The 69,817-nt window shown below is 46.9% G+C and overlaps 3 protein-coding genes and 4 non-coding genes across 12 annotated transcripts; 3 read left to right on the top strand and 4 right to left on the bottom strand.

Moving 5' to 3' along the window:
- The first annotated feature begins 191 nt into the window (after positions 1–191).
- Positions 192–263, top strand: trnaw-cca (transfer RNA tryptophan (anticodon CCA)). Its single transcript has one exon. It is a non-coding gene; the product is annotated as a tRNA-Trp (tRNA).
- A 7,490-nt stretch (positions 264–7,753) lies between these two features.
- trnaw-cca (transfer RNA tryptophan (anticodon CCA)) lies at positions 7,754–7,825 on the bottom strand. Its single transcript has one exon. It is a non-coding gene; the product is annotated as a tRNA-Trp (tRNA).
- Positions 7,826–8,897: 1,072 nt separating this feature from the next.
- Positions 8,898–18,263, bottom strand: cul2 (cullin 2). 3 transcript variants are annotated; one of them, XM_030099844.1, is made up of 21 exons: positions 18,167–18,263; positions 16,679–16,817; positions 16,172–16,274; positions 15,974–16,068; positions 13,604–13,709; positions 13,429–13,511; positions 13,218–13,314; positions 13,022–13,132; positions 12,012–12,174; positions 11,807–11,931; positions 11,585–11,692; positions 11,435–11,494; positions 11,218–11,346; positions 11,012–11,098; positions 10,746–10,898; positions 10,592–10,669; positions 10,443–10,509; positions 10,154–10,356; positions 9,975–10,076; positions 9,770–9,886; positions 9,383–9,568 (listed from the first exon to the last, which is right to left on the bottom strand). In XM_030099844.1, the coding sequence occupies exons 2-21, from the start codon at positions 16,795–16,797 to the stop codon at positions 9,437–9,439; spliced, it is 2,238 nt and encodes a 745-aa protein (XP_029955704.1). In that variant the 5' UTR covers positions 16,798–16,817; positions 18,167–18,263; the 3' UTR covers positions 9,383–9,436. The 3 variants fall into 3 exon arrangements, with proteins under 3 accessions (XP_029955706.1, XP_029955704.1, XP_029955705.1); XM_030099845.1 differs by having other exon boundaries at positions 16,679–16,882; positions 18,167–18,257; XM_030099846.1 differs by lacking the exon at positions 18,167–18,263 and having other exon boundaries at positions 8,898–9,568; positions 16,679–16,797.
- Positions 18,264–32,500: 14,237 nt separating this feature from the next.
- On the bottom strand, positions 32,501–32,572 carry trnaw-cca (transfer RNA tryptophan (anticodon CCA)). Its single transcript has one exon. It is a non-coding gene; the product is annotated as a tRNA-Trp (tRNA).
- A 1,078-nt stretch (positions 32,573–33,650) lies between these two features.
- On the bottom strand, positions 33,651–33,722 carry trnaw-cca (transfer RNA tryptophan (anticodon CCA)). Its single transcript has one exon. It is a non-coding gene; the product is annotated as a tRNA-Trp (tRNA).
- An 8,674-nt stretch (positions 33,723–42,396) lies between these two features.
- Positions 42,397–61,987, top strand: ccny (cyclin Y). 4 transcript variants are annotated; one of them, XM_030099907.1, is made up of 12 exons: positions 42,397–43,008; positions 53,106–53,180; positions 54,164–54,184; positions 55,633–55,667; positions 55,795–55,818; positions 56,197–56,297; positions 56,377–56,412; positions 56,490–56,547; positions 56,621–56,740; positions 57,466–57,632; positions 59,260–59,422; positions 59,641–61,987. In XM_030099907.1, the coding sequence occupies exons 1-12, from the start codon at positions 42,855–42,857 to the stop codon at positions 59,755–59,757; spliced, it is 1,071 nt and encodes a 356-aa protein (XP_029955767.1). In that variant the 5' UTR covers positions 42,397–42,854; the 3' UTR covers positions 59,758–61,987. The 4 variants fall into 4 exon arrangements, with proteins under 4 accessions (XP_029955767.1, XP_029955768.1, XP_029955769.1 ...); XM_030099908.1 differs by lacking the exon at positions 54,164–54,184; XM_030099909.1 differs by lacking the exon at positions 55,795–55,818.
- An 877-nt stretch (positions 61,988–62,864) lies between these two features.
- Positions 62,865–64,294, top strand: gjd4 (gap junction protein delta 4). The gene is made up of 2 exons (XM_030099557.1): positions 62,865–62,928; positions 63,123–64,294. Exons 1-2 carry the CDS (start codon positions 62,865–62,867, stop codon positions 64,292–64,294), a joined length of 1,236 nt encoding a protein of 411 aa, XP_029955417.1.
- Positions 64,295–69,817: the final 5,523 nt, after the last annotated feature.

Raw genomic sequence — 69,817 nt, 5'->3', positions numbered from 1 at the left:
GCGACAAAATGTGTGACAAAAACACGTTAACTACAAAATAAAACACAGAGGTTCAAGTGGATTCCTGTCTTTGGCTGAATGTAGAGGACAACATGGCAGACATGTTCAAATATCTCGATCCCAGTCTGGACTCAAACTGGGGATATTCTTGCTGTCCAGTGACAGGACAAACCAGTGAAACAAGCAAGTGTGACCTCGTGGCGCAATGGTAGCGCGTCTGACTCCAGATCAGAAGGCTGCGTGTTCAAATCACGTCGGGGTCAAACGTTTACTGTCCTCTTTCACACTGATGAACACAGAGCTCCTTGGAAGGTTTGAAGGTCCCCTCCTGTGAAGAAGTTCAGCCACACAGCTTGTGTGTGCAGACCTCCTGTGATTCTCATGTTGAGCAGAGTTTCAGGAAGAACTCTTGCAGGGTCTCTCCTGTTGACAGGTGTCTTCTGAGTCCAGAGCCTCCTGAGCTCACCAGGCCCTACAGGACTCCTCTTCCAGCTTCACAGCTCAGCATGACTGCAGTATTTCCATGAAGCCCATCACAGGTCCTTGAACGCAGCACAGCTCCAGGTTTCCTCTGTCTCTGCACTGCTGGATCTGAACTCCTCTCATCAGCTGAATGGCTCCCCCTGCAGGCTGCAGGAAGTGTTGCTGCTTAACCTGCTCTTCAGACTTTTACATGGGTGACTTTTTTTTTCTAATCCGGTTGAAAAGAATCACAAAGATCTGTGAGCCACGATCAATCCGGATATACAAGGGTCTCAGCTGAAGTGGAATATTTAGTATCTGCGACATGCACTGCAGGGCTCTCTCCCAAAAGGTTCTGATCTTTAGCTTTGCAGTCAGCAACCCCAAGCAGTGTTTCTTTTTTTATCTGCTGCACACCTGCTCAAATAGTGTTCAAACATCTCCATGACAGGCTGTCCAAAGAGCAAGCGCTCCACCGATCAGTCACTCCCCACTGGTAAATCTGGTGCAGAAAGCAAAATAAAAGACAGGTGTATGTCCAGATAACTGTTTTCTGTCTTTGGCTGAATGAAGAGGGGGGCGTATTCCACTGTCCTCACTGTTACTGTTTGACCGTGTGGTGCAATGGCTGTTCATCAGACTCCAGATCAGAAGGCTCAGTGTTCGAATTCCACCAAACGTGGGTGATGTGACGGGAGATGAGTCCACAGTTTCTCAGTTTCAAAGACTATGTCAAGATGGAGCTACTACTGAAACATCACTTAAATAGATTTCACTGACAGGGAATCAAAAGCGTAACTGAGTGGTGCTGTACTCGGCCTTACACTGCTCAGTTTGTCTCAGCCTGGATGCTTCATGGTTGCTGAACATTTTACAAGACCGATTTTGGTCCTGAAGGTTGAAAACACTGAATGAAAGTGTCGTGTTACTTGACTGGCTTCATCCTGACTCTCACAATTACCTTTGCAATGTACAAATTTATAAATGGATCCCAAATATGGTGACCAAATGAATTATGGGTAAATTCATCAGCCCCGGAGTCCACCTATGCCATCACCAGTCACCTATTGATGCCAACAGAGAGTGAGAGCAGTACAAACCATCAGGGCTGCAGTTTTGAAGCACATGATGATCCAGCGGCTCCAGCAGCTCAGTGATGTAAGTGTTCCTGCATGTCTGCGGTGTTTCCACGGAAAGACAGCTGAGCCTCACGGAGTGTATTCCATGTGTTTCACTGGTCTATTTTCAGTTAGACGAGCCTTTTGTGGTGAGATCGACTTGTATTGAATTTGTGAAACGTTAACTGTTGGCTGCTGGCCAGCTTTACAAAACCTTGATACCTTAGCGTCCTGTGCTCTGACCTGAATGGTGTTGTTGCTGTCCGTGGTGCTGAAATGTGTTGATGAGCCAGACTTCAGGTCTGATTGATTTCAAATTGAGGTCGCTCTCCAAGGTGCTGAACTCTTCTGTCAAGTGATTTGAGGGGTGTGCCAAAAGGTAGGAGGCTAGTAATGACTGTTTCGTGGCAAAAAAACTTTTAAAAATTAGTTTTTCCTTCAAGGTATTTGGTCCAGTTTGTGATTGTTTAACTGCATAAGCTTTATTGGGATTAAAGTAAAGTAGGTAAAGTAAGATTTATTTATATAGCGCTTTTCACAGATCAGAATTCCAAAGTGCCTCACAACAAAAACAAAATACTGTATAAAGGAAAAGAACATTCAAAAATCTTGTAATAAATAGATCAGAGATGCTCTGACATAAAAGCATAGAGTTAGAAGGCAGTATGTAGTGCTGCCAAGACACATTCTGTCAGTGAGTCTGAAATGCCTTCTGGAACAGGTGCGTTTTTAGATGTTTTTTCCTGCCGGGTCCCCCGGCCTGCCACTGATTTGTTCCGCCACCGGACTTACAGTATGGTAAGAAATTAGTGGCAGTGTTTACACCATTACTTTGAACTGAATTTAACATAGAGTATCATTTCTTTTCCTATTTTATTTATAGCTTTTTCAGTTTTAGATACACACAAAACAACACACACACACACACAGAACACACATGAGATGCCAGTTCAACAAAACAAAAACGAAAAAAGCAATAACACTAATAATAATAATAATGATAGCAAGTAAATAAATTATATATGTATGTATATATGTATATATATATATATATACATACACACATACACGTGCATATATATACACATACACACATGCATATATACATATACGCACACATACACACACACACATGCACATGAGCAAATGTAGATATCCACACTTGTGGAAAATTAAAGAATAGATACCAAAGCCAGTCAGTTCAAGCCATATTCAGAGAGAGCAGAAGTCTACACCAGGAGGCCGGGAGGCCGGGAGACCCCTGTGGCTATAGGAGCAGGAGCGACGTGGGAGGACCGAAACATAGAATCAAAACAAGATAATCAATTTCTGATTTGTGCAATGAAAGGAGCCCAGATCTTATAAAACACAGGTTGGGCTCCAGCCAAACAGTAGCGTACTTCCTCAAGACAGATGCAGGAAACCATATCATTTAACCACGTTTTGAAACAGGGGGGTGAGGGCGACTTCCACGCTCGCAATATGACACGTTTTGCAATAACCAGACCAAATGCAAGGGCCTGTTGTAGTGCTCTTGGAAAAGACAGGGTGTGCTTAGAATGACCGAGAATCACCAGTAAACCATCAGGGAGCAGCTTTCTGTCGAATACATTACTGTAGAAATTGAAAACACTATCCCAAAAAAATCCTAAGCGCAGGGCAGGCCCAGAAAAGATGACCAAGCGTCCCGTTAGCAGACTTGCACCTGTCACAGGTCGGAGATACGGTGGGAAATATGCTATTTAGCTTAGTCTTAGAGAAGTGGAGACGATGAATAACTTTAAATTGGATAGGTTGAAGTCCAGCGTTAACTGAGCAATCTTTCACCCTGCCTAAAGCACCAGTCCACAGATCATCCGAAATATCCTCACCGATATCATTAATCCATGCCTCTTTAATATGTGACGATGGGACACCAGGACGAAAGAGACAAACAAAATGAAAGATTATATGTTTTGAAGTCGGAGATCCAGTCAGAAGAGCATAAAAGTTATGTTGGCTGGGCTTAGACTCGAGTTGATGAAAAGATTGTTTAACGAAATCTCTTATTTGGAAATATCGAAATAGATGATTAGATGGGAGATCAAACTTGGCCTGCAATTGTGAAAATGAAGCAAACTGATTATTAATATAGAGATCTGCAATAGTGGATAAGCCCCTGTCCGCCCAGCATGTGAACACTGCGTCCAGTAGGCCAGGCTTGAAATCTGGATTCCAGCATATTGGAGCGTAGATGGAGGGACCCTTTCAAAGCAGCACACGCCTGATTTGCTTCAAGATTCTGTAGGAATTACGTAGACCAAAACTGTCTTCAAACGATCTGTTAAATAGGTTCAAGTTAGAAAACAGGGTGTCTGACAAGGAGGCTCCAGTGAGAGACAGAGCAAAATGGGATTCAATCTCAGGCCACCGGGGGCATCGGAAGCTCCCCTGGCCGGACGACATCTGAGTATGGTTCCAGAAGACCCAAGCTCTGGCGTTACAAGCCCAGTAATAATGCTGGAAATTCGGTAGGCCAAGACCACCGTCAGACGTAGGTTTCTGTAGATGCAATTTAGAAATACGAGGCGGCTTATCGGACCAGATAAAGGGGAAGATAACGGAGTCTAAGAGCTTAAAAAAGCAGCTGTAAGAAATACAGGAACATTTTGAAATATATGAAGAAACTTGGGGAGTACAACCATCTTAATAACGTTAACACGACCGATCAGGGAAATGGGAAGAAGTTTCCACTTACTTATCTTTGCTTTAATCTTATCAATCATATCAATATAATTTAATTTAAACAGGAGCTTAGGATTTTTAGGAATAGTGATCCCCAGATATTTAAAATGATCAGTGGTGATTCTAAACAGTAGTCGATCAAGAAAATCAGTGTTGAGGCCGTCAGAAAGAGGCATAAGTGTACTTTTGTCCCAATTAATAGTGAACCCAGAAATAAGGCCAAATTTTTCGCTGAGATCCAAAAAAGATGGGAGGGACAACCTCACATCAGATAGAGTCAGAATCACATCGTCCGCGTATAAGCCAACAGTGCATTCAGTTCTGCCACACTTTATTCCAGCAATTGAGGGACTGGCCCTGATGGAAATAGCCAGAGGCTCAAGAGCCAAGGCGAAAAGTGTGGGAGAAAGGCAGCATCCCTGTCGGGTGCCGCGTTGCAACAGAAAAGGGACGGAGCAATCATGATTCGTCATTACCGAAGATTTAGGGGAAGCATAGAGCATTTTTATCAATGACATAAATTTAGGACCAAAGCCGAATTTGAAGAGAGTAGCAAACATATATCTCCACTCGATCTGGTCAAACGCCTGTTGAGCATCCAGAGAGATAGCAGCAGAGTTAGGTGGGTTGGCTGTATTCATAACATTTAGTAAACGCCGGTATTACAGAAAGAAAGTCTATTAGGGATAAAACCCGTCTGATCGGGATGGATCAAAGAACCAATGTGCTTATTTAATCGATTTGTGAGAACCTTTGCAATCATCTTTTGTTCAGTATTTAACAAGCTCAGGGGGCGATATGATGAAACGTCAGTACTTTCTCGATCCTTCTTCAAATTAAGACAAATATGAGCGTCATAGAGAGTATTCGGAAAGACGCCAGATTCCACTGAATGGGTTAACATAGGATGTAAAAGGGGGGCAACAACATCAATATGGGCTTTATAGAATTCTATAGCAAATCCATCAGGGCCACAGGCCTTACAGTTAGGAAAACAGCAGATGGCAAGTTTAGATATCAGAATCCAAATCATGCATTTCTACTTCACTAAGAGATGGAATGTCCAAAGAATTAAGAAAATCTTCAATAGCTGCTTCGGTGGCGGTACATTTAGAGGTGTACAACTGCTTATAAAATTCAAGAAATCTGTCATTTATTTGTTTAGGATCGGTTGTTAGCGTCCCGGTTGAGGTGGTGATTTTGCGGATAGCGCTGCCCGATTGAACGCCTTTCAGCTGCCTAACGAGTAACCTATTCGGTTTGTCGCCCAGCTCAAAGTGTTTCTGCTTCAGCTTGCGAATACAATTCTCAACCTGCTCCCTAAGGATAGAATTGTACTCCAATTTAGTTGACAGTATCTCATGAAGAGTATCCCCGGAGTTGTCTGTACGATAAGATTCCTCTAACCCCGACAATCTAGCTCCTATTTCGGCCAGGCGAGTCATCCTAGCCGACGCCTGAAATGAAATAACATGGCCCCTGATTACGACCTTAAAGGACTCCCACAGAACCGAATCTGAGACAGAACCATGTTATAAACTGCCGAAAGGAATTATCCGAGTTTAGAGAGGGGTTGAATTTCCAGTAGTAACGTGGAGAGTTTAAGTTAAAATTAATGCTCATTGTAAGGGGGGCATGATCAGATATCAAAATACTATGGTATGCCGAGCTAGTTACGTTAGAAATCAATCTGGAATCGATCAGAAAATAATCAATCCTGGTAAAGGTACCGTGCACAGGGGAGAAAAAGGAGCACTGTTTATCGATAGGGTGCTGAAGTCTCCAGATGTCAGCCAGGTTGAGTGAATTGACAAGGTTGTTCAGGACTGGAACAGATTTAAAGAGTGGGGCGGTCTTAAGGGAGGACCTATCTAGCCGAGGATCAAGATAACAGTTGAAGTCCCCACCGATAACAATACTGTAATTGTTGCAGTCCGCGAGCAGGTCAAAAACTTTGCGAAAAAAATCTGGACAGTCAAAGTTAGGGGCATACACATTAAGTAGAGTAAGAGGTGTTGAGTCAATGGATCCAGTAACCAGTAAATACCTCCCGCCTGGGTCCATGACCACTGAGTTAAACACAAATGGAGCAGATTTGCGGATAAGGATAGCAAACCCCCCTGGCCTTCGAAGAAAATGTAGACTGATAAACCTGAGAAACCCATAAAGATCTTAACCGCCTCTGTTCACTGGGCTGGATGTGGGTCTCCTGCAGGAACACAACATCAGATGACAAAGATTTTAAATGAGAGAATACTTTTCCCCTTTTCAGAGCCGTCCCCAGACCTCTACAGTTCCAAGTAACAAACGTAATGTGGCTCATCCCGGCTTATGGCAGAACAGAATGATGTATTTATGCATTTCACATACAAAGTGTAAAGACTGGCAAAGCATTAGTGATGGACTGGCAACAGTCACGCAAGAAAAATAAATCAATCTCTCCCCCCCCCCAAAAAAAAAAAAAACACTGCAAAAGAAAAAACAAAGCAGCAAAACCTAAACACTAGCATGGAGGCTGCTGGGTAACAAACTCCACAAACCAGGGACGAGAGAAATAGCTAATCCAGGAGCCCCACCTGCACCTCCAAAGTGCACAAATTTCGTAGAGTTACAGAAAAAAACAAAAACAAATAACTGCATCAGTTTGTTTAAACACGCAAGCAGGAGTCTGAGATAGAAAAATAAGTGGCATATAGAGCCAGGGAACAAAAGGGAAGGTGGCCTAGAATAACCATAGAGAAGGCAACAAAATAACTGAGTTCTGATCCAAGTTAACTAAACAAAGTGAGAGCCACCTGCGGGCGCGTCCCACTTCAACCCCCCCCCCAAAAAGGACATAGAGTATCATTTTAACCCTTTAATCATACCACAAAAAGAAACTTTTCCGCCTTTCTGCAACCAGTCTTTCAGCAACACCTCACTACATATATGTGTTGCCTCATAATCACTCGCAGTAATATGGTGAATAATGGTATTAGTTCTCAGAAGCTGCAGTATAAAGAACATCATCTGGGGAACAGATAACACATCACACATTGTGCATTTATTACTGCTCTGTTGTCTCCAGTGTGTTATTGCTTGCTTGTTATTGCTCTGAAGCTGTGAAGGTACTGCTTATCTAATGAATTTACTGCAGTCTGCAATAAGTGGGACTGTATCCAAAGGCTTTTGGGACTGATTTAAAGTAGAAAACAACAGACTAACTCTGTGACTGTTTGAAATTGTTAAATGTAATGGTTATTCTATGCATTTATATTTTTTATGAATTTGATTATTGTACTGAATGTAGTTGCTTTTTTTCTGAAACGAGATTTGTATGAATGAGAGCTGTGGCTTGGTTGGTGGAACGCGTACCAAGGAAAAAAAAGTCTTAACATGCCACTGGAAACGTACCACTGACGGCTGGTCGGGAGTTCATCTAGATTATTATTGCACAGTTAGAAAAAGTTTGACCCCGACGTGATTTGAACACGCAACCTTCTGATCTGGAGTCAGACGCGCTACCGTTGCGCCACGAGGTCCGATTGGCACTGCTGGCTGGGGACGTGGAATAAAACGGGATTACACGTGCATGTTTGTGATCCTTTACGTTATTCTAAATAGTTTTTTGTTTCTATTCTTAGATATTTTGGTATTTCTATGTCTATTTTTCAGATGTTTTCCTCCACCGGAAACACGTGTCTTCCTCCACAGGACTCTGTAAACGTCGCTGTTCTCTCCCTCCGCTCCCATTCCTCTGTTTGCACACATAATGTTTCAGCTGCGTCAGCACCACGGACAGCAGCGGCGTGTGACGTCATGCACCATGCGCAGTAACGCAACTTTTTAATCTGCTCCCATTCATAAAAAACTGAGTGGTTTAGTAGTAACGGAATGACACACATGGCTGGATCAGTAAAAGCCCACTTCTTCATTCCCTTGCGCCGTTATATGAAAACAGTGAGAAGGTTTAATCTTGAGAGAATAAGTCTGACTCAAACTCCATCATGATTGCAGCCTGTAAGGAATTACTGTACTGATGACAAAAAGAAAGAAGAAAGAAAAAAAATTATCATACGTAAGACTGGTTAGAGTCGACATGTTGAAATTGGAAATACTCAGAGCAGCTAAAATGCAACTTTTCCTAAACGTTCGACTCTGTGTAAAGAGCAGGAAGCAAATTTTTGAAAAAATTTGACTGCAACAACAGAATTTTAAAACTATGCCACCTGGTGGTCAACGTTGGGACAGTGCTTTCATATTTCCAGTGGGATTCTGAGAAGGAGATGAAAAAACCAAAACCAAAAACCCTCACTGTCGGCTGATTGCCATAAAGCCACACACTTCTTGACTCTGATATCCAAACATCAGTATGGCTTTCATCTAAATGCAAAGACCTGACACATACAATAAAACCCTCCAGTCTTTTTAATTATTTATTTGACAAGCAGCAGGATCATGTTTGTCACCTCATTTTCTTTACATTTGAAAGTAGATACAATAGTCAGTATACCAGTTTTATTACAATAGTTTTCCTAACTTCAGTACATTTAACAAAGAGAGAAAATAAAACACACAACAACTGCAAACGTGAGAAAAGAAAGCATGGTTTTGTTTTTTTGTTTTTTAATGTGTAGCCACCAATGTGTCATTGATGTTACCACGTAATCTTTCCTCGTTTTCTTTTTGTTTTTTTTTTCATCCTTTATTCTTTGTCGGCTAGTATGTTGATCCGCTCTTTCTTTTTCGTACGACTATAGGCATTTTCTTTTTCTGTCGTTTTGACGCGCGGGGGCGTGGCACTGGTGATGTTGTAAACAGCTTAAATCAGAAGGTGGGTGGGGCGGGGATGTGGACCTTACGGGTGGTGGAGGTGGTGTCAGCTGGCCGCTCTGACGTGATGTGGTGACCGTCTCCTCGCCTTCGGGGACGGGGGGACGGGGGGAGGGGGGGCGCCAGTCCTGCTTCAGCTGGTCGAGCAGCCAAAGTCCAAAAAACCCTAAATGGATGAATGAGTCTGTTCTTGTGGTTTGCTACACGTTTTCAACGTGTACCTGCCAGTCAGTCACACGGCTGAGTGTATGTGTGTGTGTGTGTGTGTGTGTGTGTGTGTGCGCGCAGAGGCGCTCTCTGGCTCCGCCCCTCCGGCCCGCCTACGCCACGTAGCTGTACTCGTCTGCCGAGGTCTGGCTCCGCTCGATGTACTGCTTGTCGATGAGCACCTCGATGCACTTCTTGATCATGCTGATACTGGGGTTGAACCTGGCTTTGGACTGATTGATGACCTGGACACACCAGGGGTCAAAGGTCAGCGTCACCATGCAAAACGGGAGGAGGAGAGCAACTCAAGACTGCACAGAATCAGGCTTAAAACCAGATCACCCAGTTCAGCGACACATCCAGCACCTGCTTCTAATAACCACTCACTGCAGACTCTTCCCTTCCTGTGTAAATTACCCATAAAGCTCTGCTGCTGATCCACTCACCTCCTGGATGAGGGCGTTGTGTCGCAGGACCTTCCGGGCCTTCATGATTCTCACGATAGCAGCTTGTAAATACATTTTGCGGTCCTCGTCTACGGCGCTCCTCGTCTGCTCCATCTCCTGCAAGTCCGGGAAACGGAGGGATGTGAGACCGCGGGGGGAGGATGAAGGGGACGACGAGCGAAACAGGAGAGGAGGCCGGTCTGACCTGCGGCGTGTCTTTCTGCATTGACGTTGTGATCTTGAACTTTGTCCTTTTACTGGTGAAACTCATATTTAGTGAAAACGTGGACTCGGCCTCGATGTCCTCCTGAGAGCAGAGAGCGAGCTTCAGACACGCCCACACATCAGAAGCATCTAGAAATAAACAAAAGAGCCTCTCCAGACCTTCTCCGAGTCGTGGTTGAGCATCTTGACGTCCAGCAGGGACTTGATGGTCTTCTGGAGCTCCTTCTCGTTCATCTGCGTGCCGTCCTGCAGCTCCTTATACGTCACCGTCTGGCTGTTGTTGAAGGCCAGCAGCACGGCCATCTGATAGGTGGTCACCATGGCAACGTAGGGCTTGGACAGGTAGTTCATCTTCACCTCACCTGTGAGTCGGAAGAGGAGAAAAACTGCAGGTCAACTGAAAACGTAACTTCCCAGCTTCGGTGTGTGGAGGTCGGAGCAGCGTTACCTGTGCAGAGGTAGTGCAGCCAGGTGAGCTTCCTCCCACTGAAGTGCTGATTATAGAACATCTCGAACTGCGGAGAAATGACAGAAGACAGGTCACTTCGCACCGCCGTGGCCGTCGGCTCCGTGAGCTCCGTGTCTGAGGCCGCTCACCATCTGAACGCTCTTCTCCAGCTCCTGAGGGATGGCGAACGTGGAGGAGGGGACGTGTGACAGAGGCCAGGCTCCAGCCTGGAGAACAACACGCTTAAAACCAGAACGGGACAACTGAAGCTGAGCTGGACCAGAGAGCCGCTCACACACACACCTGTAATACGTAGATCTGGAAGCTGATGCCCAGGTCCACCACCGTCTCCTGCGTCTTGATGAAGTTGTTGAACTTGTTGTTGAGGTCGGCGCTGACGCTCATGTCTGTGTACATTCGGTGGAGCTTGCTGGTGAACTCGTAGCCACACGCTTGCTGCAGGGGAGGACGAAGAGGAAAGGGAAGAGGCTTCATACATCAGTCCCACGTTAGCTGGGCGCCTTTCAGTCCCGTTAACACACACGTGTGTGTGTGTGTGTTGGATTTACCTTTAATTTGTTGATCATGGCTTCTTCCGAGTCCATCGACAACGATAAACCGTGTATTAACCGCTTCGCCAGCATCCGAGCGTAAAACTTCAAACACAAAGAGACGGCAGCGGTTATTTCTGGATGATTCTATAAACGGCTCCAGTGTGAGCCCGCTCTGCCTCTCTGAGCTGCTTTCATCTGCGGATAAGGCGCTCTGCTGTCACCTTCTGAAAGATGTCCTTGTCGTCTATGTACTTGAAGACCGTGATGAAGCTGGTCAGCTTGTCCTCCACCTCGTTCTCCGTCATTCCCTTGGCCGACTTCTTCAGCAGATTGTCACAGTATTTCGCCAGCTGGACGGAGACGGCGGGACAGACCTGGTCAACGTGCTGTTGACCACATCCTCTGTGTGTGTGTGTGGGTGTGCGTGTGTGTAGTCACCAGTTCGGGGGCTTTGCAGATGGACTTGGGCTCCCTGAAGTTCACCACAGACGTCAAAGCCTGAGAGAGAAACAGGAGTGTGTGTATGTGTGTGTGAGACGATGCAGACGTGAGCGTTGCGCCGCGAGGCGCTCGGTCGAGCGGCCGTACCTTATCCAGCGCGCTCATGAAGTGCTGGTCTCCGTTTAGAACTGTGTTAATGAGCTGGACAAATTTACTGTGAACCTCCAGCACGGACTCCACGAACAGGGTCGGCATCTGGCAGAGAGAGAGAGAGAGAGGGAGGGAGGGAGAGAGAGAGAGAGTGTTTAACGGTGCTGAACACCATCACCAGCAGACAGCTGAGAGTCTGGAGCTCCATCGGCTACGAACGTTTTCCTGAGAGAGGTTGCTGGTCCCTCGAATGCCCTCGTTGTGGATGTGGACCTGCAGCTCCTGGATCATGTGCGGCAGCCCGTTGGCCACGGCCCGCAGCAGCGTGTACATGTTGGCCATATCTGCACAGAGCCACACCAGAGAGCATGTTTTAACCGGGAGCTGGCGCCGCCGGGGGCGCAGAGGCCGGACGTCCACCCACCCTCTCGCTTCTCCTGCCGGATGATGCTCTGGCACTCGCCGTGCAGGAACTGCAGGTGGTCCGCCACCATCCTCTGCTGGCATTCGTGGATGACTTTGGCATAGGAGCTGGGGTGCAGGTACTTCCGACACCGCACCTCTTCGTCTTTCAACCGCGCCAAAACCTGACGGGAGAGGAAGATATGAATCAAAGATTGGCCGTGTATCACACACTGTAAAGGCAAAGTAAATCACAGCAGGAACACAACAGAATCAAAGCTTCGATTCTCAAAATGTTGGTTTTTGATTCACCACACCTCAAAGCTGTGCGGCTTTGAACAGATCCACATGAAGATGACCGAACGAAAAGGGATGTAAATCTTGAGAAAATACACAGAAGTCCAAAAGACATCGATCAGAGGTGCTAAACTCCTCTCAGTTCAGGGGGAACACAGCCTGATTTCATCTCCAGTGGGCCGGACTGCTAAAACTGAGCCGGGACAACATCTTCATTTAAACTATCAAGTGTTTCTTTGTCGTGGTGCAGAGTAAACTTGATGAAAAAATCTGTTTATCTGTTTAATTTAGGATTTAAATGCAATTGAAGTGTTTCTTTGTCTGTGTGAAGCACTTTGAATTGCCTTGTGAGTGAATTGCCTGAAACGTGCATAGTGGTCATTTGTTAGGCTGGATTGAAGCCTCTTGCAGGCCACTTTTAGTCCCCCGGCCTTATGTTTGACACCTCTGATGCTTTTGTTTTGTTTTATGCTAACTAATTTCACCTCATTAGACAGAGTGTAAATTTAAATATTAAAATAATTCTCAGCTGATATTCCTTTTTCCCCACCAGAAACTCCGGAAACATTTCAGTTTAAATGTAAAAAGTGTAAAATTAGAAATAACCTTCATGTGACAGCGTAAATACTCATGTTCCTCAAGAGGAAATATGAATGTGTAAACAGGTTTGGGTCTCTTCAGCGGTAGTAAACAGTAAACACACGTCGCGGTCACATCTGCTCTGATCCGTCCCACCTTCTCCATGTACTGTGAGCAGTTGGATTCCTGCAGTAGATTGGAGGCTTCCTGTTTGTAATACTCTCCTGTTTTTATCAGGAACGGCCCTTCGAAGATTTCCTGATAAAACTGCAACGCAGGAAAGAGAGAAAGCAGTTTGACAGTGATGAGCGGGAGAGAGAAAATGAAAAAAACAAAACCACAGGATTCTCACCTTGAGTGGGAATTTCTTCTTGTACTGTTCAACATGAACAAAGGAGTTGATGACCCCGTGGATGACCTTCTGGTTGGGGTTCTCACCACAACGATCGCTGGGGGAAACAGTGTGAGCACATATTCATTTCAGGACTATAACTTGTGTTAAATCTGCAGTGCAGAGTCTCGTGTCTGTCGGTGACAGCTCGCAGCGTTTGTGACAAACCTACTTTTTTATTTCATTCAGCAACATCCGGATGAGGACAGCCTGAAGGGGCTCGATCATTAGCTTCCTCCACATATCTAGCGCCAACTGGAAGAACGTACAGGACGCATCACACATGCTGAATCCCCCGAGGTAACAGCCTTTTATGCTTCACCTCTCTCCATGAGTAAAGCCCGTACCTCTCCGATCTCCATGAGCGGCTCGTTCATGTCCACTCCGCCGTAGCCGTACTGCAGGTCTGCTTCTGTGAGCTTGTTCTTCTTGATGAACTGTGTGTTGAGATACCTGAACCGTGAAGGGAAGCGACAGTTAAGAATCACCTACTGCTATACAGAGCATCCAGGGATCAGTGCAGAATAAAGTGTGTCGCAGGAAGCAATAGATTAATAGTTGCAACTTCAAGTCTGGCTTTCAACTAAGTTAAAAAAAAATCAAACTTCAAGCTGCCATCAGATGTGGACCAGCAAGAGGAACACACTGTGGGATTGGTCCAGGAACACGCTCATTTCTGCTCCTTTTATCTCTTCAGCCGTAACACTGCTGTATCTCCATTATTTACTCCTCCTGTAACCCAGTTAGTAACACTTTAACTACCATCTCGAACAGTAAAGTAACAAATGAAAGATCGACACTGAATCTTTCTGAAAGAAGCTGACACTGTTTGACTCTCTCAAAAATATTTCATGTTTAAAACAAAGTCTATCATGTCTAAGCCTAAAGGTCTACCTCTTCACATTAACACTCATATTTCATCATAATTCTGGTTGTATTGTCCAAATAAATACAGAAGTGGTGTTCGATTTGCGCCTATTGTATTGTGAGATATGGAAGCTGTAGAAGCATCATTTTAAATTGGAACAGAGAATTTTGCTTCTTCTTTTCTCTCAATCCAAGCATCTGTGATGGTTTTATTGTTTCTTCAGAGGCAGCAGACACAGTTCAGTTGGGATTTGGAGTCAGGCAGGCAGGCGACAGGCTCCACAGAAATCTGCTTATTTCCAAAATTTGCATTTGTAAGTAATGATGACACTTAAGAAGTCAATGAAACGATGAAGAAAAAAAAATCTCCTTTTGGATTGCTGATTTGTATTAAAGAATAGAAGAGAGATGTATGACGCGACGTTGCTCAACCACGGTAGGTACAATCTAAAGGAATATTACACCGTTTTAACTGTCACGACACTCCTCCACAATACATGTGATCAGCTGAAAAGGAAAACAGAGAATTGCCATCATTGAGCCAGCAAGTCAACTCGAGCACATCCAGCTCACACAGCCAACTCCTGATACACCAGCAACACAGTAATACCCAAGTCTGGAGAAATTATGTAGCTCAAACTGGGACGGCTCATCCTGTGTCCTCACAGGGAGGAGGAGACGCTGTGTGCTCGGGCCGGTCCGTCAAACTGCTACCATGTAAAGCTTAAGAGACAATCAGTCCCTCGCCGTCAGTCTGATCCATGTCAGCTCTTCCAGACAGCTGTGTGTGTTAGCGCAGCTGTCTCTCCGTCTGCAGGCCGGCGTGAAACAGCAGCACGAAGCGCTATCTGATCACCAGCGTCAGTCCAGTCCCGCTAATCCAGACACCTGAGGAGGGGGGCTGCGACTGACGGCCTGTTTGGATCTGATCAACAGCTCAGTTCACCCTCCAGGGTTGATGGGTCGGGATGTAAACACACACACACACACACACACACACACACACACACACACACACACACACACGCCTCATAAAGAGGATAACAAGCCCCTCTTTTCCATTATAAGACAGAAGCACTGCTCCGCCACGACTCCCTCTCTCTGTGACATAATAAATTACAAAGGCATATATGCACAGGCCGTCTGGTGGGAAGCGCACATAAAAATAGATGTGAACGCTCTCCAGGGGTGTATTGATTTAGAGCGAATCAGGACACACCAAAAGCCTTTTGGCACTTCACGCTATTTGTCTCAAGGTAATATTTTAGGTGCGCTCAAACTACCGGCAGGAATATTCAAGTGTGACTCTAATGAGCTGTAATGACAACGCATGCGCTGGGCAGCCCTCCTTACAGAGAATTTAACGGAAACTTCTCATAAAACACTAAAATAAAACTGAAACTGTGCGACTCAAAGTGAAACTGGAAGTGAGAATGTGTGGTTTGTCTACCCTGTTCATGAAATGATGAACTGCCAATGACCCTGATATAACACGGGACATGTGAAAATTTGTAAACTGAGAAGCATAAAGCTCGTGGGCCAAATCCAGCCCGCAAGAGGCTTCAATCCGGTCCGCCAAACCATCAAGCAAACTCTACAAATTTCATAGACAACCAAATTTTGTCAGAGTAGAGGACAACATAACCCTGAGGCCTGAGCTGAGATGTCAGTGATGTTGCCCTGGACGACAGCTAACTAGCTTTAGCGTCAAAGCCACGTGCTCAGGATGAGTTTGGAAAAACAAAATAAACTTTACAGTTAAAGGTTATAGCAGCATTATTGTACTGGTTCGGCCCACTCAAGATTGAACTGAAACATGTTTGAACCCCTGGCCTAAAGGCGGGCATTACCTGTACAAGCAATCCATGTAGTCAGCTCCTTTGCTGTACTCATCCCAGTATCTGTGGTACATCACTAAAACCTTCTCCTCTGACTCCAGAACTTTCTACAAACAAAACGGACACAAGCACAAGAGACATTACAGAAAAACAGTAATATGCAGGAAAAAATCTTTTTTTTTATTTTTGAGAGTTTTTCAGAGTACCTACCTTATACAACTGTCGAACATGATTCTCGAGAAAAATCTTGGTCTCTGTGTATAGTCTTTCCCCCAGAGGCTCTGGATATGCCACACATAGGGCGTAAATGTCACTGGTGTCAAACGTTAGGAAGAATACTGTGTTTTTATACGCAGTTATAATACCTGAATTGATAATAACACTAATTAACTCACTAGGAATGTGAAAAGCCTGAAAGATTTTCTGTGAAATAAGAATTATTTACATGTTGTCTTATAACAGGACACTAGAGGTTTATAACCAGACGTTTGCAGGTTGGAGTCCTGTTGCCAGGAAGTCACCACTGTGGATTGATTTACCTCAAACTACTCAAACTGCATTACTAAAACGCTTGTGCCAAATCAAAACAAGCAGATCACATGATCCAGTGTGGTGAAAAGCAGGATCAGTTATTAGATCTTTACGGAATGAGGGGGATTTGGGGTTAAAAGTGAAACATGAAGAGATGATGAATGGGTTTTGGTAAACAAAGGATACGAGAACCGATCGTTCCACGTGGCTCTCTCCACGTAGTCGAGCATCACAACAGCCTTGATTGTCGTCAGTAACTTGTTCCATGTCTCGTCAAAATCCACCACCCGAGGCTTTAAGGACATTGTACAGTCTCTCTTCCAGCCTGGTTGAAAAGAGAACAACACGTGGATCCAGGGACGATGATGGATGCTTGGCTTTTGGTGGTTCCTGTATGAAATATGCAACGTTCATTCTGAAGTTTGGCTTGTCTACAGGAGGAAGAACAAACCAGGCCACACTGGCAAGACACAAATCCATCTGTGCCAAGCAGGATATAAACACATAGACCAAAATAGTAGAAAGTCATTGACATAATGCTTAGGACATCAACAAACAGTAATGACCCAGCTACTAACCTCCTGTCCCCTTTAATTTTACGCGAGGGAAATTTACTTATATCACACAATTCAGATAAATCCATTCACAGTGCTTTAGAAGGAAATAAAAAATACATTCAAATAAGGTGAATAATAATCTATTAATATAAAACAAAGCAATTAAAAAGACATGAAGGATTTAATAAGATAAAGGCATGTAAAGTTATTTTTAATGGAAAGCCTGAGTGAATTATAATGTTTTAATACATGAATCAAAACAAGCGTGTTTGTTCCACAGGTGACAAGCACAGTAACTGAGAGCTGATTCACCTTGTCTCCTAACTCTAATGAACACTTAATAAACTTATTACACACATAAACGCCATTATTTGAAATATAAATAATTGCTGGCAAGGATACAAGGCGATGTGTACGAGAGCAACAGCACAAATGATCATAACACAACCATCCTGCTTACAAACATCTGCTCATATTACTGTGGCAGCTACAGATGAGATAAACACTGTGTTCCAGACCAAGCAGTCAACCCGAACGGTGACTAACAGGGACAACCATGTCGTATTTACAAAATCTATGCAATATCCCGAGTGACACCACTGCAAATAATAACATCAACTCGCTGAGAGTCGTTCCAGGATAAATCATAGATCACCTGCCAAGTGAGGGAAACTAGGCCGTGTTGTTTCTCGTCATTCAAACCAGTTGATTTCACCTCACAGAAAACATTGCAACATCATCATGTCATTTTGAATAAAATCTGACTGGCCGACATTAAATCGCGATTAAAAACAACCCTTCCTCTAACTTCATACAGATCACAGTAAAAGGCAGCTGAGTTAAGGTTAACTAGCTAGCGGAATGCCAATCCCAAAATAGGAGGGCGAGCTAACAGGCTAACTAGCATAGCTTAGCATGATGCTATCTCTTCCTGCTCAGTTCCCCGTCCGTTATAAAGGCTGAAGCTAACACTTAGCCGCTTGTCATGTAGCCAATGGTAGCAAATTCTCATCCTCTCTTCACAATTTCCCCACATTGGCACTGACAGCTTGGCGAAACGTGGCACCAGTGTTGAACTGAACAGGCTACTGAGATGAAGCGTGTAACTCGTACATACCTCCGTAAAGTAGTTACTTGTTGTAAAAGTCAGGTTTCTCCGCTGTCACAGGCTTGATTTGGCTCACTTACACAGGTCTTCCCTACCTCTCGGATCGTACCAATGTCATAGATGGTTGTATTTTGTGAAAAAATAGAACGCTAACGCGTGTTATGAGTTTTTCTACTATAGAAAGCTTTTCATATGTATTTATTAATAAATACATATCTTATAAGTGTGTTAACTTGGTGTGAAGACAAAAAATACTAACTTGTTAAGCAAATGAACCCCCGTATTATAGTGGTATTGCCTAAAACTACGGAAGCTCGTAAGGAGCCGAATCTCGTTTATAAACGAGTGAAAACCACAGAAACCCTTCACGTTCATGTTTTATTTTTAAATATGCAGTTTAAAGTGATGTGCACTGTGCGTTTCTCATGAAGCTGCTTATTATATTTTTTTATAAATTCCACAAAATTACGCTGCATGATTAAACTTGTGAAAAAAGACACTTAACACATGCAGTTCTTGATTAATATTTGGTGTGAATCATACAAATTATTATTATTGTTATTATTATTATTATTATTATCATTGTTGTTGTTGTTGTTGTTGTTGTTCTTGTTCTTGTTGTTGTTGTTGTTATGATATTATGGCGCCATTTTGGCGTTTCCTTGACAACATATCGGATTGACCAATCAGAGTCGACTAAAAAAACGTCAACCACATTTTAATTGTGGGGAAAATAACAAACCTACCAATTTCTTCGAACAAACAGCCATTATTTGATGTTTATTAAAGGAGAAGAACTTAATGTAAGTCATAACAGTGCTATTTTTACAGGCGGTTTAAAGATCTAAGATCAATGTTAGCTTGTCCTGGTAACGGAAGTCGGGAAGTGGCAACCTTGCTATTAACTAACTAAGATATAACTGACAATTATCCGGATTCAAACTCTTTAAATACGTATTTTACTGTGCTGTAGGTTCGGTTGTATATTTCACACTGAGTCGCTGAAGCCCGGAAGCGGCTTTTCTTTTTCTGGCCATTAAGGAATTGATGTAAGTATAGTAACTGCATTATTATTGGTTGTTTAAACGATCCAAGACATTGTTAAAGAAGTCTGACTGGCCAGCATGTCGACTCACCATGGTTACATAAACCAGCTAATGGAGTAGAAATATCAGGTGGGTGATAGGGGCGATTAGCCATCATTAACTTGGACTGTCAAACTGCAAGTTTCCTATGGAGTGGCCGATAGGCCGGTGGTGGCGCATGTTTTGAAACTTGGATATAAATACATCCACACGTGTAAAAATCAACAAAAAATGATGTATTTGGCAAGTATAAACCGGTACTGTCGATATTAGTCAAATCCGCGATTCTCAGATATTTGTGCAAACAACAATTCCATTGTTTATTTGCGCTAGTAGATCTCTCAAATGAATAATGTAAAAGTGCCGTACAGGATGTCATTATTCTTATTCTTAACCAGTATTTTTTGATATATGATTATTAAAGCTTATTTAAAAGGCCCATGTGAGGTTACAAATGAACTATATTTGACATATAACAGTGAGACAATTAAAAGAAGGATGCTCAACTAGAATATCTATCAGATGAGCCTGTCTGCTTTCTCCTGTAAGCACCTTTAGGCACGATGTTACATTTAACCTTTAACTTCTTTGGGTTGATACATCTCTTTGCAACAAAGAAAAAGTAAGGCCGTGTTATTTCGCAACACATTCACGACTTTTGGTACTGTATGTATGATTGTGGTTCTTTTCCACTGCGTAGGTTCTTTAACACTGTATCTCTCTGCTGTAACAGACACAGAGACGTCTGGATTGGCAGCCTGTCAACATGAACCAGGCACCGCGCACAGAGGGCTCTGCCTCTGCAGACGGACCGTCTGTGTCCACCTACCAGCAATCCAGCTTCAGCCCGTACCGTAAGCATGTCCGACTGCCACTGCTGGCCCAGTCTTCCCCACAGCCCACATCGTCATGTCCTGTCATCAGTATTGGGCCATTTGTTGAAACAAATGCAATTGATCATTTGTGGGCATGGCAGCATCACCGACACTCAGCTGGGGTCTCAGTGTTGCTTTATGTTGAGATTGCTGTCATTTTTCACACTAATTGTTTGGTTTTGTGAAAATGTAGAGATTTTCATCATGCATACTCTGCACCACGACAAAGAAAAACTTTAAAGTTTAAATGGAAAGGTTTTTATGCCTCTGTTCCGGCCCACTCAAGATGAAATGAATCTGTGTGTGGCCCCTGAGCCAAGGTGTGCCTGACACCCGTTAGAAAGCGGTGTTCCCAAAATGAACCCTAATCTGTAGAAATGAATGTAGAGAAGTGATCGCTGATTCTAGTTAATGAACAGTTTATTAGCAATGCAGTGCTCTGTGACCTGTTTTTCTTTACATGGTCATCTCTCTGATAGAGCACGGTCACTCGCATGGACATCTTCTCAGCGGGACTCGGATTCCCAGAGCTGGGCCTTGCACCATTTCCCAGTACTACAGGATGCCGATCCCCATGCAGAACTATGTGCCACTTCACCCGCAAAGTAAGCAGATGTGTGTCGATGTTGAGGTTACGGCTGTCCTCTTTATCAGTTTGTTGTGTCCCTCTTGCTGGTTACATCTAGAGTCCTCCTCTCCTCTCTCTGCTTTCTTGAGCTTCGTTCTTGCATGTTGATTGAAAGACATGAACTCGTGCAGCTCAGCATAGATGTGTATTTGAATATTGCCTTTTCTGTTTTGAACCGTCATGCTACATAAGTCTATTTGTTTTTGTCTTCAAGGTGCCAGCTTGCAGTTCCTGCAGGAATGTGTACCAAGCAGTTTGCCTTACGTGGTGGTCTCCCCAGAAGGTCCACCACCTGTGCATGAAGCCCTGAACATCATTCGTCCGGACTGGCCACCGCAGAACAGTAAGCTCGCACGGCACAAGGATGGATTGGCTTCTGAATCTAACGAGAAACAAATGCACTGTGCCAGTGAATGTCTGGGGACAGCATGGGTGTTCGGGAGAAGCTGTGAGCTGTGGATGAGCGCTGTGCTCATCAGCCTTAACCACAGCTGGAGCTACGACACAGGCCAGGTCTGATTATGTGGTGTTCGCTGAGTTTGATCATCAGATCGACTATGAAGACCTCATAGCCAGGTGTTCTTCAGGGTCAGCAGTGTCAGGGTTGTTAAAATCTTTTTATGTCTGGAGCCACTTACACGCAATTTGATGTCAACGTGGCCAGACCAGTAAAGTAATAGCATTATTTTCTATAGATAACTACAATTATAATCATCTGTCTTCATGCATCAAAGTAATAATATATCATTACAAAGTTCACATTTCATGAATTATCCTTTTAAAACTCATGATAAACCGGAATTTTCTGTAAAAGGAATGTAATTTCATCAGTCTTCTGCTGCAGTTCACCGTGTGTTTGACGACCTGCAGGTCAGAGTATTTCTATCAGCTAGCTCATGCTCTGATCACAAGAAGTTTTCCAAACCTAGAAGTGATCATGAATGTTCTCACATCTCTACAGTGAAGTAATCCTGATCACCTGAACGGATTCACCACATGACACAGACTCAAGCGCGCCCCTGGTGGTCAGATCAAGAGTGGAATAATCATTTACATTTATGGAGAAGAGCTACATCAAGGTCACTATTTCAAATCTCTTCGTTTTAAGTTTCTTTTCAGTTTTATGCCCTTGACACTTGGTTTATGTGGCTCTCTGGATCGGTGGAGTGTGATATGGAGGCTAGAACTGGGCCGAGGCGTCCTGCAGCTCGGGTTTCTGCAGCTGGTCTACATCGTACACTCTCATCTTCCTCTTCGACAGCAGCCCACAGATCCCCTGCAGGGTTCAGGTCAGGCCAGCGTTCAGTGATGAGGCGCTCTGAGGCTGTGGACAGGTGGAGAGTCCTGCTGGAGGAGCGAGCCAGCGTCTCCATGCAGCTCGTCTCTGGACCAGGCTGACTCTGGACTTGTTTTACTCTGGATTGGAAGCCGCTCTGCTCTTCACATTTCAAAACTCTGATTTCCAAACAAATTGCAGCACTGGCTCTCATGTATAAACAGGACTTTGGTTGAATTCTCCCAGTGAAGAGCGGTAAGACGCTCCAACTCCAGCCTTCGTCCTGCCTTTACCTGACGATCGTCTCCAGACTGCCTCCTTTCACTGCTGCTCGCCACGTTTTCTCCTTCCGATCAGCTTCCTCTGGACCGTCTTCCCTGATCGGCTTCTTGTGGAGGCTGTCAGTGTTTTGAACAAAAATCCCAGATATGTACAGGACTCACTGCATCAAACATAATCATTTCTAGATTTTAAGTTATTCTGATCAGAGTGTGAACTGACCTTCGGTATATTTGAGCTGGGGCTGAATGTTTTTCTGCCTTTGAGGATGTAAACAGTGTAATAAGAATCCTCTGTGATCTGTAAGTGGTAAAACACATGGTGAATATTGCTGAAATTAGTTATTTTATTCAAATTTCATGTTTGTTATGAGATGTAAAAGGATAGTTCATTAAGTGTGAACTTCTTAATGATGTATTAATACTCTGTTGATCTAAAAGGATGATTCGTAGTTCTAGGTATTTATATATTGCTGTGCTGGCATGGTCCACTGGCATGGTCCACTTGAAATCAAATTGAGTTTGAGGCATAAACTTTGACGTGATATTTTCATCATCTGTGATTTGAGCCGTCCTGAAAACACGGACTTCTCCTTTTAAAAGAACATCTATTGACCTTTTCACTCTCTTCAAACTGTTGTTAGTTTGAAAGGGACTGACAGCAGGTCACCTCTGCGAGTCAAAGACTTCCAGTGTCTCAGGACGGTCGTCCCTCGTAAAAGCTGCGTCTAATCAAATGCAGATCACATGACCCACACCAGACGAAGGCAGCTGGAACAGATTACTGCCGATAAAATCAGTAAAGTCTGAAAAATTCGGTCATGCTCTGTGAGGAACGCTCACCCCACCTCACCATGAGGTCAAGAAGTCGTCCACGATAAGTGGAATAATTCTTCACTGCATTGACTAGAGCTTTATACTGTGTGACTATTCATTTCTTTAGACTTCCTAAATCTTTATTTTGAACATTTTCACCTCCTGCATGCTCAAAAAGTTCTCAGAAAGTGTGGAGCCGTGCTGCCTGCAGAGGGCGCCATCCCCTGGGTCTGAAGTGACTCAGTGCTGCTGGGAACCAGAAGCTCATCCACACAGTTACTTCATTCATGTCTGAGACCAACGCATCAAACAGCAACACAATGCCAGGGTTATGAAGCAGACAGGCGGCGGCTTGTTTCCTGGTATTTTATAACTTGTAATGGAAAAAAACCAACAGTTAAATTTAAACACTAAATAAAATGGATTCAAACAGTGTGGAAAAAAGGTGACTTGGAACTGGAGATAGTCGTTCAAACACGGCTGTGTCTGAGATTCACAGATGACCAAAATGTCACGTTGATGCCAGAGGTCAGAGGTGAAAGTTCAGACTGCTTGAAGATGATGGAGCTGCAGTTCACACAGGCTCACCAAAACTGGACAATAGAAGGCGTGGAATGCATGGAAAACGTTGACTGGTCTGCTGCCAAATTCAAAAGATAGAGTCAGAATTTAAAAACACAGATTATTGATGGCTCTGTTTTACTGGTGGGCCGGCTCAGCTTCAGAGGTCGCACTGACAGCAACACGTCGACATCAGGACGGCATCAGCACGGCTGCTTTCTTAGATCATCCAACCTTTGTAAGCTGTAAATGAAAAAATGCACATCACCACTGAATATACAGCAGTGGGAAAACCTTTAAATTCCAAACCAGCCGAGCCCCTGACTCATAGCGGCGTGTTGAGAGAGAGAGGGAGAGGGAGAGGGAGAGAGAGAGTGACCCGTGCTGCTGACGTCAGGAGGCCGGTGATACCAGACTGGTGTCGATGCCTCTAATTGTAAATTGCACACGTCTCCCCTCCGCCGGCTGTGGAACTCTTCAGAAGGAGCGCAGACTCCGCAGGGGAGGGCAGCTCTTCCACAGCAGCTGAAGTCCGCCGTCGGCAGGATGGCCGTCAGTGGGGATGCCACGGCAACAGGTACGCCTCTTTTTCTACACCCGCATCCATGTTTCCACATCGTGTTGTTCATCTCATTAGAATCATCAGAAATCAGTGGGAAAACCCACAGCTGCGTGTATATACTTATTTAACGGTCTCATGTGACCAGTGAGTGGCAAAGTTCTTTTTCTGTATTTCTGCAACAAGCGGATTTCTGAGAAAGCATTCTGTAGCCTCTTTTCCCGTCTGTCTCCTCTCTCTTCTTCTGTCTCTGTCCATCCGTCCCTCTCTGTCCATCCGTCCCTCTCTGTCCATCCGTCCCTCTCTGCCTCTCTCACACATGGCGGCGGCGGCTGACGTCACTGCCGTTCCTGGAAGCCTGCCGTGACGCGTTGATGTGCGCCGGTGAACAAGGTGCCCACCGACGTCAGGGGCCCATCACACACACACACACACACACACACACACACACATCCTTTCTCTGCAACTCCAGCATATCTCAATCAGAGCGAACAATCAGACCGAAGCAGCTGCAGATGAGGACAGCACCGGCGTCGCCATGTGTTTCTGTTGGTCGTCACTTATCTTCACCGGTTGATGTTCGTTGATTTTTGAAAAAGCAGTTCAACATTTAATCCTAAAATCAGTGTGTCAATGTAAAAAAAAAAACAAAGAAAACAAATAGTATTAATGGGGAGAGAATATGCAAACACTCTCCCCTCAATCACACATCTCAAACTGATAATGTTCCTTATTCCTCTGTGTTGTTCAGATGTACTCATGCAGTTACGTCCACAGTACAGTGTCCACAGCATCCAGCGTCCACAGCGTCCACAGTGTCCACGTGACGGCACGGCTTTGGGACTGGTTTGAGCCGACTTTCATTGCAGCATCTGAGACCTCAGCTGGGCTCTCGGTGCTGAATTGTGTTGCTACTCTGAAGAAATTAGTTCAAATCAGCGTTTCCTTCGGAGTGTTCTTCTTGTGGTTTGGTTGGCTGGATTGGAGCTTCCGGCTGGTTTCACTCTGTAAATGACGTGGAAGGACCTTCCCACACTGGTGAAGGGATAATTTCATAGGGTCACATGTTTCTTTGTGTCTCACCCAGGGTCCATTATTAGCCCCCCAGCGGGGGAGACGGAGGACGGTCCTAAGCCCATGGAAGCAGCCAAACAGCAGAGGGCGATCCGCCTCATGAAGAACAGGTACAGTGGACCGGTTCCCCTCAGCGCGGTGGACTTCAGGTCCTGGATCGTCAAGCAGTCCAGCCTGTCATTATCAGCCAATATGGCGTAATGACACAGAGGACAACAGAGGACAACAGAGGACAACTGGTCCATGTAATGATCTGTTTTCCAACCTGTCATCATTCCACCACAGGACTCTTCTCCATCCAGGGTATTTATTAGCTAACTCGTAGGACGTGTCCTTGTCATCTGCTCAGTGATGTATGTTTAGAGACTTGACAGTGATGTATCAGACTTAGGATTTGATATTTGTGTCTTGTGAGATCTCTTTGTTTGCCATCATTCTGGACCGGAGCAGTTTTAAAACGTGATGTTTTCTGTGAGGAGCTGGAGCGTCGCTGTCTTTTGTTTGTTGACTTTACCTCCAGGTTTGCTGATATTGTCCTGATTCTTGATTAAGCTTTTGTTTCAAAAGTGAAGGAGCTCCACGCCATGATGCTCCCTCCGCCATGCTTTTCCATGGGGATGGCGTTCCCTTGTTGGCATGCAGCGCTGTGTGTCCTTACCCAGTGATTCAATCTTAATTCCGTTTCTTCACTTGTGTTGTGGAGGTCCAGCCTCCTCATGGACAACCCTGAACACCCTGCCATGTATTTTTTTTTTCTTCTTGAGGCTCATGAACACGGACGTCGGAGCCGTCAGGATTTACTCTCGGCTCCTTTTGTGCCTTTACGGTCAGCTTGGCCAGGCACTGGCTCGTCAGGGCGAGCAGCCACGTTACTGAACGGCCTCCTTTTGTCTCACTGTGAGGGCGAGACGTCTTTATCCTGTAGCTCCTCTCAGCTTTTGGCAAATCAGCATTTCTTGATCAAATGTTCTTTCCTGAGTGATGTGTTTGTGACAGCAGCCGATTTTTCTTAAAAATCAAAAAGATTTTACCATTTTCTTCAAAAGTTCTAACACCAGTTGTCTCTTTTTGTAAGTTTTCCCCGTGAGTGTTTGATGAAGGCATATGTTCACGCAGCTGGCCTACCATTAAATTGATCACATGCTCGCTGTCTGTGCTTGTGACTTAGATAAAGATCAGATCACATTTTATGACCCAAACAAAGATGTTTCCAAGGGTTTACGTACTTAATACTGTTCCTTTTCTTTTCCTGTTGTGATTTCACTGTGATCCTGTGTCACAGATGCTTTTTTTGTTTGTGAGCTGTTTATAATGTTCTGATGTGAAGTTCTTCCTTTGCTTCCAGGGAGGCTGCCAAGGTGTGCCGACTAAGGAAGAAAGAATACCTCCGTTGCCTGGAGGATCGTGTGTGCTTGCTGGAGAGTCAAAACAAGGCTCTGATACAGGAGATCAAAGCCTTGAAGAACTTCCACTAGATCTACAGAACGTGAGTCCTTTTTGGTGAACAAATGTTTCTTTTATTTTAAAGGACAAATAAGTGTGTGTGAACAAAAATACAGTGGTTGCTAACATTGTGTCTTAACCACAGCCATCTTGAAACAGCAGTAGAAATGGTCTGCAAATTAAAGCTGTATGTGTGGCATATCCTTTTCACCATGTTGTAGTGCACATCGCCTGCATGTGCACTACATCTTGTACCATCTCGTCGCTATTAGCATGGCCGCGCTGTTTAGCTAGCAGCTAAAGCTCTGTAACAGAATGTTCAAATGTCTCTCTCTCGCCTTGGAGCCTCGCATTAAATTTGTACCAGAGATGCTGTTGGTTTTGGGGATGAGATATTGCTCAAACCTGTCACAGTATGTGCTTAACTTCATCGGCCGTCAGTTGAAACTGTCTCTGCCTCTTTCTCCTACCCACAGAAGAAGACATCTGCAAAGGGTCGCCTTCCCGCTCAGCATCCAGAAAACATTCATTTTACATGCTGGACGATTGTCCGCCACACATCTGGAAGGTTTTGCCGAGTCCCGGTTCACCCGCGGTGTCGGTGCTCCTGACGGATCCATCCTTTGCTGAGAAGCTCTGTAGAGAAGCACACGGTCCGCTGACTCTCTGAAACAACGTGAAGTTCTGTGTTATTTCAAATAAAATTCATTTGGTTTACAGCCAGTGTCGCCATTTATTGCCACTTTTATCGCCATTGGTAATTTGTGTAGAACCATAGCAAAAAAACGACTACATATCCCATCATGCATCAGTACAACTCCATCTATGGTAAATGAAAAGGGACAATAAACATAGGTAATAAACATAAGCACTACAACAATCAGCCTCCCCTTGATGTGGCGCAGTGGGAGAGGTTTATGCTCATTTCGTCTACCCCCAGTTCGTCTACATCTGTCTACTTCAACATTAGACCACCAAAATACCATTAATGATGAAAGTTATTTAAGAAACAGGATATTTACTATGAAAACTGCTACAATTTGTCTACTTTTGTCTACTGCATTTTTATACCACCAAAATACCAGTAATTCTTAAAGTTAGTATATTCATAATTCATGATTCATGATTCATTCTGTTTACTAATCAGATCAGTGTCAAAAAAGTGAGTAGGCTTTCACACCTATGTAGGAGTCACTCTTTCCAGGGTATAAATAGGGCAGGTCGCTGTCAGCCTACCTTATCGATTCATTCAACCATGGAGTTCACTACTACCACACGAGGAGCTACTCGGCTGCTGTATGAAGGGCACCGGTACCAAGTCGACAGGAAGGGCAAGGAGCATCGCATCTTCTGGAGGTGCCACAACAGGAACTGTCCAGGCCGTCCTCCCAGCTGAGAAGAGGAAGAAGTGGCAGAAACATGACAGGCGGATCAAGCGTCTTCAAGAAAAGTTATAGCTGGCGAACTGTCTATTGCCGACTTCATGGAGTCTGCCTGCCACTTGTCTGGTTTGTAAAATAGTGTCAAATGTGGCGACCTATGTGGACGCTTTCCTGTGAGATGGTGGAATTCTGATGAGTACCAAATGCTTCAAATGACATAAACTGCCTCAAGAGCTTTTTTCTGAGTGATGGGACATTGCACTTGCTTTTTAAGCATTACTAGTGGGACTGCCTACCTTAAGAAGACAGAACTGAACCTCTTATGACTTTGTGTTTTTGAGCTAGTGAACTCGGTAGCGGAAAAAAAGTCTAGCCAACAATAACGCAACAAAATCGCAAACATGGCCAAGAAAGAGGTAAGAAGAAAAGGATCGCTGCCCTTCAGGAGAAACAAGAGGAGGTGGAAAGGTTCAGTCAGCGGTGGAGTCACCCGGAGCACAGCAACGAAGATGTGAGAAAAGAAGTGAAGGAAATCATTAGATAATAGAGAAAGAGAGACCGTCCACAGACCGTCCACAGACCGTCCACAGACCGTCCACACTGCATGTTGTTTCATGGTACTTAGAATATCCTTGGGTCATCTTCATGCCTCCATATGCATGTAGTGGTGGGGTTTTATTTGATGTACTGTATGTTTGTGAGACTTTTCTAGACTTTTGTGTTACTTTTAAGTTTCTCCATGGTTGTTTTTCTTACCCTGGTGCTGTTCTTGTTCACTGATAACATTCACTTAGCGATAGAGAGCAGCACAGCGTGTTCATGGACCTTCCCCATGAAACGAAAGACCCACTACAAGGAAAGACTCAGAGATTCAGAGTCACCCAAACCTGTTGTGGAGGGGAACAGGGACCTGGTGCCGGTCCTTCAGAAAGCTGGTGGCTCCTTAAAGAGAACCCGTGCAGAGCAGGTTCGTACTGCCAGGAGGCGTCCTCATCACATCACGCAGGCAGAGGAACTGCTGGAGTGAATACGAGGTGGAATAAGTGTGATCACCTGTCCTGGTTTGCTGGTGAAGTCGTTTTGGGGCCACAGTGTTTGATCATCTCAACCGATGCTGATATTTGGTGTTTTTCTCGCCTGCAGGAAGCAGCAGCACCACTGAATGTTCAGACGGCTGCAGGAAGGCCGTGGAAGAAGGTCCCATTAGAAAGAGGCCTAAAAAGAACCGGCGGGGGACCAAAGGGCCGCTTTCCAGGCCAGATACCTGCAGCGCCACCAACTGGGAGAAGGAGGCCAAGTCTTCTGTGGTCTTCACAGAGCAGATCTTTGTCCCTAAATGCTGCAAATCAGGTGTAGAAACTCCCAGCAGGAGGAACTGAGTGTTTAGAGGTGGTTCACATGTTGACAGCAGGAAACCTCAAGTTATCAGGACCAGAACTCAGATTTGTGTTGTTCAAAAGTTGAAAAGTAGCTGATCAATTTCACTCAATCAATAACTCAGTTACTGTCAACTATTATACATATACTATTATATTATTATATTATATATTATGTATATATACTGTCAACCAGTTTTACTTGCAGTATCTTAAAAATGTGTCCACATTTATCAAGAGGTCACTGGTGACATTCATGTGTCAGTTGTCAGTCATGTCTGTAGCTTCTTTTCCTTTGAGGAGAGAAATCGGCTGCTGTCTGAAAATCCACATGTAGCTTCAGACGTTCAATCGAGAAAAGTCTGAAAAGTGAAAAAAAAAAATAACTGAAGCTTTATTTGTGTTTTACAGGTTTCCATCAAGTATGTTCAGAAAGAAGAAATAAGTTGTGTTGATCTGGAAATCTGTAGCTATTGCCCCCTCTCTGTGGTTCTCGCCCCTCTCTCTGTGGCTCTTGCCCCTCTCTCTGTGGTTCTTGCCCCTCTCTCTGTGGTTATTGCCCCTCTCTCTCTGGTTCTTGCCCCTCTCTCTGTGGTTCTTGCCCCTCTCTCTGTGGCTCTTGCCCCTCTCTCTGTGCTTCTTGCCCCTCTCTCTGTGGTTCTTGCCCCTCTCTGTGGTTATTGCCCCTCTCTCTGTGGTTCTTGCCCCTCTCTGTGGTTGTTGCCCCTCTCTCTGTGGTTCTTGCCCCTCTCTCTGTGGTTATTGCCCCTCTCTCTCTGGTTCTTGCCCCTCTCTCTGTGGTTCTTGCCCCTCTCTCTGTGGTTCTTGCCCCTCTCTCTGTGGTTCTTGCCCCTCTCTCTGTGGTTCTTGCCCCTCTCTCTGTGGTTATTGCCCCTCTCTCTCTGGTTCTTGCCCCTCTCTCTGTGGTTCTTGCCCCTCTCTCTGTGGTTCTTGCCCCTCTCTCTGTGGCTCTTGCCCCTCTCTCTGTGGTTCTTGCCCCTCTCTCTGTGGTTCTTGCCCCTCTCTCTGTGGTTATTGCCCCTCTCTCTCTGGTTCTTGCCCCTCTCTCTGTGGTTCTTGCCCCTCTCTCTGTGGTTCTTGCCCCTCTCTCTGTGGCTCTTGCCCCTCTCTCTGTGGTTCTTGCCCCTCTCTCTGTGGCTCTTGCCTCTCTGTGGTTCTTGCCCCTCTCTCTGTGGTTCTTGCCCCTCTCTCTGTGGTTCTTGCCCCTCTCTCTGTGGCTCTTGCCCCTCTCTCTGTGGTTCTTGCCCCTCTCTCTGTGGCTCTTGCCTCTCTGTGGTTCTTGCCCCTCTCTCTGGCTCTCAGGACCTGAACGGGGACGAGGTCTCTGCAGAAGCGGCGGTCATGTCGGCCCTCTCCAGAGGACGAGCCGGACCGGAGGGGGAGTCGGCGTCCGTGGGCCTTCTGGATTTCTACGACCTGGACCAGGACCAGGAGCAGATCCTCCATGTCTCACAGCAGGGACAGTCTTCTTTTCTAGATGCTTCATTTCTCCTTCTCTGAACATGAAGCTGATGTCCCTTGGTAAAAACTTCCATTTGTGTCTCTGTCCAGAGGACATTCTCCCAGAAGCTTTGTGGCTTGTCAACGTGTAGTTCGGAAAATTCTAGTCTGGCTTTTTTATGATTTGTTTTAATAGTGGTGTCCTCCTTGGTCGTCTCTCATGAAGTCCACTTTGGTTCAAACAGCGACGGATGGTCGATCTGACACTGATGTTCCTTCAGCTTGAAGTTCACCTTTAATCTCTTTGGAAGTTTTTCTGGCTCTTTTGTTACCATTCGTATTATCCGTCTCTTTGATTTGTCCTCAGTTGTCCTCCTGCGGCCGTGTCCAGGAAGGCTGGCTACAGTCCCATGAATCTTGAATTTCTGAATAATATGAGCAGCTGTAGCCACAGGAACACCAAACTGCTGGAGACGGTCTTATAGCCGTCACCTTCAACATGCTGGTCTATAATGTTCTTTCTAATCTCCTGAGACGACTCTTTCCTTTGCTTCCTCTGGTCCCTGGTGAGTGTGGTCCACTTCCTGTCTCCCTGTCGCCCTCTATATGAGCCACTGACTGCAGACACCTGTGATGCTCATTAGTGGACACACCTTTGACTGACATGTCCCTCTGGTCACATCATTTTCAGTCTTTTCTAGGGGTAACATCATTTTTGTCCAGACCTGTTTCTTCAGTTTGTTTTTTCAAATAATTCTGTTATGGTTGAAAAGCAATGTCTGACTTTCATTGATTAAATTTCACAGAATTTTTATTTATTACTACTTTTGCCTGATTCAAGTTGTTTCTCTGACTACTGTGAATTTTTCTTTCATTAAACGAAGAGTACCAACATGTTGTCCACGTCTGTATACGGTCAGAGTGCCTCTTGATAAAAATATGCTCCAGACAGTTAAAACAAAAAGCCAGATCCTCACAAAAACAACAATGGTTCAACTCTCACCTTGGACCAGGGCTGATAAGTTAATATTGAATGGGGGCCAATCCATGAAGCTGAGGGAATCCAAGGGATGGACAACATGAGTAACAACAACACACTATGTTGTAATTTTTAAATGCTTAACGATGCGCTCTGATACACACACACACACACACACACACACACACACACACACACACACACACACACACACAGACCCAAAGCACTGAAATTAGCATCTAAAACCGATGATGCCAAACACCACGTCCCAATGAAAGGCACTCAAACTTCATCTCTCTTCGTCTCTGTGTTTGTGGATCTTTTTAAATACATAAAGATGATGCAACTGAACACAGAATTTACTGTAAACTATAAGATATTCAACATGTGTGTTCAACATGTGTGTACAATCACTGAATCTGTGATCATTAGTTGGATCACACCACCTTGTTTCTAGCTTGTGATGAACTCCAGACTCAGCCAAACTGTAAGAAGTCCAAACCCAGCAGCTCTGAAGTCAGTCCTCAGTGTGACGGAGGACCCTGCTGTTTGACCCTGACGTGATTTGAACACGCAGCCTTCTGATCTGGAGTCAGATGCGCTACCATTGCGCCACAAGGTCACATGGTGCTGGTGCAGTGGTTTGTCCTCTCACTCCACAGTGAGAATATCCCCAGTTTGAGTCCAGACTTTTGGGTATTTCTGCCAGAGACGTACAGGTTTTCCTCTTCATTCAGCCAAAGACAGAAAATCACTTGTTATAAAACCAACATCTGTCTTTTCTTCTGCAGACAACAGGTTTTTGCCCTCTTTTGTTTCTAGGATTTGAGTGGAAATGACACATAATGGAGTAATCTGAATTTAAATTAAATGATGTAGGTTCAGGATGATTCAGATTCAGGGACTGAACCCATTAACAGAAACACATCATCCCATCATTTTGTCTCCATCCACAGATCTACTTCAGCATTAGAATGAAGAGTGAAACACTGAATTAACATCTTTACTCCTTCTCATGTGGATCGCTCCATTAGTTTAGGATGATTTAACATCATATTGGGATCATGTGAGATGTACAATGATGTGAAATTTACTGATAAATTACAATAAACAATTAGAAAGATGCACAAAGAATATCAACTAGGATCAAACTAAAATGAGTAAAGTTTCATTAAAAAACATGTGAAACCTGAGAAAAGGAGGTAGAAACATTCTCAGATCATCATCAGTGTGGTACAGAGAACGAGATGTGGAATCTGCACAGTGATGGAATTGATTCGGTTTGTCTTAAATAAAACCTGGAATTTAAATAAACTGTGTTTTGGTCATGTCTTTACAAATCTGGTTTTTTGGTTGTTTGTTTTTTCCACATGTAGCATGTTCAGTGAGCCAACAAAGCCCCATCAGAAGAACATCCTGCGGCCTGCAGGGGGAGCCATTCAGCTGATGAGAGGAGTTCAGATCCAGCAGTGCAGAGACAGAGGAAACCTGGAGCTGTGCTGCGTTCAAGGACCTGTGAAGCTGGAAGAGGAGTCCTGTAGGGCCTGGTGAGCTCAGGAGGCTCTGGACCCAGCAGAGATCCTGGAGGAGAGTTTTCTGAAGCTGTGCTCCACCAGAGAAACACTGACAGTCTACAAGCTGTACCGATATGATTCACCAGCTGATCTCAGTCGTCAGTGTGATGAAGGTCAGTAAACATTTGACCCTGACGTGATTCGAACACGCAGCCTTCTGATCTGGAGTCAGACGCGCTACCATTGCGCCACAAGGTCACACTGGATGGGTGCAGTGGTTTGTCCTGTAGTTGCACAGTCAGACGTGTTTTAACCTTTATTTACTGTCTGAGGTACAAATGCTTCTTCCTCTTGAACACAACATTGTGTGTTAGGACTGAACAGAATGAAGGCTATAGAGGATGGACAAACTGTTTATTTAGTCTTTTAGGTATAAATGATTCTTCCTCGCTGATTCACACCAGGAGGAGTGACCTCCATCAAGCTGCAGCTTTTACTCAAAGTTCATTTTCATCTTCATAAACTACTTTTTCACTTTAACTTGAGCACATTCTTCGATGGCTACTTTGAATTTCAGCTAAATAAAGGTAAAAAGTCCTGTGGTTCAGTGGGGAGGGCTGGTGTGAGTGTGAATGGGTAGATGTGATCATGCAGTCTAAAAGTGCTTTGGGGTCTGTTAATGCAGAGGGAAAGCACTATCTGTGTGTAGAGGGAAACAAAGGGTTCTGGAAGCATGAACAGGATATACTGATCACTAATAAAGTCACCATTGATACTCAGACAGCCTGAAAAATTAATTGAGATGAATGAATTTAAATTTTTTTTGGTTTTTAAATGAGCGCTCTCTCCTCTACTTCCTCCTTCTTGGCTGCCGCCTCTCTTAAACCTCTTCCTTGCTACTCCTGCAGCGTCCTCCTGACGTCTCTTGTCCTCTGCCGGATGTCGTCCACCAGAGCCCTGAGCCCCCCCCCCCTCCTCCTCTGCCTCTCTGGCTTCTCGCAGCAGCTCCTCTTTGTCTGATGCTCTTCCTCAACATCACCTCCTCCTCCAGACGAGCTTCCATCGCTTCATATTTGCGTCTCCATTCTGCGTTTTTCTTCGTCAGCTGGAAGAAAAAGAGTGAAAATGGTCATTGAGGGACTTTCTAAACCTCTCACTGTCTCCTGGAGCTCCTCGTTCCAAAGCCGTTCATCTCCAGACAAAATGAGAAGAGCTGAGGTTGTGTGAAATGTTGAAAACATCAAACCAATGACTGAATGTGTTTCTGAGTCTGGAGAGGTTGTTCTGCTTGTCCTGGATCAGAGCCTCCTTCTCCAGGCGGTGCTCTTCTCTCAGAGAAGCTTTCTCTGCTGCCACCTGCTGGTCCCGGAGCAGCCAGCGCTCCGCCCACGCCGCTACACACTTCCTCCTGGTATCGTGGGCCGACTGCAGCTTCCTGTTCAGAGCCTCCTTCTCCTCCGTCAGCTGGGCCACTTGCTGCTGGAGCGTCTCCTCCAGGAGGCGCCTGGCTGCCACTTCTTCTTCCAGCTGCTGCTCTTTGTCCTGCAGCTGGGAGGCCATCAGCGCTGGTCTGGGGTCAGCCTGCAGGGTCAGCACAGCCTCTTTCAGAGAGCTGACTGCTGCTCTCAGCTGGCTGACTTCCTCCCGATGTTGTTTCTTCAGGCCGTCTTCGTTAGCAGCCAGCCTCTCCTCCCTCATGTGCAGCGAGCCTCCCAGTGCTTCTTGCTGTCGGCCCTCATCTTATCGCCGAGGGCCTTCAGCTCCTGCAGCTCCTTCTGAGCCAGAGCTTCTTTAAGCTGCCGATCTTTTTCCTCCAGCTGGGAGGCCATCAGCTCTTTTCGGGCCTTGAGAGCTGGCGCCTGTAGTTTAGAACAAATAAAAATGAGTTTTGCTCATGACATCTTTTAAACAATGAGCTGTATACTTGTGTTTCTGTTCTAAACAAAAAGCTCTCTGACCTGTCTCTGGTTCTCCTGCTCTAAGCTCGCCAGGCGATGCATTAATCCAGAAATTTCAGCAGTTTGCTGCATGCTGAAATCACGATAATAGAATAAAGCCTCATGGAGAGACTTGATCTGTTGGCGCTGATCCCCTCGGAGGTTTCCAGTGTCTCCAGACCTTCTCTTGCCTGGCTTCTGATTGTTCATGCTGGAACAAGCAGTTGTACAACACTGAGAACTCGAGAAAAACGCTGCAGGCTCGCCGAGGTGAACTGTGTCTATATGTCTGGGCGGTAGTGTGACGAGAGCTACGGAAGCCGCAGTGTTGTTGTGTGTGTGTTTTTTCGACTTCCGATGCTAAATGCTAATCCTGCTTTTGCTAAAGAGAAAATCATTCAAAGTTCTCGTCCACAACATCTTCATCCGACAGATATTCGTCCACTTTACACTACACGGGAAAAAAAAACACTGTGTGTAGCCTCAGGTTGCCCCGGAAACAATGAGCTGTGCTGCGCATGGCGCGGCGCCGTAAACAAAGCTTTCAGGTCAGAGGTCAACAAAACAACCAAACATGTATCTCTATAATATGCTTGAAAGAAGTCCAGAGGCCTTTTGCAGCGTGAGGATGTTTATTCCAAGAGCAGGTATCAGAAACATGCGTTAGGAAACACACACACAACAACACCGCGGCTTCCGTAGCTCTCGTCACACCACCGCCTAGACTTATAGACATAGATATCTAGATGTAGGTGTCTAGATACGCCTGGACGCCAAGTAGTACCTTCAAATCGAACATATATCTGCATATATGACATATCTGGCGACACCGGGCTGTGGTGGAGGAGAGGCGTGAGCGGACCGTGATGAAATATTGGTGAAACTAATGAGTTTTTGGACAATTAAAGCCGTTTTGCTAGCGGCACCATACATGACCCATCTGCTAACAGTATAGTATAGTGTATAGTATAGTATAGTGCGCAGCTCGATTTTGGATCTAACTTTCTCCCGAAGCACTGTTCAGATCAGAAAAGCCTTCTGGGTGAGTATATTGTTGTACTTCATTCCATAAACAACCTGAAAACTGTTTAAACCGAACTTATCCTTTAAACAAGGACATAAATGAAGGACAGAGTAACAAAAAGAAAAAAGTATCGAGTAGCGAGTTTTGGGTGTTAAGTAAGAATGGAATAATGAGCCCCTTGAATAAAACTGTTTGGTAAGTTGTCATTAACTCATAACTGTAATTCTAACGTCCACATAATGTAGCAGTAGCTGATGTTACGGCTTTCCTACAGCATTGAAAGAAATCGCCTCATGAAAACAAATCTTGTTCTTGAGGACAGCATGGCGTCAGATGAACGTTGCTTCGTTGACGACCTTCTTCTTGCAAAAGGGTTGATAAAACAGTAGGGACCACAGAGGCTGCTGACGCTACACCACTTTTGGCTCCGATGAACATCACATAACCAACGCCGACTGATTACACTGGGGTGTGTAATGTCGCCACAGCACATGGAAAGTCTACCAGCGCCTGCTTTGGCCTGATGCCGTCGAAGCTCTGGGCTGGAAAGCTGCCCGAAGCTCCATCCAGCAGATTGGTGGGAAAACAATCTGAAGGCAAGAGTATCCAGATAAAGACCCGCACCATTCCAATGTTTTCTAATGTCATTGCTCGTTTGTGACTTTGAGTTTGCTGCTAGCGACAGGTCCCTCTCGAAAATGACACCCTGGGTCTCAGTGGAGCCCACCTGTATCAGTAAAGGTTAAATAAAAACTACATTTACAACTGCCTCATCAGCTCCCCGGTATGTGTGACGTATGTTCTGCACTCGCTTGTATTTACTCCTTGCACTGTTATTGGTGCGACTGATGATTCAACAGTATTGCGCACAAGCACAAAACTTTCCAGCAATCAAAAACTGATGAACGATTCATTATTATTTCAATTTTTTTTTTTTTTTAATACAGCAACAGATATAGCCTTGCACACTAAGAGCATGTTTGCAGCATCAATTCTTAAACTGGGGTTCCTGGAGCCCTGGGAGTCAACCAGCCACAGCTTGGGGGTTAATCGATTCTTTAAAACAAATAAATTAATAACCACGTTATACCGGTAACAAAAAAAAACAAAGAAAAAAAAAACAGTGTCTCTCTAGATATGGGTAGAAATGCACCAGTAAAACAAAATAACTCCTCCCACTCACCTTACCTAGTTAGAACAGCGGCTCTATATCAGAATCACGATTTAAAAGGAAAGTCAATGTCAATGCAACCTAACAGCACCGGATGAAGTTAAAGGAAAAGCAGAATCCACAATCAAACAGCACAGCCTGGACTGACAGAGGAGCAGATATCTCTAACAATCGTTCATTTCTGGAACCAAGCATCAAAATAGGCTCTCATCCTCCACAATGTGTCCTGTTTGAATGATACAATCTGAGTTTGGAGAACCAGAGATTTACTCACTGGCCTCATTCTACCATAGTCCCAGAATCATAATAAAGGTAAAACTGTTGCATATGGAGACAGTCTGATATGATATTGTATGTTACCTTTAGGTTCTTTCCCTCAGTCTAAAGTTAACATAGGTGCATCGACCCCCAGCTGTCCCAGTGCTGGGCATACAGCTGAACTGGATCTGAAAGTGGGGAGACTGCAGGACCCTCACCAGAGCTGGGGACAAGCTCCCAGAGTGGCTGTGGATGAGCGTCCTCTTTGGGTGCACACTCGCGTTCCCATCTCCCGCCTCCGAGTTACGGCAGCATATTATGATTCCAGGACTAATTTATGGTAGAAGGAGGCCAGATTGGAGGAGGCCAGTCCAAGTTTGGTTTCTACGGAGTCAAAAATGCATGATTTGACACAAAATGGTTTAAATAGGACAGGTCTCTGTGATTGAATTGCAACGTGCAGCATTTCTGTTTACTCAGTGGTGGCCGTGTTGAAAAATGACCACCACCTTGAATTTTTAGGTGGCCAACGGTTTTATCAAAAAAACAATCCCCAAGGATCAACAAATAAAGTACAGCACTATGTCATCAGTTTCTGGTTTATTAAATTTTATGACAGAGAAAAATATTGGTAATTTGAAGCCGTGCTTCACTGTCCACATGGAACTTTACTGCCGACACTGAAGCTCTGATGCAGAAGTCCTCTCCACACTGACAGCAGTCCTTCCTGATGCCGCAGTACAGGTAAGTTTCATCTTTGTCCAAGATATAATATACTGTATCATATTATCCATGAAAATGGAATAGAATATTCATTATTATTGCAAAAGAAGATTAAATCTAAATACAAATGTCATTCGGTAACCAAAAACAATGAAGACCACAATCCTGTTTTCAAATGTAAAGAATATTTTTTAAAGTATAACACTCCCACCACCATCCAGCGGCTCTTCAGTCTGGGAGGTTTGGCGCTCGCGCCTAAAAGAAATAGTTATGTAGTTCATACAGGTTCACTCACATGACAGTGGTAGGTTCCATGTGGGCCGAGGGAACAACACGGAATTCCAAACTGATATATTTTACAAATTTAAACTGTAACTGAAGCAGAAAGCTGCACAAACCTCAACCAGAACTTTACTTCAGCTACTGCTGAAATACTTTCTAGAGTGCGGTCAGGGTGGCTGCCTTTGTGTCCACGGCGTGTCTCCAGTGAAAAGGAAACTGGCGGCAGGATGTATGGTGTCCTCAAAGGGATTGTGTTTTTAAAGAGCTTTCCGTTTGACATATTTTTTAAATTGCAGAGTTGAGTTGGGGTAACTAACAAGTCAAGTACACCAGACACTGGATAGCTTTGCTTTCAAACAGCACAAGTCAAGTCGATATAAATAACTTGAGGTTTTTGAGAAATAATGTTTTAAAGTCAACAATAGTGATATTTCCTTTTTTTGGAGTGTTTTTTTTTTCTGGGAGATGGACACAAAACAACACACAAAGTCAATACCTCTGAGACGTGCTCTGCACCTGGGCCCATTGTGAAACACGCTTCCGGTCCAGCGCTTAAGAAAACACCAGTCGTTTCCCTCCTGATGGGGACAAAGCTGCACTGAAAGGTACGGCTGGGTGGAGGAAGTACCGTTCGTCTGCGGTCAATCGAGATTTGTACTGGCAACATGGATATTCGCTCATTGCTCCTCTGGAAGGGTTCCATCGTCGTACAGCGTTTGATGTTGTGTTGCACTGGTCAACAGACAATCCCACACATTTACATCACGTGTTTGGACTGGAGCCGCAGCGAATAAAGACAACAGGCAGTAAAACTGGCTCCACAAAACACAGTGCAAAGAAGATTATCCAATACCTCCATGAAACATGAGCAACACAACACCTAAATCGAGCTTACTGCTGCCAAATTATCGATTAGAAACTATGCAGGCTCCCTGGCAATAACCTTTCTCTCTCGCTTAAAATAAAAAATATTTTTTTTTGGGGGGGGGGCAAACAAAAAATCGAACATAATGCAGAGGCCAAAAATAATCGTTGGGCTCCTAATTGACTCCTTGACAGCAGTGTAAGTTGAGGATGAAGGAAATTGCTCGTGTCCCTCCAGCTCCAGCAGGTGGCGCTGCAGCACCATGCCTGACCCCCACCTCTCATTTCCCATACTCTCGTGGCCTCCAGGAACAGTGGCAGAGCCGGAACGCTTTGACTGGACTGAGACCAGAGCTCATGAAGGGGCCCAGAGCCTCCTGGGAATATCCAGTTTGTCATGGTCGCTTGCTCAGAAACCGCTCTCTGTAAGAAAAACCTTTTCAAACATTATTTATTGATAAAATTGTGTCCTTGACTCCACATTTAGCAGCTTGGCAGTCATCTGTAGATGTGCTGACCTCAAGGTCACTGCAGCCTGTATCATAGCTGCTGCAGTGTTTATGTCCACTTTAACATAACTGGAGAACTCCGGGCGGTTGGGTGATAGATTTATTTTACTGTCACATTTGTCCAATTGTGTCATGTTATATACACACATATATCCTAAAATATATGTATTTTTTTCAGTCAGTAAATCAAATCATTTTGTTTTTTGGAAGTTTTCCTTCTAAAGTATTTCACAAAGACATGCAGAATAAGCCTCTTAAAGTATGCATAAACTAATGAAATGAGATCTGAAAATGAGAAACTGACATTACAACTGATATTATAATATTTGATAATAATTCTCACAAGACAATTGCAATTGGCAACACCTGAACCTGGAGTTCAGGTACAGAGCACGCTGCCTGGCAGGCCAGGGGATCGGAGACCTCGACCGCACAACTCCTTTTTGTTTACGTTGACCTCTGACAAATCCTCATTAATCCTGCAAAGAGGTTCAGACTGAGCTGCCATTTTCCTCTATCACTAGGGGAAAAAAAGCAAAGCCCTGGTGGATTTGTCAGTCATAAGTCAAGATCAGATCATTAACTGACAGCTTCAAACCAGGGGCAGAAAGAGAAGAGAAAGTAAAAGTAAAAGTAAAAGTAAAGCCCGAAACTCGTGTTTGTTTATACAACACTCCATCACCAAGGATACATGAGAGCTCATCCACTGACTGAAACTGGAGTCATCTGATAGGCACTGCTTATTATAACTATATTAGACATTCATACATCGTAAAAACACAAAACAACAATAAAGAAATTAAAAAATAAACATTGATTATTCAGAAGTTTCACTCCATTCTGTTCTATGCTCTTCGTGGTTTCTTGCAGAACCCTGGGGAACCAGCAGAACTGTTGGAGCCTGGAGCCTCCTGAACCGGAACCTTTTCCTCCAGCTCCAGCCCTCCAGGTTAACATGGTGTGTTCAGGGACTCACCGGGAAAATCCTGCATTTTAACTCTCAATCAAGCAGTGCTTAAAAACAAATTAAAAAATCACTTTATGCACCTGAAGGCAGATAGGGGTAGAAACGGTTGTTCAAGACATCCAATCCTTTCAAGTGTTTTGATAATTTTAAAATGGTTGCGTATAGATTTTAACGTATATGCACATTTTGTTGCATTTTGCCGATGGCGGTGCTGTAGTACTTGAGACTGTTCCCGGTCCTGATAACAGTCTTGACACCTCATTTTCATGACCGTGGCCCTGATTCAATCTTGGTCTATTTACAATGCATAGTGCTTCACAAGAATATACTTTTAATAAGCTATTGAAAAAGGCACCCAAAGTAGAGCAAACAAATTACAGGCTTCATTAAGATAAAGGTAATAAAATAAGTGCAATTATTGTGTAATAGAAAACTGGAGCAAAGCATAGTATTTAGGGCCTGATCTAAAATAAGTGTGAAGAGTCCTCAAGTAGTCATAACTGAATCAGAAGTATTAAATGGTGACAGATAATGGGATATTAATTCAAACCAAATAATATAAGGAGGAAATGTATGGAAGCGGATGAGAGGGATCTTAAATGGGCTTAAAAAATTTGGTTAAATAGGTGAGTCAAACAGCATGTGGAATATAAACAAATCACTTTTCATCAAGACTCATGTTGAATGTAGATTTTCTTCTCACTCATGGCCCTTAATTGTTTTGTTAAATCTTTATACAGAATACGTTGTCAACAAGACAACAGTAAAAAGTGCATCTAGAGAAAGGTAAGTCCTCTAAACATACATGACGCACGTGAAAAGTACATGGAATAAATAAAGGGAAAGAAGACAGAAAGAAGCAAAAAATACATTCGATGCTGTGTTTGAGTTTATATGAATAAATTCATTAGAATACAGATTTGTGCTGTTTGAGTTGAGAAAATGTAATGTTTGAACTTGTTATGAAAAGCAATATGGCAGTAATAAATGATTCATCAAGTAAGTAGGATTGATTTTGAGTATAAATAATCAAACAGTTGGAATAACACGTTCTCCCAAAAAGATAACGATGATTCTCAGTATTAATATGATTTTTTTTTTCTTTTTGTATGCTTCTGGCGAACGAGCGTCACAGGAAGAAGCTGAACATTCCCACACTGTGCGCGGGCCGTGAAGGCGGCGCGGCAGCGGATGTAGCCGCCGCGGCGCAGCGGCCACCATGTAGCAGACAGCAGACAGTTCTGCCTCTCCCGCCGCAGAAACGCTCGCGTTCTTCATTTCCACCCGTGTCTGCGCGCATCGCGGCTGCATGGCGTGTGTCCCGACGCCTGGACCGGGATTTCGGAGCTGAGGGGGGCGGAGGGAGAACCGGGAGGAAGGGACCGGGAGGACGGCTCGGATCGCTGCCGTCTGTATTATTGTGGTTATCGGTGTTTTCCTGCTCGGTGTAATGGCTCTCCCCGCCGTGTTCGGGAGGCTGTAGGAGGGCGTGTAGCGCTGACGGACCCCGGTAGGGGTGGGGGGCCGTTCGCAGTCCGCGTATCCGGGTTACCGCCCCGTTTTTTTTTTTTTTTTCCTCCCAGCCTGAAAAACAAGCAGGGCTCGGATAAAGGGTCCGGGCCGGGGGCTCGCTGCCCACACATCCCGCTGTCGCCATGGGGAACACCACCTCCTGCTGCGTGTCGTCCAGCCCCAAGCACCGGAGGAGCAACCACTCCCGGCTGGAGCCGTACCGGCCGGAGCCCGAGCTGAGCCGCGAGGACACCGGCTGCAACCTGCAGCACATCAGCGACCGGGAGAACATCGACGGTAAGGGCGGGGACGCGGCTCCGCACACCCCCCACCTCCCTCCACCCGCCGCTGCACGTGCTGCCCCCCCCCCCGTGAGGCTCGGGGTTTCCAGCTGCTGCTGCCCTGCAGGATCTGACAGCTCCACATCCTCCGCTGGGCTGATGGAGACGCTTCAGGGGGGAGGAGGAGGAGGAGGAGGAGGAGGGGGGGGGGGGGGGGCGGTGGAGGAGGGTGGGGGGGGCGGTGGAGGAGGGGGGTGGGGCTCATCCTGTTCATCCCAGAGGGAAGTTCTTTAATCCTTCATGTTTTTGGACCTGCTGTTAGTCTAGAAACCTGCAGGTGAGCCTGGACTGTCCCTCAGTGTGTGTGTGTGTGTGTGTGTGTGTGTGTGTGTGTGTGTGTGTGTGTGTGGAGGTCTCTCTCTCTCTGTGTTTGCCCTGTGATGGACTGGACCTGTCCAGGGACTGAGAGGAGGAGCAGCAGGTGGGTGGAGTCGCTGCTGGTGTCCTGACCCGCGGTGTTTGGGTGTAGCCGGCGGGTCGGGCGGTGCGACCGTCTGCTGCCCAGCGGCGAGGGGGCGTGTGCGATCCCGGGACGGCGTGTGGAAGCGTTACTGTGAGGCGGCGTGACGGGACGCCTTGGATCCATCATTAACGCTCCGTCAGCAGCCCCCGCCGCCCAGGTGGAGGTGGAGGAGAAAACCCGCTCTGGTGTGCTGCCGCTCCGTCAGACCTCGGTTTGATTGAGGTTTTAAATGCCTGCTGTGGCCTTGGAGCTCTAATGGACAGGAAGTGTAGTGATCAGAGAGGAAATGCGAGTCAGAGGAAGGAAATCCTCCCAGCATGCCGCTGCAGGGTCCAGACCTGAAGGTAAACTAGTCTCCTCTGTTAGCTGTGACGGTGTGTATCGGCCTGTGTCCAACTTGTGGTTAGAAAAGAAGAGGGGAAGGAATCAGCTGGGAGAACAGCTGACAGACCTGACCACACACACCGTGAACGGCGTCCTGGTGTGTGTGTGTGTGTGTGTGTCTTTCCAGAGGCCCTGCGCTCCGAGCGGCAGTGTAATCTCGTTTGCCGGGGCTCCCCGTCTCTACAATCCACTTTCCTTTCTTCTCCAGCGCTCAGCAGTCAGACATGAGGAGTCTGGAGAGGCTTCCTCTGGATTTATGCTTGTTTTATGCTCGGTAGCCGTTTTTTTTTTTTTTTTTTTTTCCCATCATGCACAGCTGTGCATGAGCAGGTCTCTCGGGGTCAAACTCGTCTCTGCCCGTGATAAAGACGTGTTGACTGCTGTGAATACACACCGCGGGGTTGTTCGTAACGCTGGGAGATAAAGCCTGAAAGAAATATGTCTGGATAAGAACTTTTCATAAGAACTTTTCCTGGATTGACATTTGAAGCTCAGTTGATAAAGTTTCCAGGAGATTTCATTGTTCCGTGTTTTGACCGGCGATACGAACGGCCAGTCAGTTTGCGTGTCGGTTTCACAATGCTGGATGTAGGCTTCATGATATATTAACATTTACGATGCATATAGTAAATCAGTGATCGGTAATCTGGCTAAAATCAGTTTGACCGCTGATCAAACTCTACTAACGTGGATTGTTTTTAATACATGACACTTTGTTTCACCACTTTTCTGGAGAATTGACATCTACTTTGTGCAGCTGGCGGTTAATAAACGCGCCTGTCTGTCAGTGACTTTGACCCAGAATAGTTTTTGTGGTAAAACTTCGAGAGAGAGAGAGAAAAGAGTTTATAATGTATGTTAACAGTGTGAGAAAATATATTGAGATATGAGTTTTGAGCCGTATCGCCCAGACTAGTTGTTTAGGTTCTCCGGTTGCAACACGGAGGTTAAGTAATCCGTTTCCGCCGCCGCTCCTCCTGCCTCTGCGGTCGCCGTGATTTCACCGTCAACATGCCTTTTCCAGTCCACGTGCACTAATACGAAAAATGCAGAAGTAGATAAATGCAGCTGCGTCTGGTGAAGATGGTAATAGGTGGCGCTTTGGATGGCGTCAGCATGACGTGGGTGGAAAGCTCCGCCAAACGTAATGTGGGGTTTTTTTATTATTATTTTTCCTGCTGGCCTACTTGGCCTGTAGATCTACCTCAGCCTGACAGAAAAATCCTTCGTTTTGCTCGGAGCGAGGACGACTCTTCCACGCCGCTCCCGCTGCTGCCTCGTGAAAGACTGACGCGCCCTCCGCCGTTTGCAGATCCTCCAGATCGGCCGCCGAGCTATTTTTGGCGTGGTTTGACGGTTTGACGGTTTGACGGGAGGAAGACGCGGCGGCTTTCAGTCCAGGTAGAACTGGGGCGGCGGCGAAGGGCCGGGCGCAAAAACAGACGCATCTCTACTTAACGTAGACATCTGTAAAGAAGCCGTGGCTCCAGGCCTCATCAGGGTTAAAGTTAGTTATTTCTGGAACACACACACACACTCACACACTCACACACACACATTGATGAGCGTTGCTCGCAGGCTAATTGAAATCTGGACATGGATTATTCATGCCCGGTTGATGAGCCTGGGGAGTCTTCAAACCGTGAACTCCAGACGAGTTGACCTACATCTTGGGGCTGCCGCACCATTCTGTTTGGATTGTTGGTGAAGTGAAAATACTATTTAACCTTGTCTGTGTCTTTAAATATACGCTTTTTTTTGCATAAATGATTGCTGGATGAGTTACAGAAAGGTTTGAGAGAGAGAGTCGATCGCCCTGGAACTCACCGGAAGGGTTCACCCGCTGCACGGCTGCTCTCTAACGAGTTCCCCGCAGGACTCACAAATCATTTCAGCAGAAATGGGTTTTCATTTTAACAACAAATCAACTCGTTCGCCCAGTGTTAATGAAAATGCAATTGCCTGTGACAGTCTCTCCACGGCGTGGGAAGACGCGGCCGCCGCCCACAAATCACCTGCGCGCCCGCTTTCCCCCGTCGCACCGCGGCCTCCTGGGAAAATTCACAGCCCAATAGTCTTCTGCCAGCTCTGATGAAGACAAGAGAGGAAGCCTGCGGACGGCTGATCAGGAACTCGCATCAGATCAGAGATTTCTCACCTCTGCTGCATTAATATGCTGTGCAGAGATTTTCAGGAAAACTCCGTCCTGGAACAGACACTGTAATGTGTGTATCATGTGTAGAAATCTTTGTGCAAATGTGACTTTCTTGAAATCATTCTGGAAAACATAAAAACTGACATGAAGAAAGGGCGGCTGTGTTTAATACATGAGAAAACCTCAACATTTCTCAGAGCTGATGGACGTGGAGCCAGTGGAGCGGTGGAAGATGTCGACCACCTCCACGCCGAGCTATTCATAGAGTGTTTGAAGTCGGGCCGGCGTTCCCCCGAGACGACCGGCGCCTCGGAGCGAGTCCCCCTCCGGTCGCTCCGGGTTGGCTCTGATCACAGCCAGCTGATATCGCTGCGGTGGAATTACTTAACCTCCGTTTGTTTTGGTCTGCGCCGTCAGTTCTCCGAGAGCAGCCGGGCGGCGAGGCGTGGGAAACGCCAAGTCCGCTGCGTGTTCCCCCCTAAATCCAGGCTGCTTTCCGCGAGAGCGGCCAGAACCGAGGTCTGCCCGCGCCTGCGGTTGAGTGTGTGAGCAGATTCACACACACACACACGCGCGCTCTGGAACATGTTTGGACCGCAGCTGTCTGCAGGCCCCTCGCGTTCGCGGCGCTCGTTCCACATGAACGCCGCCTCCTCCTCGCCGGGGCTGCTCTTCGTTCTGTTGGACCTTATTGAGCCGCTGATGGAGAGGTGCAGAATCGAATGTGGAAACGTTGTGGTGAAAATGGAACCCGACGGAGTCTTTCTTCACTTTGTTCGAGGTGATTATTTCAGGGTTTATCAAACTGGATCGTCCGTCCACAGACAGTGATCTACATTTTGTTTTCTCTCACCGCTTTAGTGTTTCTACATGTCCTCAAGCAGAGCTTTGTTTTCCAGAGCAAACCTGCACATGTGTCGTTATTATTTTTTGGTTCTTTTTCCAACAGAAGGAGACTTTCAGTCATCACTTCACTCGGGAAGATTAGATATTCACATTTGCGATCGGCCCTCCAGCTGTGATCAGCCGACCGGAGAAGAAAATATGCAGTCCGGTCATCGGCGCGCAGCCGGGCCGGGCTTTAATGGGTTACCGTGGTGACGGGGTTCAAGCGAGTCTCCCAGCAGCTCCTGCGACTCACGGCGAGTCCCTGTCTTTTCATTTCGGCCTGTCGCTTCCAGTTAATGCCCAGTTTGCCCTTTCTGCAGGAGCGGGGAGACGGCGGACCAGATTTGCGTGTGGCGTGCGCCGAGCGTCTCCCCGCTCCTCACAAACAACATCGCTATTCTGCCGCTCCGGACGCTTCACGCACGGCTGCAGATCCTCACCGTGGGCATGCAGAGACGTCAACCGATTTGAGTCTATTAAACGTTGAGGCGATCGTTTGTTGCCTTACGTTTCTCGTCTTGCCAGTGGAGAGGTTGGCGGAGCAGCTGTCTGACGGCGCTGCAGACGGACCGGCGGTGGGCAGCTGAGTGGCCTTCCACATCAATAAAAGACTAATTGGTCCAACAGATGAATGTCTTCCTGTGGCTCAGTGGGGGGGGGGGGGGCGTCAGAGCGAGCGGAGCAGAGGAGAGAGGTGTGGCGTAATGGAGTGTGCTGCATTATCTCCCGGGTGGAGGCGGCTCGCCGCTCCGAGCCTGTCTTGAAGCCGTTTGGATTCAGACTGGTTGAAGCTGCTGGTGTGTGTCATCCTCCAGTCTCATGACGGCCATAAAATTACATCTGTCCCGTCCGCCGCCGCCTGCGGAGCCTGTTATCCGGATGTTGACACTGGTAATCCCTTCGCAAACATGAACATATGCTGACATCGCGCTTCCAGAGGGAGACTGGTTCGAATCCCTGGACCGGCGCTGCGTTCCAGTCTACATGTGATGGATCAAGGACTTCCTGTGTGTGTGCTCTGACGCTGGTGTGGCTGCAGACAGCAGACATCTGTGTTGACCTGCTGCTCCTCGCTTTCACTTTGTGAGTCATCGGCGTTTGACAAATTACCCGCCAGCCCACGTTCAATCAGGGAACACGCCGCCTTTCCTCCCTCCTTCCTCTTGGTTTGGTGTTGTCACATCGTGACCGAGGCCAGGCTCTGAGATCAGCGAGGTGACCCACACGATCCTCCAAATGTTTCCGCCCTCCGTTCTTCTCCCCCTGTTGCCGCCGTCTCGGGGGAGCGATGTGAGAGGCTGATTCTGCGCTCGCCCTTTGTGTTTCAACTGCGTCCATTGCAGCAGTGTACTGTACAAGCAGGTGGCGGAGGCCGAGCGGTGGAGCTGTTGAAAGGCAGGAAAAGGCAGCGTCCGTCGGTCTTGGCGTTTGACGGGCCCGCCGCCTCTGATTTGCTTGAAGCCACAGTGTTGCCTGGTTACGGCGAGCGGAGGATGCGAGGGCAGGAGGGAGGGTTTCCAGCTCGCAGCTGGGTGCAGGGTAAATTAGACCTCTGCCTGTCCGTGGAATCCTCAGCCCCGAACATCAGTGACGTCTCACTCCCGCGCCGTCTTTTCTTCTCTTTGTCTTCTTCACAAACACACAAATAACTTCCTCCGTCCTCTGGACATCTGTCCAGTCAGAGTCGTTTGGAGAACCTTATGTTTATCAAGCCGGAGTCCAGTGCGGTCCGAATGGGGGACTGTGGCTCAGTTGGAGGCGTGGGTCGTCTCAATCAGAAGGTTCCAGGTTCAGTTCCCTATCTGTCCACATGTGGAAGTGTCCTTGATGGAGACACGGCTCCTGTGTCGCCGCCTCCAGTAGTGTGTGTTAGCTCTCTGTCAGTGAAACGTGAGCCTGGAGGCCAGTTTTTCCTCAAATAAGTTTCATAATGTTGTTTCACAGTGGAGTTATCAGTATCTCTGGTTCAGTGGTTCAGTGGGGAGAGCCGTCGTCTCACAATCGGGCGGCTGTTAGTTCGATTCCTGTCTCCCCCTGTCTGCATGTCAAAGTGTCCTTGGGCAAGACACTGTACCCCAAATTGCCCCTAGTGGATGGACCTTGCATGGCGGCCGCCTCCACTGGTGTGTGAATGTGTGTGTGAATGGGTGAATGTGATAATGCAGTGTAAAGCGCTGTATAAGTGTAGAACATTTACCATCTTCCAGTGCGTGTAACTGAAAAACTCACCGATCAGCCGTAACGTTATGACCACCTGGTTAAGGTTGTGTAGGTCCCGTTTTATGCTAAATCGGTCCCAAAGCATTTAGTTAATGACTCCACGAGACCTCTGAGTTGTTCCATGATGTTAGCAGCAAATATTCAGCATCTTGGACGTTTGTGGAGAGAACCGCTGCTCTCACCCTCGCCTGTCCCTGGTCATAATGTAATGGCCGATGTGTGCTTCACCTGATGCTATCACTTCAGATGTCACTTTACTTCACTTGTAGTATTTTTTGCCGCTGTCGTCCTTTCTGCTCTGTGTTTGACGTTACAAACTACTGAATTGTCGCCGTACGTCTCGGCCCCGGAGGGAGGCGAGGCCGCGGCTGGGAGTGAAGCAGAGCTCTGCTTTCTGCTGAGCTCGGGTGAACTTCCCCCGATGTTCGCTCGTCGCCTCGTCCCTGCCGGCCCGCCTTTGATCAGATATCAGCTGCCTCCTCCGTGATGAGTCTGCATCTCTGCAGAGCTTCCAGAGATGCTGGAGATCGATGCCACAAGCTCCAGGCTGGTGGGAGATCTTAGAGCCAGCCGTGAAGACGCTGCCGGGGTTCCGTCCATTGTTTTTCGGCGCGCTGTCGTTTGTGTGCCGATATGGAGGAAGCTGACTCACGAAGCGTTGGCCTTCCATCCTTTCATCCATCCATTCAGCGTCTCGAACAGTCTGTAACTCCGTTTCTTTTACACCGGAGGACGTTGTTTTTTTTTTTTGCCAGTTCAGCTCCGAGCACTAACTCCGAGCACCAACTGTTTGAGCAGACGAAACCACACAAAGTGTTTGATTCATATTTTCAGGGGTTCTGAGAGGAAGTCTCACTGTAGCTGCAGCAGACGCTGGAGTCGGAGCGTGTGGGATAAGGATAGTCAGGTTAAAAAAGTGTTATTTTCACACAAAACAGCTCAGTAGTAATAAAGCATGAGCCCACAGCGGCTGTCCTGATCTTCTCCTGCGTCTGCAGAGCGGAGAGCAGCCCAGAGACGAGGTGAGCCCTGATGATTTATTCACCAGCGATGCTGGTTGACTCTTCGGTTGGCGGCGTCCTCCTCCGGTATTCCTCTGTTCCCGAAGCGGCTCTCGGCATGGCGAGGCGCCGTGCTCATCAGGTCTGCACCGGAGCGGCTGTCGGGTGAATTATGTTTTCCTCTGCCGCCCCAAATTGCTCTCAAGAGGATGTTTTACACCAGAAGATTGGAGAAAGGGATTGGAGGGGAAGGCGTGAAGCTTCAGTTGTCTGAGGCTGAGTTGGTTCTTTTGCGTTGAAGAAAATTAGCAGAGAGGGACTGAAAACCCCACGAAGGCAGACTGATGAGCGACGTGACAAACGGCCGCAGCAGCCTGCAGATTCTTAAACAGCACGCTCAGATTTGTGAGTGACTAAAATAGCCTCCTTTCAGCGCGTCTGTTTCCGAGTCCCAGCCACTCGTCTCGTGCGCGCTTCCTTCACACTTCAGTGCCCGACGGTCGCTGCCACTGCTCTGAGCCAGCGGGCGCTCGGTTCGAGAGCCGGGCGGCGCCGGGTCACCTCAGCGGGGCAGAGGGAACCGCGATGGACCGGGAGGTTCTGCAGCTCCGCAGGGGGAGCAGTGTGTGTGAGGATGCTCAGAGTCCTTCACCACCGCGATGCACAAACCGCGTGATCAGAGTTACTTTGATTAAACCGTTCCAGCTTCCAGAGTCCGTCAGCGTCTGTAAAAACCACCTCTTAAAGAAGAGTTTCACAGCTCAGGGAGAGAGCTGCCGGCTGCACACTCACACATCTGAGGCTTTTCTTCCAGCTTTGTAAAGGTCAGCGTTTCAGCAAGTCGCTGGCTTTAGGAGCCGACAGAATCTCACCCACACGATGCAGCTGTATCAGGAACCGTTGCACAAATAAACAGCCGTTTTATGGTGATGCAGAAGGACGTGACCAGACCAGGTTCATTTCACTCATGTTCAGAACAGGCATTTTAGTGTTTCTCATAGGGAGCTGAGGTTTTCAATGAGCGAAGAACTCTGAGCTTCCTCACGCCGGCCGAGCGTCTCCGTTACCCGTCCCCATCTCACCGCAGTGGTTCCTGGCGTCCCCGCTCTGCTCCCAGCTGTCCCGGCGCTCTTTGTTGAGATGGGAACAATGTGCAGCCGACACCCCATGGCTTCATATCCTGAAACTCCGGACGCCGGGTGCCCCGCGCCCCCCCCCCCCCAGACTGAAGAACCGGAGAGCGAGCGAAGGAGCGTGGAGGGGGCGGAGTCACACCAGAGGTCACTGACACGGGGCAGGGCGGCGCCGAGGGCCTGAGGCTGAGGGTGGAGCTCACCTATGACGACAGTTTCAAAGCAATGAGAAAAGATTCAAATATAGACACACACACACACACACACACACACACACACACACACACACACACACACACTGAGGTTTGAGCACAGCATCATTAACACACCTTCAGCTCTCCTTCAGTGCTCTTTGCTTCTTCCCACACACCCATCTTTTATTCAGCACCATGTGGCGCCTCCTCCTCCATCACAGCTGAGTGTGTGTGTGTGTGTGTGTGTGTGTGTGCCTGCATGTATGTGTGTGTGCGTGCGTGTGTGTATCATAGTGTCCTTTGAGGCTTTTTAAGTGGCTCTCCTGCACAAAATGACAGCAGTTCAAAAGAGTTTGGAGACAATAGGTGTGTGTGTGTGTGTGTGTGTGTGTGTGTGTGTGTGTGTGCGTGTGCGTGCGCGTGCGCGTGCGTGTGTGTGTCTCACTGCGTTTTAATCGGGAACCAAAGCCGAGCATCAGCAGGGCTCGTGTGTTCCGATGTTCCTGCCCCTCGTCCTCCCTCCACCCCCCCGGTGCCTCCATCTTCTGCCCCCTCTCACCCGGCCACCTCCCCGTCGGGCCAGCTCACCCTCCTCACACACACTCTTACACACTGCTTTGTGCCGTCACACTCCGCTCAGCCTCCTCTGGTCCCGCCTCCAGGTCTCCGGGGTCCTTGTGTCAATATGTCCCAGTGTCCACCGTGTTTGTTGGACGACAGACTCAGACTTTACAAATATTTAGCGCTCCGAGTCCCGTCCTGTTTCTATGGAAACGGCGCCGTGTGTTACCACGAACTTCACCCTCAAAGGCCGGTTAGCAGTGAAACTTTAATCCACCAGAGCAGCGTGTCGCTCAGAATGCTAGAATCGCCCCCATTCCACCGTCAGCTTTTACATTTAGCTTAAAGTTTTGTTAATTATGAGCTCATTATAGACAAAGATGAGAAAAAAATGTCACCATTAAATCCAGTAAATTACAGTGACAGTCTTTTTACCACGTCTCTGCACCGCGGACATGCCTGCAGCCTCCACACACTCAGTCTTCAGTTGTTGTTGTTGTTCATAATTCAGCTATTAAAAGCCACGTCTCCTCGTGTTTTGGCCTGTGGGACCTAATCAGGTCGAAGAAGTGGGACAGTGGGATGATGAATTCAGATTTTCTACCGATGCGGCTGCTTGCTGAGGGTCTGACAGTGTCTACAGTCCCAGTCTGTCTCCAGACCCCTAGTGGCAGCGCGCTGCCGCCGCAGACGCATGTCGGAAGCAGCTGAGCGCGTCGGAGCTGAAAGATCGTCTGCTGGCCGTTCACCGCTGCGCTTCTCGCCAGCTGCTCTCACGCTGCTTGTTTACAGATTTAATGCGGATCCATGTTGTTCTGCTGCGTTTGCTCAATGCATCGATTTCCAAACAGTTTACGCAGCTGACAGATGGTTTCCCTTTAGAGCCGAACCCTCACGAGATGCCGTTCAGATGGTGATCGTCTTTTGTCCTCTGGGTTCTCCAGGACAGGACAGGACAGGACAGGACAGGACAGGACAGGACAGGACAGGACTTGGATTAAGCTCCATACTGGATCAGACTCTGAGACTCATGCTTCCTTCCCTCTTTGTCCAGACCTTCCCATGGAGTACAATCCCTCGGACCATCCCCGGGCCAGCACCATCTTCCTCAGCAAGTCGCAGACGGACGGTGAGTCTCCATTTATGAGTTTCTCTTTCTGCGTGACGTGGGAATGAAACGGCAGTTAGCATTTCTCTTCAGAGTGTGTATTCTGACTCGGCGCTTCTGTAAACCGAACGACACGGCCCGCTGTAGACGAGGGAAGAAGAAAAGGAAGGCCTGGAAGTGTTTCATCAAACAGAGATTGTCTATTTGTGTCGCTCCGCTCGGTTTGGTGCTTCGCAGATCATAAAAGAGGTGAAGACAAGAAGATAGTAGATGTGAAATATGTAATTAGTAAATAAAACTGAGTCGAACAGAACTGGAATAAAATGTTTTCAGCATGATGAAATATTAGATCAAGAGAAACACAGTATTGCTGCTCGGACTGTGTTAAAACACCCATTGCTCAATAATATTACCGTAATGTCCTGAAATTTTTTTTTCTGCAGCTTCTACTATTCAGAATGTGGCATTTGAATAAAATTTAAGGTTTAAATGTTGGTCTAACCATAATATGCTTTTCAATTATTTTATCAACCTGATACTAAAACAATTCAGCAAAAGTGTAATAAAAATGTTATTTATCTTTTTTTTTCTATCTTTATTTGATGCAGTGGAAAAACGCTGCTGTTTTATGTTGTTTCACTGTAATTTTAGAAGAGTTGTCGGCACTGAGGTAATCTCTTCAGGCTTGTTTTTAGTTGATTTTTTATATTATTTGGAAATATGTTCATAGTGAAGTACAGAATGGGGAGTGAAATATAATGAGCCTCTGATAACATGGTTGAGCTGTTCCAGCCTGAGTGATAGATTAAAGATTATTCCCAGTTTCGTTTGGTCTGGGGGAGTCTGTGGCCTGAAGGCTGATCTATCGATCTGGGATCTGTTATTATCTGTGTGAACGAGTGATGGACGAGCTTCTCATCGGTTTTACGTGCTTCAGTTTTCCTGCTCATGTGAATCACGCTGTCTCACACGACTAGAGCCAACCTGGACTTCTGTTTTTTCAGTTGCCGTGCCGAGCAAGCGAGGTAAGCCGGCTGGAGCCCGCTGTGGGCGGGCAGGGGAAGTGTGTGTCGAGGCGCCGTGCTCTCGCTGTGTGTGCTCCCAGAGCTGCTCGGGCTTCCCGATCTGTGTGTCGTGTTCTGTCTGCAGGTTTTGTGCCTTCGCCGCTGCTGCTGCTGCTGATGTGGTGTGTGTGTGTGAGTGTGTGTGTGTGTGTGTTTCTGTCTCTGTGACACTTGTCCGGTCTGTAAGATGCAACATGATGGAGTCGACTGCATGGCCGTGATCAGTGGAGTGACTGTGTGTAAAACTCCTCCTATTTGTCCACATCAAGCTGAATTCACCGCCATGACCCAGATCAGTTCCAGGAGAGCAGAGGCCGTCACATGACTCAGATCTGGGTCCACTTCACTGAAAGTGGACGGTGGTATCGATCTCCTCCTCACTCAGGCATCAGTGACTTCAGTAGGCTCAACGTCGGTCAAAATACTTTCAGAAACACACATATCCACATCAGCCGAGATCAAAAGATGCAGCAGAACACAGAAAAGAGCAAATGAAGACACGGTAGAGTGTGATGAGCGGAGGCTTGAGGCTGAGAGGAAGCAGTCCGACAGCGTGACTCCAGCGTTTCAGCTTCACCACAGGCAGAGGAGGACCCAGACCCAGCCGATTCATATCACCACAGCACCGCAGAACCGCAGAACCGCAGAACCGCAGAACCGTTCCCTTCATGGCTGTTGGCAAGAACCGATTATAGAAAGCCATTCTGGGAGCGGAGGATTAAAAAGAAAAAAATCCGTCTTTTCTGCTTCCAGGATGATTTGGTCCAAATATTGTGGCCAAAGTCTTCACAAAAATTGCTGAAGATACAGAAGAAACTGAGAATTCATGGACTTTTCCACCATTTGTCATTCACACTACATTAAACTGGTTTGGATCCACAAGCCCTTTCAGTTTTTCTCCTTCTGTTGAAATCCGACACATTTTACACGTCGCGGTTCCTTAAAAACTCCAGCTGACTGCAGGCAGACGGGTCAGGCGAACGGGACTGTGGTCCAGGGTTCACCTCGACAGTGGAAGGTTTACCTGAGTCTGTAACGGCCAGCCCCACCCGGCCAGACGGCTGCTGCCCCACACATCTGGAGCCTAACACCACTGCCAAGGTGGAGCTTTTTTAAAATGCTCCACATGGAAAACATAACTTTTTCTAAATGTGTCCTTCTTTTCTAAAGCCTCCTAACGCTGTGTTCATGTTAAAAATATCATTTGCTGAAGCTGCTTTGCTGTTTAAGGTGGTTCAGAGCAGTAAAGAGGAAGAGGAGCACTTTCTCTTTCGTTTTTTTTTTTTTTTGGCTGTAAATGTGTTTCAGTGTGAACCCTGGGTGAATGCTGCCCCCTGTCTGTGGGGACGGTGTACTGCACCGGCATCCATCCTGCTGTTGAAACCTACTCTCTCGTCTTTTTGTTGCAGTCCGGGAGAAGAGGAAGAGCCTCTACATCAACCATGTGAGTGACGTTTACCTCGCTGAAGAGACTCATCGTGCCTGTAGTGTTGACAGGAACTGAGTTACTCTGCAGTAACTGTTACTGTTTCACTGTAGTAACTGTATTACTGTGTTACTTTCTTTGCAAGTTTACACACATTTCGGAGAGCAAGGTAAACAACATTTCCCCAGTAACCCAGACCTTTCATTCCACTCAAACGTAGCGTTTAGCAGTAGTTTCTCATTGTCTTCTGCTAATATAGACAAAGCAAATCCATCCCATGATTGTCTCTGTCCTCACTTCTTCAACCTCGACTGAAGAAACTGATAAAAATGAGTTATTTGTTGTTGTTTTTAGCAGAAACATTGCAGCTGCAGCCATCCCCACAAGGAAAGCAGCTATTATGAATTCCTCACATCTGGTGTTTTCTTTAAAGATGTTCTCCATCATGCATGCAGGCCTCGTTGGGGGGTTTTCAGCTGCACTGGTTTCCCCTGTGGCTGATCTCGGTGTGTGTGTGTGTGTGTGTGTGTGTGTGTTTGGACTCCAGCACCACCCAGGCCCGATGAGGCGGAAGTACAGCTCCTGCTCCACCATCTTCCTGGATGACAGCACCGTCAGCCAGCCCAACCTGAAGTACACCATCAAGTGGTAACCTGCCGGGGCGAACGCAGGACTCCCGAGTCCAGCCGTCCGTCTCTGACCTCTTTATGTCTCCTTCTGTTCACAGCGTCGCGCTCGCAATATACTACCACATAAAAAACAGGTGAGCTGAACGTGTGCCGTGTGTTTTCTCCTCTTTCACGATGGCCTGACGCTCCTTCCTCCTTCCTGCGCTTTCAGAGACGCCGACGGAAGAATGTTGTTAGACATTTTCGACGAGAAGCTGCACCCGCTCTCGGTAAGGCCTCGTCGGGAGCCGCGAGGGCTCGTCAGACCGGGCGGCTCCCTCACCACCGTCTTGTCGCCCGCAGAAGTCGGAGGTTCCCGCCGACTACGACAAGCACGACCCGGAGCAGAAGCAGATCTATCGCTTCGTCCGGACGCTGTTCAGCGCCGCGCAGCTGACCGCCGAGTGTGCCATCGTCACTCTGGTGAGCAGCCGCCTTTTATCGATCCACTTCCCTGATACTGGTATCAGCATCTGGTATTTCACATCCTCCCGTTATTAGTCCGACCTTAAAACCGCCGTTAAAGTCTCTCGCTCCGGTCCAGAGGCTGTGGTGAGCCGGGATCAGGACAGTCGCAGCTCTTCTCGAGACACTTCCATAATAAGAAGGATGCTCAGTAGATTCTGTTCCGACTTGGAAAAAAAAAAAGCCTGTAAACTTGTCTGAGAGTTGGCAGATTTCAGAGTTTGGGTATGAGTTTAGTTGAGTGGAGGAGTTCAGTCCAGTGAAGAGAGGAAGCGGCAGAAGCCCTGGTGTAGCCCCGTGGAGATGATCACTGCTGTTTTCATGCTTTGCTGCTCAGAGGAAAGCGTGCAGTGTGACGTTAGCAAGCTTCTCTGGAACTGGAAAGAGCTTCAGCTGTCCTCTCTCAGCCAGTAACGCGCCTCGAGCCACCAGAAGCAGCAGAATGCTTTCTCTCACTGAGCGCAGCAGCGTGACCATCAGTGGATCTCCAGCTCAGGCGGTGGGAGCTGAGCACTCTGGGAAATCTGGGTTCAGACAGACGGAGGGAAGTGGAACTGGTGAGAGGGACAGAAGGACTGAAGGGTTTTCTGTTAGCATGGGTGTTTGATGAAGGCTCACACTCCAGGGATGCTACATGCTAAAGAGTGTCAGGCTCACACGCTGCTGCTTGTCGCTGGTCACAGATTTACCTGGAGAGGCTCCTGACCTACGCCGAGATCGACATCTGCCCCGCCAACTGGAAGCGCATCGTGCTGGGAGCCATCCTGCTGGCCTCCAAAGTCTGGGACGACCAGGCGGTGTGGAACGTGGACTACTGCCAGATCCTCAAGGACATCACCGTGGAGGACATGTGAGTCCCGGAAAGCCCCTCAGAGCGCTGCAGAAGAAAGGCTGAACGCCGCGGATCGAGGCTCGGCGGCGGGAGCGTCGGTCAGACACGCTGTAGTTCAGGGGCTGCATTCAGCCCAGGTTCGTCTTTCTTCTCAGGCTGTTTGATGGAAGCGTCAACAGTTCAGTCGACACAAGACGCTTTCCTGAAATTAATTATTTATAGATCCATTAAATCAAGCTGTGTTTTTACTTACGCTAAATAAAGTTTACGATCGATACAGATCGTCGTTGAGCGTCAACAATAGTTTTGACCTTTAAGCTGCAGGCTGACATTTTCCTACAGTTTCCTGATTTATTTCCAACACGAAACGCTGAATATTGGTCGTTCTGGAGCCTTGAACGGTGCCTCAGCGCTGACCGAGCTCCACGAATGATTCAGACGCTTTAAATAATTGAGCTGATCCCTGCTTAGGAAGCATCTTCAGCTGTTGTCGTAAACGCTTCCTCTTTGCTGTTGTGTGTGTCAGACACACACACACCGTCACACACACCGTCCTGTTCCCAGCAGGCTGAGAATAGCCTGTGATTGTGGAGCCGGACGGCGCTGGGCAGGTGTTGAGCCGGCGGAGGTCTGGACGTGGTGTGGTTGACCTCCGCCCGCTCCGTCCAGCACCTCAGACTTCAGACAGGGAACAAAGGCCGGAGCTCGGACCGCCACGTCGTTCTGGGTCGGGGGTCAAACTCATTTTAGCTCAGGAGCCTCAAACAGCCTCGTTTCATCTGGAGAGAAATGGAGCCAGAACAGTCTTTAAAGGTTTTTCTTTGTTCCTGCAGAGAAACACGTTTTTTGTTTTATTTTTTTAGCTTGTTGGTTTGGAGGACCAGATTGGAGCCTCTTGTGGCCTCGTTTTGGCCCACAGACCTTATGTTTGACCCGTTCTGGATGGATGGATGGTGTCTGTCCGCATGTCGTCCTGTCAGCAGCTCCTACTAACCATAATATTTATTCTCGCTGTGGGCGTGAAAGACGCCGGTCGCGCTGACCTACATCCCGCCTCGGCGCGACCCGGGCGGGAATCTGAGGGATTATCCCGAGGAGGAACACGATGCCGCAGGCGTGCTGCCTCCGCCGCCACCTCCGACCCCTTCACCTCCCTCTATTCCTGTCCTCCGCCTCACATTCATTCTGTGGGCCACCTGTTCGCTTCTCTTTCCAACACGTACAATCACCAGATAGTGACTCAGGATTGGACCAGAGGTCCTTTCAGAAGGTCAGCGGAGTGTTGTGGTGGTGGAAACAGCGTGCAGAGTGAAGGGACGAAGCCGAAGAGAATCAGATGAGAAGGTGAACGGGTGCAGGATAAATAAAACGCTCCGATATTAGTTTGGCTGCAGCGGCCCGTCTAAATTTAGCCCGTCTGTTGCCACATGCCTGTAAATGCGCGAGGGCGAGGAACAAAGGCGCGGGAGACGCGCCGGATCGCCGTTACGCTGCGAAGTGAGCGGGTCACGACTGAAGAGGCGCAGATGAAAGCGTCTGTCGCCGCGGATCACCGAGCCGTGCACGACCACGGGCGTTTCCAGGTCTGGTTTGTTTTCGTGCTCGTGGGTCGGTGAGTGACGGCCGGCCTCTGCTCTGTCTGAAGGAACGAGCTGGAGCGGCAGTTCCTGGAGCTGGTGCAGTTCAACATCAACGTGCCGTCCAGCGTCTACGCCAAGTACTACTTCGACCTGCGCTCGCTGGCCGAGGCCAACAACCTGAGCCTGCCGCTGGAGCCGCTCAGCCGGGACAAGGCCCAGAAGCTGGAGGTGAGGAGGAGCCGCCGACCCCGTGACCCCGAGGAGGGAACTGGCGTCACAGAGCCGTGAAGGAGAGGCAGGAAGTGGAGTCTTGTTCGGGTGTAATTAGCTCCAGCCTCTCGCTCTCCGCCTCTTCCTGCGTCCTCGCCGCGTGTTTTTTTGACCTTCTGGGTCTGAAGCCAGAAAGGTCAGCGCTAACGAGTCTGCCTCTCTGCTCTGGCTTTCAGGCCATCTCGCGGCTCTGCGACGACAAGTACAAGGACCTGAGGAAGCAGGCCAAGAAGCGCTCGGTGAGCGCCGACAACCTGGCGGCGGTGCGGTGGTGTCCGGCCATCCTCTCCTAACGCCCGCCAGCCGGCCAGCCGGGAGGGCCGGCGGTCCCCGATCCCGCGCTCTCCCGCCCACCCAGGCACTTTAAGCAGTGCGACGGCGCCCCCTCTGGCGGTTGTACATAGAGGAAGTCCCGCCGGCCGCCCGCACCGGACCAAACCGACCCGGCTGCTGGGAGGAAACCCAGAGACTGAAGAGACGACGGAGACGAGCTGGAACACACGGCGATGGAGGGGGGGTGGAGGGGGGTTCATCTTCTGCTCGGCTCCTCGCTGAAGCGGGAGACGACGGTTTGACAGCTTGTAGGCACAATGCACACCCTGAGAGCTCCTCCTCCTTCTCTGTTTTTTTGTTTTCTTGCATTTGAAAAGACGCGTACATTCCATGGTGACCTTCATATGGCCCCGCCCCCTCAGCCACACCGTCCACTCAGCAATACCCGGAGGGGAGGCGTTACCGTGGAGCCTCAGCGGAGCTGTCCTCACTGCCGTCGCCGACCCCTGGTGCCTGGAACGAGGAGCTCTGCACTCTTCACTCCTCCTCGTTCAGACTTTTTCTACGGTCGCCCTCGCTCGCGGAGGAAGCAAAAACAGCACAAACATTTCAGAAGCACGACTCCCGGAGAAGGACGGGAGGCGGAGATTGTATACATTTTGCTAAAATCGTCTTTGTACAGTGTGAATACAGCAGCATCTGTAGACTGAAGTGTAAAAAGAGAGAAACGAGAGCAGAGAGACTCTAGACTATTTATATGGGAGGTTTTTACCGAGGGGACAGAAATGGACAGATCAGAGAACGGTCCAGTATTAAATGGGAGACACCACTTTAAGGTCGTTGTGTTTTTGGTCACTTTTCTTCTCAGCACTGCAGAAAAAAAGCCAATTTTATATGTGTTGCATACTGTAACTATTCAGATTCAAGCTCTGTTTTTTTTCTTTTAGGTTTTTTTTTACCTGACTTTGTGAACTCGCCATGTTTGTTCCTGAAGCCGTGAAGCTTCATCCTCACGGAAACAACGGGAAAGGTTATCAGACGTTCCGTGTTTTGGTTTCAGTCACTGTGGATTTTCTATTTTCCTCGACTCAGCTGATGAAATGTTGTTTTTTTTTAGTTTTCTTCTTCATTCCTCTGCCTGTTTGTGACTGATCTTCACGAAGACTCAGCCCTCCAGTCGTTCCGCTCGTTCTGTGGTTTCAACGCTGCAGTGTCTGTAATGATCGCTTCAGGCTGAAAGTCTCGACTTCTCAGAAATGGTCATTTTAGTTCATTTTATTTAATGAATTTGAGAGAAATCAAAACTATTTAACATCAGTATTAACAGTTAAAATGAGTCACTTTTGGTTTCTGATTTGAATCGAACTCCTGATTTGTTTAATTTAACAAACACTCAGACGTGTCCAAGTTGGAAAAATAATATTTTCTGGTTGGAGTTTTATCTGATAACCTTTCCAACTGTCACATTATTCTTCATTCCTGGTTCACGCTCACGTCCTTTCTTCTCGCAGAGGAAACGTTGAGGATGTGCTGAACGTAGAGTCGAGTCGCTCTAGTCTAATGAGACGAGGCGCAGTCCGGCCTTTCGGTTGTTTTTTTGTTTTTTTTACATGTATGGATTCTGTAACGGCGGCTCTTCTGCCTTCTGCTGAACTGGACTGACTGGAGATCTGCAGCGATCTAAAAAAAACAGGTCCAATTTCAATATCGGCGTTGGCGTTTAGCTTCATGTGAGCGTTTCGGGAGAAGAGGTCAGAGGTCGGAGTGAAGGACTCAGCTCAGCGTGTCTGAACCATCTGGAAGAAGAAGAGGAGGAAGAACCGAGTGAGAAGACAGGAAGCTCGGGAGACGCTGTTCAACGATTGTATATCTTATTTATTGTGCGTGTGTGAGCGTGCGTATGTGTGTGTGTGTGTGTGTGTGTGTGTGTGTGTCACAGCCTCGTGCACTGAACTCTACCTCTGCATAGAGTTTTTCTTCGGTCTTGAGTTCTCTGAATCCCGTGCCACCTTCAGTCACTCTCCTGATCCTTCCTCCTCTGTTTTTTCTCCCATCCTCATCCTCCGCCGGCTGGACTCTTCTCTGTCGCTCCTCTCAGTCGTTCCTGTTCTCAGTTTGCCAAACTTCTTCTTCTTCTTCTGTTTGATTTTTAGCACTGCTCCCATTTCTCTTCTGAAACAACGTTTAGGAAAATAAAGACAAATCGTGCAAGAATTAAAGTCTTAAAGCCTTGCTGCCTGCGGCCTGTCGTTTGTGTTTCATAGGAAATCCACCGGAGGCCTCACACCGCCACACACACCTTCACCGATACACTCTGGTTCACGTTTCATTCAGGGAAATAAGTATTCAGTCTCCAACAACTCACAGAATTCTGACTTTCAGTCTGGAGTGGAATGATTATTTCCCTCCCTGAACGTAGTCACAAGGTCAGGAAAGCTTCATGCATAAGCTGGGAAAATCTCATTTGTTACCTGTGAATTAATTTTACTAGAATTCCTGTTCACAGCCACTGGAAATAAAGTTTTATAATATCTGTAGCCAGGTTTCCCCTCATGTTTCCGTCCATATTACATGACAATACAGGAAATCCTCCTCACTCGTAAACTGGGATCAGCTGTGAGAAGATACTGTTTGCAGCCAGCTTAGATGTCATGAGAGCAAATCCCCGTCCTCATACCTCTGCGTTGTCTCGATCCGTCACTGGTGTTTCTTCACGGGCCGGCCAGTTGGACCGTGCTCGCCGCTGTGCCACAGAGCCGGCGGGCCAGGAGGCCGGCTCCTCTCCTGTAAGGACGGCCGGCTGCACTAAAATATCTCTGCAATGCCAGGACGGCGACGTGCTTTTGGAAGTGTGTTAAGAATAGACCCACAATGGGGCTCGCTCCCGTCTTCTGTTGTCTGAGGACAGACAGTCGTCTGCAGGGGACAGAGGGAGAGGTGAGACCGGACCTGGCTCTGCTCGGTCGGATCAGTCTGGACTTTACGCTTCTGGATCGGACATGTGTTTCTTCCTGGAGGGGGTCGTCGGGGCTCGGTGAGGAGCTGGAGGTCGGAGTGAAGCCAGACGGATGAGACGGGAGTAGATCAGGAGTGTGGGATAAACGTCTTCCACCGGAGGACTGGAAGCATGGCGGGATCGAGTGCCTTCGACGTCCTCTTCATCGCTGTCAATCACAGCATCACTCTGATGGGTGAGTCCACAAGAAACGCTCAAACTAAGACGGTTCAAGTGTTTTCAAAAAGATTTCATTGAGCACCGTAGTGGTCTGAACAGATTCTGCATTTTCACTTGAAAACGTTGTGTGAACAGGGTCTTGAATGGCTCCCAGACCTCCAGAGGTTTTGTGTCTCCATGAATTCAAGCTTCCTGTGTTTTCGCCGACAGGGAAGGTGTGGCTCATTGTCATGGTCCTCCTGCGCCTGCTGGTCCTGGTCTTCGCCGGGTACCCGCTCTACCAGGACGAGCAGGAGCGGTTTGTGTGTAACACCATCCAGCCCGGCTGCGCCAACGTCTGCTACGACCTGTTCGCCCCCGTCTCGCTCTTCCGCTTCTGGCTGGTGCAGCTGCTCACCCTGTGCCTCCCCTCCGTCCTCTTCATCGTCTACGTCGTCCACAAGGTGTCCGGCGCCCTCACGGTGGACCTGAGCTCTGCGGCGAGCAGCAAGACCTTCCGGCTGCTCAAGATCCGGCCGGAGCCGCCGGGCGGGGCGTCGGTGAGCAAGGCGCCGCCGCTGGCCGGGTGCTTCACCGGAGCCTACATCGTCCAGCTGGTGTTCAGGACGCTGCTGGAGGCGGGGTTCGGAGCGGCCCACTACTACCTGTTCGGCTTCTACATCCCCAGGAGGTTCCTGTGCCAGAACCCGCCGTGCACCACGCAGGTGGACTGCTACATCTCCAGGCCCACCGAGAAGACGGTGATGCTCAGCTTCATGCTGGGCGCGGCGTCGCTGTCCCTCCTCCTCAACATGCTGGACTTCATCTGGGCCATCAAGCGCTCGGTGAGGCAGAAGAGCAGGAGGAAGATGATGATGGAGAAGCTCTTCGTCGAGGAGGAGCGGTGTTTCCTCACAGCCAGACAAACGTCAACGGGGACGGAACCGGCCCCTCAGCGGGATCTGGAGGCGGCGCCCGGTCCAGTGGAGAGTTTCCGGAAGAGGCAGGGCAGCAGGGGTTCGAGGGCCGGGGGAATGCTGGATTTCGGTCCGGAGCTGCCGGCGCTGGAGCACTGCTCTCTGCCTCGCGCTCTGAGGAATCCAGATTCCAACTCCAACGGGAACAACGGCTACTTTTCCCAGGAGGAGCGGGACGGCAGCGAGGTGGCCCTCTGCCCTCAGGACCCGACCGGGACGCCCAGATCCATCCGGGTCAGCAAGCGCAGCAAGCTCAAGCCCCCGCCGCCACCCAGACGGACTCTGGCGCTCCCCTCCGGGGACGTTTCCGCGACAACAGCGGTCTGTACCCGCAGGCTGGGTCAGTACACGCTGGTGGGGCTGGGCAGCGGAGCCGAGGTCCAGACCGCCGAGGACGGGCTGGAGAAACGGTCGGAGTGGGTGTGACTTGGAGGGCGAACGGCTGTGAGGAACACTTTGATCTCAAGTTCTCACATGAGCCGTCCCGTGAGAATAATTCCAAAATGGCGACGCGTTCACCAGTTTCTGCTCCGGTCGTCGTCGCGGCAGCAGACCGCAGCTCCTCCGAGGAAAACTCTGCCCGGCGCTGCGAAGCGACAAGAATCCAACACACCCTCCAAACAAAACGAGACAGGAATGACAGGACTGCCCGGCCCCGAGCGCCCTTCAGCTAAACCACAACCTTGAAAGAAATCTGAAAGCGCCGCGGCCACCTGTTCCTCCCGCGGTGGTCTTCCTGCCCTGGAACAAAGGCAGGCCTTGAACTGTCCTGACGACACGACCTCCCACCCTGGACGCTCTACGTGACGCCTCTGCTCTCCTGTCCGGGGGTCAGCGGGGTCAGAGGGGACGGCAGCCTCTGAGCGTTTGGATGACCTTTCACAATAAAAGGGTGGAGACTGGCTGACAGGCGGCTCAGGTGCCGTCCTCAGGAGGACAGGGTGGAGGCCCTGCGGAGCTGACAGGAGATCACAGAGCAACTACGCCCCCCGCTGGGGGCCAGTATTTATGGAGATGGCTTGTTCTATTTCAGGGCCTCATGGAGCTCAGGAGGAAGACAGGCCTGAACGCAGTGTGGCGCTGGAAACAGAGCTCTGCTGAGGAACGCCGCCTGCTGCCCTCCAGGATATCGGCGCTCTGCTCTCACCTCCACGTTGACGTGCGCGCCCTCGTTCCGTGCGCGCCCGTCACTCACACGCCGTCTGATTTATGAAGCGAGTCCCTCCTAATCCGTGCAGACTGTCAGCCCAGCTTTGCAGATTTCCTGGACTAATTGACCCCCTCCCCCTCAGTGAATCAGCCTCATCGCTCCGCGCTCTGCCGCCGTGTGTCGAAGGGGCCGGCCTCGGTGTAAAGCGATAGCTCTTCATCTTCGTCCTCTTGTGGGCTTTTTTTTTTTGAAGATGAAAACAAAAGCCTGCAGCCTCGTAAATCACGCAGCAGCACAGGTCAGCCGGGACCCACCACAACGGGGGCCACGGGGGGGGTTTACCTAAAATACTCAATGGAGATGCTTCATGCAAACTTTTTCATGCAAATTTTGTAAAGCTGTTTTATTCAATACGTAAACATTTTCTTTTTTAAATAATTTGTAAATGAAATTATTTCTTCAGGGTGAGTCTGCTGTGGGCCAATGATTCTTAGTATTCGAGTACATCTCTAAAAATCAGAGTATCATGAATGATTTGGTTCTGATTCTGTTTTGCTGGTGTTGCAGTAAAATTTCAAAAATGCATTTTATTATGTAAAGAAGGACATAAACTTCATTTTCACTGTTCTTTTATGGTCTCAACATTGACAGTAAAGTGGCGGAATGCTGTTCAGTTTCATGTCTCAATATTGACTTATGAGGCCGATTAAACACTCTTGTGGGCTGGTTTTGGTCCCCGAGCCACATGTTTGGCACCTCTCGGACATGTGTGCCTCCAGAGTTCTGTCCCTGTCTCCGCCGCTCTGGGACTCCAGCTGGAGGAAGAGCAGCGGCCGCCGCTTCGCCCGGGCGATCTCCGGGAATGCTGCTGCTCAGAGCAGAGGATTGTGGGAGAAAACCCTGGAAAAGAGCTTGACAGGCCTCTTGTGGCTGCAGATTGCTGCTGATGTGAGGTCCTGCCCGTTTTCCTGCTGCCACAGGTTTATCAGAACGGTCCCAGCACCGTCTGATGTTCCACTTCAGGAGCCTAGGCGGGCCGGTCTGGTTACAGAGCGTCACCAGAACCATTTCACTCAAACTTTAAAGTGATTCTCTGTTGTGCTGCAGAGTATATTATGCAGAGTAACTATTGGTACACAAAGTTAGTGCAATCTCAACATAAAGCAATTTTTATTTAAATCTTCTGGAGCAGAATAAAGAGAAATATCCAAAAAGCTCAATTTCAAAATCAATGTTTTCTTTGAAATGCTTGGTGGACTGTCGGCCGGCGTGGAGCATCTTGAGGGCCTTTACTTTTCCCACAGGCCTTTTGTTTGACCCCCATTCTCAGTCACAGAATAACCTCAAACTTGTTCTCTGGACTGTAAGAGTTAACCAGAGCAGAAGTACAGGGAGAAACCCCACAGAGATGATTTAAAACCTGAACTGGTCTCGAACCAGGGATCTCTGATAAAATACTAAAAAAGGAAACATATTGAATGCGATTTGTTATAGATACAGTATTTGCTGAAATTCGTCTTCACATGACTTTCTCGAAGTCTGTGCTCCTCTGAATCCACATGAGAACGTCTGGCTCCCTCAGGCGGACAGAGTCTGCAATGACATGTAGAGAAAGACTAGACCAGGGCTACTCAACTTACCACTGCTCGTGGGCCACATAGAGAAACATCTCTGTTTGCGTGGGCTGCAACCTAAGTTTGCTCATTTATATGACTGAATTATGTAAAAGACATTTAAATAATGTAAGTAATATTCAATAATGAAATTTTAAATGCATTACAATAGAAAGACAACTACATTAGTCTTTTGTAAAACTAAAATAAGACTTTGTTGAAAATACATTACACTAAGCCTTATAGATCTATTTGTGGCTGTTTTCTGCATTTCCAATAAAAAGCAAAAAGGTGAAATGGCATGACATTTAAAAAAAGTCAGATATCAAATTAAAAAATGAGGCTTTATTCACAAAATATGAATATACTTACTACACATATTAGCATTTTTTGTAACAAAACATAAGTATTTTTTTTTTAAGTTTTTAAAATATTTTTCAAGCAATGCGTTTAAGAAATTCACTAAATTACAACAAAAAAGCAGGTCTTTTTCCACAAAAAGGTAAATAAATTAAGGGATTCTTTATAAATATAATTGGCCTACTCCTGCAAAAAATAAATGAGGTAAAAATTAAATCTTGTGCATCACAAAAAAGATCACCGGTGGCAAAAAAACAATCATTTTAAAGCATATAAACAGGTGACCTACTTTTTGGAGAACAATGTAACCAAATGACAGAAAAAAAACACACAGGTGTGCATTACTCACAGAAACTGTGCACAACAGGCAGCCCTGACAGAAGAGGTCAAAGCTAAAACTATTACACTCACTTGGAATCAGGACGATGTATCACATTTCTTAGCAAAGTCCAATACACGTCGGATTTATAATAAGAAAAACAAAACTTTCGGAAGTGTCTCAGTGACAGAACAGTGGCAGTGTTGTCACAGGTTGAGTGGTGCAGTCCTACTGTAATAAATTAAATTCGTGACAGCTGTCGCGGCGACGCTGAAGATTCGCTCGTTTAGGAATGGACGGTTTTAGGCAAAGAAGGCACACTGGTTTGTTATGTACTTCCAGAAAAGCAAATTCTTCCTCCCATGACGGTTGAAATTTCCTGTGTTCATCACATAACTTTAGTTTAATTTTACCGGCGGCAGTCGGTCACTAGACGGAGGGTGACCACAACATCTGGATCAAGGTGGAACAATCCACATTGATTTCTCATATTACTTATTATTAGAGAGAACATTTGAAATGTGTTCAGCACTACCTGTCTGTCTCTTTTAGAATAAGCTTCATTTTTCTTTTTTTTTGCACCAAGTCTTTATATTGAGAATTTATATATTGAAATAAGAAATACAAAAACACAGAATACAGAACACAAACCCCACCCCCAAAATATTACTGTACCACTCAGTATTAAAAAAAAAGGAAAAAAAAAAGTTAAATAAATAAAATAAACAATCAGATGAATTGAAATGCACTGGTACTGGTATGGATTAAAAAATAAAAAGATAAATCGGTGGAAATCAAGACAATGGCAATCAAAAGGGAAAGGGAAAAAAAAACTGAATAAAAAAGCGTAAGTTCCTGAATATGTGCTATACAGGGTCAATCATGAAACTCGTCAGCAATAGTGACATCCAATTTCTTCACATAACTTAAGAAGGAGTTCCAAGTAGTATAGAATTCTTGTGTACAGCCTCGAGTAGAAAAGCAAATTTTCTCTAGCATCAAGTACTGCAAAAGGTCATTAATCCACATCTTAAAGGTTGGAGGGAATTCATCCTTCCATTTAAGAAGAATCCGTCGCCTGGCAATCAAAGTTCCAAAGGCTACTATATTTTTTGCCCTGCTATTAAGATTAATACCCTGCGGGGTTACACCAAATGTTGCAGCGATCCCAGAATAAAGAATTTTGCAAGTCTCACTTTCGACCAGTGGAGGTGATGCACAATCTTAAATTGAATAACCATGTGTCACAAACAAACTGAAGAAGAATGTATCCTATCTAGAATATTCCCCCAAATCTCCTCAGACATTTCTAAACCTAAATCTTCCTCCCATTGTTTTTTTTTTAAGAAATATTAAGGATTTCAACTTATGTGTATTTATCAGAGAGTAGATTTTCCCAATTGTTCCCTTAGAATTTCTGTTAAGCTTCAAGATGGAGTCCAAAAGCGATTCAGGCGGACAGGACGGAAAATAAGCAAATGATGTGGAAATAAAGCGTCGAAGCTGTAGAAATCTGAAGAAGTGGGAGCGAGGAATATTGAATTTCACCACAAGCTGATCAAAGGATGCGAAGGTGCCATCGATAAAAAGATGCTCCATTCACAAAAAGCTTTATCCGTGGTCGAGGGTAAAAATTGGTGATTTCCTTTAACAGGTGCATATTTTGAGAGGTCCTTAAGGGAAAAATTTCGCCTGAACTGTTTCCAAATTTTAAGAGAGTGCTTTACAATTGGGTTTGATGTGGATTCAAAAACAGGGAATTTTGAACAAAGCAATGAATGTAGAGAGGTATGAAGACAAGAAGAGATTTCCTTTTGTAACCATTTTGAGGTAGCGTCATGAGATTGTAATTCCTTCCAGAATAGCATGGCTCTTATGTTGGCAGCCCTATAATAATGTTGAAAATTGGTAAGCGATAACCCACCATGTTGACGATGTTGCTGTAAGATATTTTTCCTTATTCTAGGGTTTTTATTATTCCATAAAAATCTTGACAAAGTCAGGTAGGGCTCATATAGTCATTAAGAAAGAACTCGGACACAACTTATTTAAAGATCAAACTGTTTAAATGAACTATGTACAGAAACTGAGGGGGGGGGGGGGGGGGTGTTTACCTACTGTTCCTGTCTCTGAGATAACCAACAAAAAAAAAAAAACAGTCAGAAAGAAGATCCCAAAATAAAACTGCCAGTTAAATCAAATAAAATCTGCTCTCATAGGGGCTACGAAGGAGATCCAGTTGTTCCAGATTTGATAAAACTTGCCCTTTTGTGTTCTTAATTGATATGTGATTTTTTCCAACTTGAATATCTCTAGGGTAATACCAATCCAATCCTCCAAAGTAGGTGTGATTGGGCTTAACCATCTCCTTGCGATTGCTTTCTTACATGCCACCAAGAGCATTTGCAGCAGTTTTATCTCCCTCCTGCTTTTCAGGAAAGAAACATGACCCAGGTACAGGACCTCAAAACTCAGAGGTATTTGAGTGCTGAAGACTGTGGTTAGTG

Source organism: Salarias fasciatus, chromosome 9, assembly GCF_902148845.1.
Source record: "Salarias fasciatus chromosome 9, fSalaFa1.1, whole genome shotgun sequence".
In the NCBI taxonomy this organism is placed as follows: Eukaryota; Metazoa; Chordata; class Actinopteri; order Blenniiformes; family Blenniidae; genus Salarias; species Salarias fasciatus.
The sequence above is the reverse complement of the archived record's forward strand: the minus strand, read 5'-3'. Positions and strand labels throughout refer to the sequence as shown.

Excerpts from the sequence above, each read along its gene's own strand:
- gjd4 (XM_030099557.1), top strand. The coding sequence starts at position 62,865 with ATGGCGGGATCGAGTGCCTTCGACGTCCTCTTCATCGCTGTCAATCAC. Across the intron at positions 62,929-63,122 it reads TCACAGCATCACTCTGATGG|GGAAGGTGTGGCTCATTGTC; the intron begins GTGAGTCCACAA and ends TTTCGCCGACAG.
- cul2 (XM_030099844.1), bottom strand. The coding sequence starts at position 16,797 with ATGTCCTTAAAGCCTCGGGTGGTGGATTTTGACGAGACATGGAACAAG. Across the intron at positions 13,512-13,603 it reads CGCTCATGGAGATCGGAGAG|TTGGCGCTAGATATGTGGAG; the intron begins GTACGGGCTTTA and ends ACGTTCTTCCAG. Across the intron at positions 11,495-11,584 it reads TCATGAGCGCGCTGGATAAG|GCTTTGACGTCTGTGGTGAA; the intron begins GTACGGCCGCTC and ends TTTCTCTCTCAG.
- ccny (XM_030099907.1), top strand. The coding sequence starts at position 42,855 with ATGGGGAACACCACCTCCTGCTGCGTGTCGTCCAGCCCCAAGCACCGG. Across the intron at positions 54,185-55,632 it reads TGCCGTGCCGAGCAAGCGAG|TCCGGGAGAAGAGGAAGAGC; the intron begins GTAAGCCGGCTG and ends TTTTTGTTGCAG. Across the intron at positions 55,668-55,794 it reads AGAGCCTCTACATCAACCAT|TTTACACACATTTCGGAGAG; the intron begins GTGAGTGACGTT and ends TTTCTTTGCAAG.